The sequence below is a fragment of the Taudactylus pleione genome, unplaced genomic scaffold (genome assembly GCF_031769625.1).
Source record: "Taudactylus pleione unplaced genomic scaffold, aTauple2 ptg001090l, whole genome shotgun sequence".
NCBI lineage: Eukaryota > Metazoa > Chordata > Amphibia > Anura > Myobatrachidae > Taudactylus > Taudactylus pleione.
In genome coordinates, this window is record NW_028285491.1 from 81,284 (window position 1) to 153,372 (window position 72,089).

A 72,089-nucleotide genomic window follows, 5' to 3' on the forward strand; every position below is an offset into this window, starting at 1 on the left:
CTGTCTCCCAGCTATATGTGTGTCTGTGACCTGGCTTACATGTGACCCCCCCTCACTTTATGTAAGTGACCTGGCTTACATGTGACCTCCCGCTGTGTGTGTGTGTGTGTGTGTGTGTGTGTGTATCCCAACTTACACGTAACCCCCCGCTGTGTGTGTGCGACCCGGCTTACATCTGAACCCCCTGCTGTGTGTGACCTGACTTACATCTGTCTCCTCACTGTATGTGTGTGTGTGACCTGACTTACATCTGTCTCCTCACTGTCTGTGTGTGTGTGACCTGGCTTACATCTGTCTCCCCGCTGTGTGTGTGTGTGTGACCTGGCTTACATCTGTCTCCCCGCTGTATGTGTGTGTGTGACCTGACTTACATCTGTCTCCTCACTGTATGTGTGTGTGTGACCTGACTTACATCTGTCTCCTCACTGTATGTGTGTGTGACCTGGCTTACATCTGTCTCCTCACTGTATGTGTGTGTGACCTGGCTTACATCTGTCTCCTCACTGTATGTGTGTGTGTGACCTGGCTTACATCTGTCTCCTCACTGTATGTGTGTGTGTGACCTGGCTTACATCTGTCTCCTCACTGTATGTGTGTGTGTAGCCTGACTTACATCTGTCTCCTCACTGTATGTGTGTTTGACCTGACTTGCATCTGTCTCCCCGCTACATGTGTGTGTGTGACCTGGCTTACATCTGTCTCCTCGCTATGTGTGTGTGTGACCCGGCTTACATCCACCCCCCACTGTATGTGTGTGTGTGACCTGGCTTACATCTGTCTCCTCACTGTATGTGTGTGTGACCTGGCTTACATCTGTCTCCTCACTGTATGTGTGTGTGTTTGACCTGACTTGCATCTGTCTCCCCGCTACATGTGTGTGTGTGACCTGGCTTACATCTGACCCCCCGCTGTATGTGTATGTGACCTGGCTTTCATCTGTCTCCTCACTGTATGTGTGTGTGACCTGGCTTACATATGACCTCCCGCTATATGTGTGTGTGTGACCTGACTTACATCTGTCTCCTCACTGTATGTGTGTGTGTGACCTGACTTACATCTGTCTCCCCGCTGTATGTGTGTGTGTGACCTGGCTTACATCTGACCCCCCGCTATATGTGTGTGTGTGTGACCTGACTTACATCTGTCTCCCCGCTGTATGTGTGTGTGTGACCTGGCTTACATCTGACCCCCCGCTATATGTGTGTGTGTGTGACCTGGCTTTCATCTGTCTCCTCACTGTATGTGTGTGTGTGACCTGGCTTACATATGACCTCCCGCTATATGTGTGTGTGTGACCTGACTTACATCTGACCCCCCGCTGTATGTGTATGTGACCTGGCTTTCATCTGTCTCCTCACTGTATGTGTGTGTGACCTGGCTTACATATGACCTCCCGCTATATGTGTGTGTGTGACCTGACTTACATCTGACCCCCCGCTGTATGTGTATGTGACCTGGTTTACATCTGTCCCCCCGGCTGTGTGTGTCCTGACTTACATCTGTCTCCTCGCTGTATGCGTGTGTGTGACCGGGCTTACATCTGTCTCCCAGCTATATGTGTGTGTGTATGACCTGACTTACATCTGTCTCTCCGCTGTGTGTGTGTGTGTGTGACCTGACTTACATCTGTCTCCTCGCTGTATGCGTGTGTGTGACCGGGCTTACATCCATCCCCCTGCTGTGTGTGTGTGACCTGACTTACATCTGTCTCCCCGCTATATGTGTGTGTGTGTGACCTATTTTACATATGACCCCCCGCTGTATGTGTGCGACCCGGCTTACATCTGACCCCCCTGCTGTGTGTGTGTGTGTAATCTGACCTACATCTGTCTCCCCGCTGTATGTGTGTGTGTGTGTGTGTATGTGTGACCTGGCTTACATCTGACCCCCCTTCACTGTGTGTGTGTGACCCGACTTACATCTGACCCCCCCTCACTGTATGTGTAAGTGACCTGGCTTACATGTGTCCCCCTCGCCGTGTGTATGACCTGGTTTACATGTGACCCCCCTCGCTGTGTGTGTGTGACCTGGCTTACATGTGACCCCCTCGCTGTATGTGTGTGTGACCTGCCTTACATGTGACCCCCTCGCTGTATGTGTGTGTGACCTGGCGTATATGTGACCCCTTTCGCTGTGTGTGTGTGTGTGACCTGGCTTACATGTGACCCCCCTCACTTTATGTATGTGACCTGGCTTACATGTGAACTCTCGCTGTGTGTGTGTGTGTGTGTGTGACCCAGCTTACATGTGACCCCCCCGCTGTATGTGTGTGTGTGTGACCCAGCTTACATGTAACCCCCCCGCTGTGTGTGTGCGACCCGGCTTACATCCACCCCCCGCTGTATGTATGTGTGTGACCTGACTTACATCTGTCTCCCAGCTATATGTGTGTCTGTGACCTGGCTTACATGTGACCCCCCCTCACTTTATGTATGTGACCTGGCTTACATGTGACCTCCCGCTGTGTGTGTGTGTGTGTGTGTGTGTGTATCCCAACTTACATGTAACCCCCCGCTGTGTGTGTGCGACCCGGCTTACATCTGAACCCCCTGCTGTGTGTGACCTGACTTACATCTGTCTCCTCACTGTATGTGTGTGTGTGACCTGACTTACATCTGTCTCCTCACTGTATGTGTGTGTGTGACCTGGCTTACATCTGTCTCCTCACTGTATGTGTGTGTGTGACCTGGCTTACATCTGTCTCCCCGCTGTATGTGTGTGTGTGACCTGACTTACATCTGTCTCCTCACTGTATGTGTGTGTGTGACCTGGCTTACATCTGTCTCCCCGCTGTATGTGTGTGTGTGACCTGACTTACATATGTCTCCCCGCTGTATGTGTGTGTGTGACCTGACTTACATCTGTCTCCTCGCTGTATGTGTGTGTGTGACCTGACTTACATCTGTCTCCTCACTGTATGTGTGTGTGTGTGTGACCTGACTTGCATCTGTCTCCCCGCTACATGTGTGTGTGTGACCTGACTTACATCTGTCTCCTCACTATGTGTGTGTGTGTGACCCGGCTTACATCCACCCCCCGCTGTATGTGTGTGTGTGACCTGACTTACATCTGTCTCCTCACTGTATGTGTGTGTGACCTGGCTTACATCTGTCTCCTCACTGTATGTGTGTGTGACCTGGCTTACATCTGTCTCCACACTGTATGTGTGTGTGACCTGGCTTACATCTGTCTCCTCACTGTATGTGTGTGTGTGACCTGGCTTACATCTGTCTCCCCGCTGTATGTGTGTGTGTGACCTGGCTTACATCTGTCTCCCCGCTGTATGTGTGTGTGTGACCTGACTTACATCTGTCTCCTCACTGTATGTGTGTGTGTGACCTGACTTACATCTGTCTCCTCACTGTATGTGTGTGTGTGTGTGTGTGTGTGTGACCTGACTTACATCTGTCTCCTCACTGTATGTGTGTGTGTGACCTGACTTACATCTGTCTCCTCACTATATGTGTGTGTGTTTGACCTGACTTGGATCTGTCTCCCCGCTACATGTGTGTGTGTGACCTGGCTTACATCTGACCCCCCGCTGTATGTGTGTGACCTGGCTTACATCTGTCTCCTCGCTATGTGTGTGTGTGACCCGGCTTACATCCACCCCCCGCTGTATGTGTGTCTGTGACCTGGCTTACATCTGTCTCCTCACTGTATGTGTGTGTGTTACCTGGCTTACATCTGTCTCCCCGCTGTATGTGTGTGTGTGTGACCTGGCTTACATCTGTCTCCTCGCTGTATGTGTGTGTGTGACCTGGCTTACATCTGTCTCCTCACTGTATGTGTGTGTGTGACCTGGCTTACATCTGTCTCCTCACTGTATGTGTGTGTGTGACCTGGCTTACATCTGTCTCCCCGCTGTATGTGTGTGTGTGACCTGACTTACATCTGTATCCTCACTGTATGTGTGTGTGTGACCTGGCTTACATCTGTCTCCCCGCTGTATGTGTGTGTGTGACCTGACTTACATCTGTCTCCCCGCTGTATGTGTGTGTGTGACCTGGCTTACATCTGTCTCCTCACTGTATGAGTGTGTGTGACCTGGCTTACATCTGTCTCCTCACTGTATGTGTGTGTGTGACCTGGCTTACATCTGTCTCCCCGCTGTATGTGTGTGTGTGACCTGGCTTACATCTGTCTCCTCACTGTATGTGTGTGTGTGACCTGACTTACATCTGTCTCCTCACTGTATGTGTGTGTGTGACCTGACTTACATCTGTCTCCTCACTGTATGTGTGTGTGTGTGTGACCTGACTTACATCTGTCTCCTCACTGTATGTGTGTGTGTTTGACCTGACTTGCATCTGTCTCCCCGCTACATGTGTGTGTGTGACCTGGCTTACATCTGACCCCCCGCTGTATGTGTGTGACCTGGCTTACATCTGTCTCCTCGCTATGTGTGTGTGTGACCCGGCTTACATCCACCCCCCGCTGTATGTGTGTGTGTGACCTGACTTACATCTGTCTCCTCACTGTATGTGTGTGTGACCTGGCTTACATCTGTCTCCTCACTGTATGTGTGTGTGTGACCTGGCTTACATCTGTCTCCTCACTGTATGTGTGTGTGTGACCTGGCTTACATCTGACCCCCCGCTGTATGTGTGTGTGTGACCTGACTTACATCTGTCTCCTCACTGTATGTGTGTGTGACCTGGCTTACATCTGTCTCCTCACTGTATGTGTGTGTGTGACCTGACTTACATCTGTCTCCTCACTGTATGTGTGTGTGTGACCTGACTTACATCTGTCTCCTCACTGTATGTGTGTGTGTGTGTGACCTGACTTACATCTGTCTCCTCACTGTATGTGTGTGTGACCTGACTTACATCTGTCTCCTCACTGTATGTGTGTGTGACCTGACTTACATCTGTCTCCTCACTGTATGTGTGTGTGTGACCTGGCTTACATCTGACCCCCCGCTGTATGTGTGTGTGTGACCTGACTTACATCTGCCTCCTCACTGTATGTGTGTGTGACCTGGCTTACATCTGTCTCCTCACTGTATGTGTGTGTGTGACCTGGCTTACATCTGACCCCCCGCTGTATGTGTGTGTGTGACCTGACTTACATCTGTCTCCTCACTGTATGTGTGTGTGTGACCTGGCTTACATCTGACCCCCCGCTGTATGTGTGTCTGTGACCTGGCTTACATCTGTCTCCTCACTGTATGTGTGTGTGTGACCTGGCTTACATCTGTCTCCTCACTGTATGTGTGTGTGTGACCTGACTTACATCTGTCTCCTCGCTATATGTGTGTGTGTGACCTGACTTACATCTGTCTCCTCACTGTATGTGTGTGTGTGACCTGACTTACATCTGTCTCCTCACTGTATGTGTGTGTGTGACCTGACTTACATCTGTCTCCTCACTGTATGTGTGTGTGTGACCTGGCTTACATCTTACCCCCCGCTGTATGTGTATGTGACCTGGCTTACATCTGTCTCCTCGCTGTATGTGTGTGTGACCTGGTTTACATCTGTCCCCCCGGCTGTGTGTGTCCTGACTTACATCTGTCTCCTCGCTGTATGCGTGTGTGTGACCGGGCTTACATCTGTCTCCCAGCTATATGTGTGTGTGTATGACCTGACTTACATCTGTCTCCCCGCTATATGTGTGTGTATGACCTGACTTACATCTGTCTCTCCGCTGTGTGTGTGTGTGTGTGTGTGTGTGTGTGTGTGTGTGTGTGTGACCTGACTTACATCTGTCTCCTCGCTGTATGCGTGTGTGTGACCGGGCTTACATCCATCCCCCTGCTGTGTGTGTGTGACCTGACTTACATCTGTCTCCCCGCTGTGTGTGTGTGTGACCTGACTTACATCTGTCTCCCCGCTATATGTGTGTGTGTGACCTGTTTTACATATGACCCCCCGCTGTATGTGTGCGACTCGGCTTACATCTGACCCCCCTGCTGTGTGTGTGTGTGTAATCTGACCTACATCTGTCTCCCCGCTGTATGTGTGTGTGTGTGTGTGTATGTGTGACCTGGCTTACATCTGACCCCCCCTCACTGTGTGTGTGTGACCCGACTTATATCTGACCCCCCTCACTGTATGTGTAAGTGACCTGGCTTACATGTGACCCCCCCCCCTCACTGTGTGTGTGTTACCCGACTTACATCTGACCCCCCCTCACTGTATGTGTAAGTGACCTGGCTTACATGTGTCCCCCTCGCCGTGTGTATGACCTGGTTTACATGTGACCCCCCTCGCTGTGTGTGTGTGACCTGGCTTACATGTGACCCCCTCGCTGTATGTGTGTAAGACCTGGCTTACATGTGACCCCCTCGCTGTATGTGTGTGTGACCTGGCGTATATGTGACCCCCTTCGCTGTGTGTGTGTGTGTGACCTGGCTTACATGTGACCCCCCTCACTTTATGTATGTGACCTGGCTTACATGTGAACTCTCGCTGTGTGTGTGTGTGTGTGTGACCCAGCTTACATGTGACCCCCCTGCTGTGTGTGTGACCAGGCTTACATGTGACCCCCCCGCTGTATGTGTGTGTGTGTGTGACCCAGCTTACATGTAACCCCCCCGCTGTGTGTGTGCGACCCGGCTTACATCCACCCCCCGCTGTATGTGTGTGTGTGACCTGACTTACATCTGTCTCCCAGCTATATGTGTGTCTGTGACCTGGCTTACATGTGACCCCCCCTCACTTTATGTATGTGACCTGGCTTACATGTGACCTCCCGCTGTGTGTGTGTGTGTGTATCCCAACTTACATGTAACCCCCCGCTGTGTGTGTGCGACCCGGCTTACATCTGAACCCCCTGCTTTGTGTCACCTGACTTACATCTGTCTCCTCACTGTATGTGTGTGTGTGACCTGACTTACATCTGTCTCCTCACTGTATGTGTGTGTGTGACCTGGCTTACATCTGTCTCCCCGCTGTATGTGTGTGTGTGACCTGACTTACATCTGTCTCCTCACTGTATGTGTGTGTGTGACCTGGCTTACATCTGTCTCCCCGCTGTATGTGTGTGTGTGACCTGGCTTACATCTGTCTCCTCACTGTATGTGTGTGTGTGACCTGACTTACATCTGTCTCCTCACTGTATGTGTGTGTGTGACCTGGCTTACATCTGTCTCCCCGCTGTATGTGTGTGTGTGACCTGACTTACATATGTCTCCTCACTGTATGTGTGTGTGTGACCTGGCTTACATCTGTCTCCCCGCTGTATGTGTGTGTGTGACCTGACTTACATATGTCTCCCCGCTGTATGTGTGTGTGTGACCTGACTTACATCTGTCTCCTCACTGTATATGTGTGTGTGACCAGACTTACATCTGTCTCCTCACTGTATGTGTGTGTGTGACCTGACTTACATCTGTCTCCTCACTGTATGTGTGTGTGTGTGTGACCTGACTTGCATCTGTCTCCCCGCTACATGTGTGTGTGTGACCTGGCTTACATCTGACCCCCCGCTGTATGTGTGTGACCTGACTTACATCTGTCTCCTCGCTATGTGTGTGTGTGACCTGGCTTACATCTGTCTCCTCACTGTATGTGTGTGTGTGACCTGGCTTACATCTGTCTCCTCACTGTATGTGTGTGTGACCTGGCTTACATCTGTCTCCACACTGTATGTGTGTGTGACCTGGCTTACATCTGTCTCCTCACTGTATGTGTGTGTGTGACCTGGCTTACATCTGTCTCCCCGCTGTATGTGTGTGTGTGACCTGGCTTACATCTGTCTCCTCACTGTATGTGTGTGTGTGACCTGGCTTACATCTGTCTCCTCACTGTATGTGTGTGTGTGACCTGGCTTACATCTGTCTCCTCACTGTATGTGTGTGTGTGACCTGACTTACATCTGTCTCCTCACTGTATGTGTGTGTGTGTGTGTGTGTGACCTGACTTACATCTGTCTCCTCACTGTATGTGTGTGTGTGACCTGACTTACATCTGTCTCCTCACTGTATGTGTGTGTGTGACCTGACTTACATCTGTCTCCCCGCTGTATGTGTGTGTGTGACTTGACTTACATCTGTCTCCTCACTGTATGTGTGTGTGTGACCTGACTTACATCTGTCTCCTCACTGTATGTGTGTGTGTGTGTGTGTGTGACCTGACTTACATCTGTCTCCTCACTGTATGTGTGTGTGTGACCTGACTTACATCTGTCTCCTCACTGTATGTGTGTGTGTTTGACCTGACTTGGATCTGTCTCCCCGCTACATGTGTGTGTGTGACCTGGCTTACATCTGACCCCCGCTGTATGTGTGTGACCTGGCTTACATCTGTCTCCTCGCTATGTGTGTGTGTGACCCGGCTTACATCCACCCCCCGCTGTATGTGTGTGTGTGACCTGGCTTACATCTGTCTCCTCACTGTATGTGTGTGTGTGACCTGGCTTACATCTGTCTCCCCGCTGTATGTGTGTGTGTGTGACCTGGCTTACATCTGTCTCCTCACTGTATGTGTGTGTGTGACCTGGCTTACATCTGTCTCCTCACTGTATGTGTGTGTGTGACCTGGCTTACATCTGTCTCCCCGCTGTATGTGTGTGTGTGACCTGACTTACATCTGTCTCCTCACTGTATGTGTGTGTGTGACCTGGCTTACATCTGTCTCCCCGCTGTATGTGTGTGTGTGACCTGACTTACATCTGTCTCCTCACTGTATGTGTGTGTGTGTGTGACCTGACTTACATCTGTCTCCTCACTGTATGTGTGTGTGTTTGACCTGATTTGCATCTGTCTCCCCGCTACATGTGTGTGTGTGACCTGGCTTACATCTGTCTCCTCGCTATGTGTGTGTGTGACCAGGCTTACATCCACCCCCCGCTGTATGTGTGTGTGTGACCTGACTTACATCTGTCTCCTCACTGTATGTGTGTGTGTGACCTGACTTACATCTGTCTCCTCACTGTATGTGTGTGTGACCTGGCTTACATCTGTCTCCTCACTGTATGTGTGTGTGTGACCTGACTTACATCTGTCTCCTCACTGTATGTGTGTGTGTGACCTGACTTACATCTGTCTCCTCACTGTATGTGTGTGTGTGACCTGGCTTACATCTGACCCCCCACTATAAGTGTGTGTGTGTGACCTGGCTTTCATCTGTCTCCTCACTGTATGTGTGTGTGTGACCTGACTTACATCTGACCCCCTGCTATATGTGTGTGTGTGACCTGACTTACATCTGACCCCCCACTGTATGTGTATGTGACCTGGCTTACATCTGTCTCCTCGCTGTATGTGTGTGTGACCTGGTTTACATCTGTCCCCCCGGCTGTGTGTGTCCTGACTTACATCTGTCTCCTCGCTGTATGCGTGTGTGTATGACCTGACTTACATCTGTCTCCCCGCTATATGTGTGTGTATGACCTGACTTACATCTGTCTCTCCGCTGTGTGTGTGTGACCTGACTTACATCTGTCTCCCCGCTGTGTGTGTGTGTGACCTGACTTACATCTGTCTCCTCGCTGTATGCGTGTGTGTGACCGGGCTTACATCCATCCCCCTGCTGTGTGTGTGTGACCTGACTTACATCTGTCTCCCCGCTGTGTGTGTGTGTGACCTGACTTACATCTGTCTCCCCGCTATATGTGTGTGTGTGACCTGTTTTACATATGACCCCCCGCTGTATGTGTGCGACCCGGCTTACATCTGACCCCCCTGCTGTGTGTGTGTGTGTAATCTGACCTACATCTGTCTCCCCGCTGTATGTGTGTGTGTGTGTGTGTATGTGTGACCTGGCTTACATCTGACCCCCCCTCACTGTGTGTGTGTGACCCGACTTATATCTGACCCCCCTCACTGTATGTGTAAGTGACCTGGCTTACATGTGACCCCCCCCCTCACTGTGTGTGTGTGACCCGACTTACATCTGACCCCCCCTCACTGTATGTGTAAGTGACCTGGCTTACATGTGTCCCCCTCGCCGTGTGTATGACCTGGTTTACATGTGACCCCCCTCGCTGTGTGTGTGTGACCTGGCTTACATGTGACCCCCTCGCTGTATGTGTGTGTGACCTGGCTTACATGTGACCCCGTCGCTGTGTGTGTGTGTGTGACCTGGCTTACATGTGACCCCCCTCACTTTATGTATGTGACCTGGCTTACATGTGAACTCTCGCTGTGTGTGTGTGTGTGTGTGTGACCCAACTTACATGTGACCCCCCCGCTGTATGTGTGTGTGTGTGTGACCCAGCTTACATGTAACCCCCCTGCTGTGTGTGTGCGACCCGGCTTACATCCACCCCCCGCTGTATGTGTGTGTGTGACCTGACTTACATCTGTCTCCCAGCTATATGTGTGTCTGTGACCTGGCTTACATGTGACCCCCCCCTCACTTTATGTATGTGACCTGGCTTACATGTGACCTCCCGCTGTGTGTGTGTGTGTGTGTGTGTGTATCCCAACTTACATGTAACCCCCCGCTGTGTGTGTGCGACCCGGCTTACATCTGAACCCCCTGCTGTGTGTGACCTGACTTACATCTGTCTCCTCACTGTATGTGTGTGTGTGACCTGACTTACATCTGTCTCCTCACTGTATGTGTGTGTGTGACCTGGCTTACATCTGTCTCCTCACTGTATGTGTGTGTGTGTGACCTGGCTTACATCTGTCTCCCCGCTGTATGTGTGTGTGTGACCTGACTTACATCTGTCTCCTCACTGTATGTGTGTGTGTGTGACCTGGCTTACATCTGTCTCCCCGCTGTATGTGTGTGTGTGACCTGACTTACATATGTCTCCCCGCTGTATGTGTGTGTGTGACCTGACTTACATCTGTCTCCTCACTGTATGTGTGTGTGTGTGACCTGGCTTACATCTGTCTCCCCGCTGTATGTGTGTGTGTGACCTGACTTACATCTGTCTCCTCACTGTATGTGTGTGTGTGACCTGGCTTACATCTGTCTCCTCACTGTATGTGTGTGTGTGACCTGGCTTACATCTGTCTCCTCACTGTATGTGTGTGTGTGACCTGGCTTACATCTGTTTCCTCACTGTATGTGTGTGTGTGACCTGGCTTACATCTGTCTCCCCGCTGTATGTGTGTGTGTGACCTGACTTACATATGTCTCCCCGCTGTATGTGTGTGTGTGACCCGACTTACATCTGTCTCCTCAATGTATGTGTGTGTGTGACCTGACTTGCATCTGTCTCCCCGCTACATGTGTGTGTGTGACCTGGCTTACATCTGACCCCCCGCTGTATGTGTGTGACCTGACTTACATCTGTCTCCTCGCTATGTGTGTGTGTGACCCGGCTTACATCCACCCCCCGCTGTATGTGTGTGTGTGACCTGACTTACATCTGTCTCCTCACTGTATGTGTGTGTGACCTGGCTTACATCTGTCTCCTCACTGTATGTGTGTGTGTGACCTGGCTTACATCTGTCTCCTCACTGTATGTGTGTGTGACCTGGCTTACATCTGTCTCCACACTGTATGTGTGTGTGTGACCTGGCTTACATCTGTCTCCACACTGTATGTGTGTGTGTGACCTGACTTACATCTGTCTCCTCACTGTATGTGTGTGTGTGACCTGGCTTACATCTGTCTCCCCGCTGTATGTGTGTGTGTGACCTGGCTTACATCTGTCTCCTCACTGTATGTGTGTGTGTGACCTGGCTTACATCTGTCTCCTCACTGTATGTGTGTGTGTGACCTGGCTTACATCTGTCTCCCCGCTGTATGTGTGTGTGTGACCTGACTTACATCTGTCTCCTCACTGTATGTGTGTGTGTGACCTGACTTACATCTGTCTCCTCACTGTATGTGTGTGTGTGTGTGTGTGTGTGTGTGTGTGACCTGACTTACATCTGTCTCCTCACTGTATGTGTGTGTGTGACCTGACTTACATCTGTCTCCTCACTGTATGTGTGTGTGTTTGACCTGACTTGCATCTGTCTCCCCGCTACATGTGTGTGTGTGACCTGGCTTACATCTGTCTCCTCGCTATGTGTGTGTGTGACCCGGCTTACATCCACCCCCCGCTGTATGTGTGTGACCTGGCTTACATCTGTCTCCTCGCTATGTGTGTGTGTGACCCGGCTTACATCCACCCCCCGCTGTATGTGTGTGTGTGACCTGACTTACATCTGTCTCCTCACTGTATGTGTGTGTGACCTGGCTTACATCTGTCTCCTCACTGTATGTGTGTGTGTGACCTGACTTACATCTGTCTCCTCACTGTATGTGTGTGTGTGACCTGGCTTACATCTGTCTCCCCGCTGTATGTGTGTGTGTGACCTGACTTACATCTGTCTCCTCACTGTATGTGTGTGTGTGACCTGACTTACATCTGTCTCCTCACTGTATGTGTGTGTGTGTGTGACCTGACTTACATCTGTCTCCTCACTGTATGTGTGTGTGTTTGACCTGACTTGCATCTGTCTCCCCGCTACATGTGTGTGTGTGACCTGGCTTACATCTGACCCCCCGCTGTATGTGTGTGTGTTTGACCTGACTTGCATCTGTCTCCCCGCTACATGTGTGTGTGTGACCTGGCTTACATCTGTCTCCTCGCTATGTGTGTGTGTGACCCGGCTTACATCTGTCTCCTCACTGTATGTGTGTGTGTTTGACCTGACTTGCATCTGTCTCCCCGCTACATGTGTGTGTGTGACCTGGCTTACATCTGTCTCCTCGCTATGTGTGTGTGTGACCCGGCTTACATCCACCCCCCGCTGTATGTGTGTGTGTGACCTGACTTACATCTGTCTCCTCACTGTATGTGTGTGTGACCTGGCTTACATCTGTCTCCTCACTGTATATGTGTGTGACCTGGCTTACATCTGTCTCCTCACTGTGTGTGTGTGACCTGGCTTACATCTGACCCCCCGCTGTATGTGTGTGTGTGACCTGACTTACATCTGTCTCCTCACTGTATGTGTGTGTGACCTGGCTTACATCTGTCTCCTCACTGTATGTGTGTGTGTGACCTGGCTTACATCTGTCTCCTCACTGTATGTGTGTGTGTGACCTGACTTACATCTGTCTCCTCGCTATATGTGTGTGTGTGACCTGACTTACATCTGTCTCCTCGCTATATGTGTGTGTGTGACCTGACTTACATCTGTCTCCTCACTGTATGTGTGTGTGCGACCTGGCTTACATCTGTCTCCTCACTGTATGTGTGTGTGTGACCTGACTTACATCTGTCTCCTCACTGTATGTGTGTGTGTGACCTGGCTTACCTCTGACCCCCCGCTATATGTGTGTGTGTGTGACCTGGCTTTCATCTGTCTCCTCACTGTATGTGTGTGTGTGACCTGGCTTACATCTGACCCCCCGCTATATGTGTGTGTGTGTGACCTGGCTTTCATCTGTCTCCTCACTGTATGTGTGTGTGTGACCTGACTTACATCTGACCCCCCGCTGTATGTGTATGTGACCTGGCTTACATCTGTCTCCTCGCTGTATGTGTGTGTGACCTGGTTTACATCTGTCCCCCCGGCTGTGTGTGTCCTGACTTACATCTGTCTCCTCGCTGTATGCGTGTGTGTGACCTGACTTACATCTGTCTCTCCGCTGTGTGTGTGTGTGTGTGTGTGACCTGACTTACATCTGTCTCCTCGCTATATGTGTGTGTGTGACCTGACTTACATCTGTCTCCTCACTGTATGTGTGTGTGCGACCTGGCTTACATCTGTCTCCTCACTGTATGTGTGTGTGTGACCTGGCTTACATCTGACCCCCCGCTATATGTGTGTGTGTGTGACCTGGCTTTCATCTGTCTCCTCACTGTATGTGTGTGTGTGACCTGACTTACATCTGACCCCCCGCTGTATGTGTATGTGACCTGGCTTACATCTGTCTCCTCGCTGTATGTGTGTGTGACCTGGTTTACATCTGTCCCCCCGGCTGTGTGTGTCCTGACTTACATCTGTCTCCTCGCTGTATGTGTGTGTGACCTGACTTACATCTGTCTCCCCGCTATGTGTGTGTGTGACCTGTTTTACATATGACCCCCCGCTGTATGTGTGCGACCCGGCTTACATCTGACCCCCCTGCTGTGTGTGTGTGTGTGTGTAATCTGACCTACATCTGTCTCCCCGCTGTATGTGTGTGTGTGTGTGTGTGTATGTGTGACCTGGCTTACATCTGACCCCCCCTCACTGTGTGTGTGTGACCCGACTTATATCTGACCCCCCTCACTGTATGTGTAAGTGACCTGGCTTACATGTGACCCCCCCCCCCCCTCACTGTGTGTGTGTGACCCGACTTACATCTGACCCCCCCTCACTGTATGTGTAAGTGACCTGGCTTACATGTGTCCCCCTCGCCGTGTGTATGACCTGGTTTACATGTGACCCCCCTCGCTGTGTGTGTGTGACCTGGCTTACATGTGACCCCCTCGCTGTATGTGTGTGTGACCTGGCTTACATGTGACCCCCTCGCTGTATGTGTGTGTGACCTGGCGTATATGTGACCCCCTTCGCTGTGTGTGTGTGTGACCTGGCTTACATGTGACCCCCCTCACTTTATGTATGTGACCTGGCTTACATGTGAACTCTCGCTGTGTGTGTGTGTGTGTGTGTGACCCAGCTTACATGTGACCCCCCCGCTGTATGTGTGTGTGTGTGACCCAGCTTACATGTAACCCCCCCGCTGTGTGTGTGCGACCCGGCTTACATCCACCCCCCGCTGTATGTGTGTGTGTGTGACCTGACTTACATCTGTCTCCCAGCTATATGTGTGTGTGTGACATGGCTTACATGTGACCCCCCCTCACTTTATGTATGTGACCTGGCTTACATGTGACCTCCCGCTGTGTGTGTGTGTGTGTGTGTGTGTGTGTGTGTGTGTGTGTATCCCAACTTACATGTAACCCCCCGCTGTGTGTGTGCGACCCGGCTTACAGCTGAACCCCCTGCTGTGTGTGACCTGACTTACACCTGTCTCCCCGCTGTATGTGTGTGTGTGACCTGACTTACATCTGTCTCCTCACTGTATGTGTGTGTGTGACCTGACTTACATCTGTCTCCTCACTGTATGTGTGTGTGTGACCTGGCTTACATCTGACCCCCCACTATAAGTGTGTGTGTGTGACCTGGCTTTCATCTGTCTCCTCACTGTATGTGTGTGTGTGACCTGACTTACATCTGTCTCCTCACTGTATGTGTGTGTGTGACCTGGCTTACATCTGTCTCCTCACTGTATGTGTGTGTGACCTGACTTACATCTGTCTCCTCACTGTATGTGTGTGTGACCTGACTTACATCTGTCCCCCCACTGTTTGTGTGTGTGTGTGACCTGACTTACATCTGTCTCCCCGCTGTATGCGTGTGTGTGTCCGGGCTTATATCTGTCTCCCCGCTATATGTGTGTGTATGACCTGACTTACATCTGTCTCCCCGCTATATGTGTGTGTATGACCTTACTTACATCTGTCTCCACGCTGTATGTGTGTGTGTGTGTGTGTGACCTGACTTACATCTGACCCCCCTGCTGTGTGTGACCAGGCTTACATTTCACCCCCCACTGTATGTATGTGTGTGACCTGACTTACATCTGTCTCCCCGCTGTATGTGTGTATGTGACCTGGCTTACATCTGACCCCCACGCTGTGTGTGTGTGTATGTGACCCGGCTTACAATAGACCCCCCTGTTGTGTGTGTGACGCAGCTTACATGTGACCCCCCCCCCCCCTGCTGTGTGTGTGACCCAGCTTACATGTGACCCCTCTGCTGTGTGTGTGACCTGGCTTACATGTGACCCTCCACGCTGTATGTGTGTGTGTGTGACCCAGCTTATATGTAACCCCCCGCTGTTTGTGTGTGCGACCCGGCTTACATCTGAACCCCCCCGCTGTGTGTGACCTGACTTACATCTGTCTCCCAGCGATATATGTGTGTGTGTGTGACCTGGCTTACATGTGACCCCCCTCACTTTATGTATGTGACCTGGCTTACATGTGACCTCCCGCTGTGTGTGTGTGTGACCCAGCTTACATGTAACCCCCCGCTGTGTGTGTGCGACCCGGCTTACATCTGAACCCCCTGCTGTGTGTGACCTGACTTACATCTGTCTCCCCGCTATATGTGTGTGTGTGACCTGGCTTACATCTGTCTCCCCGCTATATGTGTGTGTGTGACCTGGCTTACATCCACCCTCCGCTGTATGTGTGTGTGTGACCTGGCTTACATCTGTCTCCTCACTGTATGTGTGTGTGTAACCTGGCTTACATCTGACCCCTCGGCTGTGTGTTACCTGGCTTACATCTGTCTCCCCGCTGTATGCGTGTGTATGACCTGACTTACATCTGTCTCCCCGCTGTAATTGTGTGTATGACCTGACTTACATCTGTCTCCCCGCTGTAATTGTGTGTATGACCTGACTTACATCTGTCTCCCCGCTGTATGTGTGTGTATGACCTGACTTACATCTGTCTCCCCGCTATATATGTGTGTATGACCTGACTTACATCTGTCTCCCCGCTGTAATTGTGTGTATGACCTGACTTACATCTGTCTCCCCGCTGTATGTGTGTGTATGACCTGACTTACATCTGTCTCCCCGCTGTATGTGTGTGTATGACCTGACTTACATCTGTCTCCCCGCTGTATGTGTGTGTGTGACCGGACTTACATCTGTCTCCCCGCTATATGTGTGTGTATGACCTGACTTACATCTGTCACCCCGCTATATCTGTGTGTATGACCTGACTTACATCTGTCTCCCCGCTATATGTGTGTGTATGACCTGACTTACATCTATCTCCCCGCTATGTGTGTATGACCTGACTTACATCTGTCTCTCCGCTGTATGCGTGTGTGTGACCTGACTTACATCTGTCTCCCCGCTGTGTGTGTGTGTGTGTGTGACCTGACTTACATCTGTCTCCCCGCTATATGTGTGTGTGTGACCCGGCTTACATCTGACCCCCCGCTGTATGTGTATGTGACCTGGCTTACATCTGTCTCCCCGCTATATGCGTGTGTGTGACCTGACTTACATCTGTCTCCCCGCTGTGTGTGTGTGTGTGACCTGACTTACATCTGTCTCCCCGCTGTATGTGTGTGTGTGACCTGGCTTACATCTGTCTCCCCGCTATATGTGTGTGTGTGACCTGGCTTACATCCACCCCCCGCTGTATGTGTGTGTGTGACCTGGCTTACATCTGTCTCCCCGCTGTGTGTGTGTGTGTGTGTGTGACCTGGCTTACATCTGTCTCCCCGCTGTATGTGTGTGTGTGACCTGACTTACATCTGTCTCCCCGTTGTGTATGTGTGTGTGTGTGTGACCTGGCTTACATCTGTCTCCCCGCTGTATGTGTGTGTGTGACCTGACTTACATCTGTCTCCCCGCTGTGTGTGTGTGTGTGTGTGTGTGTGACCTGGCTTACATCTGTCTCCCCGCTGTATGTGTGTGTGTGACCTGACTTACATCTGTCTCCCCGCTGTGTATGTGTGTGTGTGTGTGACCTGGCTTACATCTGTCTCCCCGCTGTATGTGTGTGTGTGACCTGACTTACATCTGTCTCCCCGCTATATGTGTGTGTGTGACCCGGCTTACATCTGTCTCCCCGCTGTATGTGTGTGTGTGACCCGGCTTACATCTGACCCCCCGCTGTATGTGTATGTGACCTGGCTTACATCTGTCTCCCCGCTATATGCGTGTGTGTGACCTGACTTACATCTGTCTCCCCGCTATATGTGTGTGTGTGACCCGGCTTACATCTGACCCCCTGCTGTATGTGTGTGTGACCTGTTTTACATCTGACCCGGCACTGTGTGTGTGTATGTGTGTGTGTGTGTGTGTATGTGTGTGTGTGTGTGTGTGTGTGAGACCTGGCTTACATCTGTCCCCCCGCTCTGTGTGTGTGTGTGTGTGTGTGTGTGACCCAGCTTACATCTGACCCCCCCCTCACTACGTGTGTGTGTGACAGCTATATGAATATTTGTAGATACTTTTTTGGACATTAGTCTATTTTCAGAATAATGACACATGTTTTTTTTTATCTGATTTTATTACATGTTTAAACAGTGGCTCCATCTTCCAGTTACTGACTCCCAGCTGCAGTGCGCCCCTAGCTGCCATCTCAGGCATTGCACGATGATGTCTGGCAGCAGGTGAAAACTTTTCTGTTGTGCTCATATTGGACTTTGGCAGCTTTAGCTTTAGCGGATTCAGCATCACACTTCTTCTTTGTGGTGCAGGAGCGTCCCCAGACTGCAGGAGAGAGAGGGAGAGTCAGAGGGTGAGGACCCCGCAGGTGCAGGAGGGAGAGTGTGAGGACCTCGCAGGTGCAGGAGGGAGAGTCAGAGGGTGAGGAGCGTCCCCAGACTGCAGGAGAGAGAGGGAGAGTCAGAGGGTGAGGACCCCGCAGGTGCAGGAGGGAGAGTCAGAGGGTGAGGACCCCGCAGGTGCAGGAGGGAGAGGGAGAGTCAGAGGGTGAGGACCCCACAGGTAGAGGAGAGAGAGTGTGAGGACCTCGCAGGTGCAGGAGGGAGAGTCAGAGGGTGAGGAGCCCGCAGGTGCAGGAGAGAGAGGGAGAGTCAGAGGGTGAGGACCCCGCAGGTGCAGGAGGGAGAGTCAGAGGGTGAGGACCCCGCAGGTGCAGGAGGGAGAGTCAGAGGGTGAGGAGCCCGCAGGTGCAGGAAAGAGGAAGAGTCAGAGGGTGAGGACCCCGCAGGTGCAGGAGAGAGAGGAAGAGTCAGAGGGTGAGGACCCCGCAGGTGCAGTAGGGAGAGTCAGAGGGTGAGGACCCCGCAGGTGCAGGAGAGAGAGGGAGAGTCAGAGGGTGAGGACCCCGCAGGTACAGGAGAGAAAGGGAGAGTCAAAGGGTGAGGACCCCGCAGGTACAGGAGAGAGAGGGAGAGTCAGAGGGTGAGGACCCCGCAGGTGCAGAATGGGGAGGGAGAGTCAGAGGGTGAGGACCCCGCAGGTGCAGGAGAGAGAGGAAGAGTCAGAGGGTGAGGACCCTGCAGTTGCAATAGGGAGAGTCAGAGGGTGAGGACCCCGCAGGTGCAGAAGAGAGAGGGAGAGTCAGAGGGTGAGGACCCCGCAGGTGCAGAAGAGAGAGGGAGAGTCAGAGGGTGAGGACCCCGCAGGTGCAGTAGGGAGAGTCAGAGGGTGAGGACCCTGCAGGTGCATGAGAGAGAGGGAGAGTCAGAGGGTGAGGACCCCGCAGGTGCAGAGACGGAGAGTCAGAGGGTGAGGACCCCGCAGGTGCAGGAGAGAGAGAGGGAGAGTCAGAGGGTGAGGACCCCGCAGGTGCAGAGGGGGGGAGGCTTTTCTCAGTGCTTAGTGCAGCAATGCAGGAAGCTTTATGCTAAGATGTATGACATAGAGTTGCTGGAGAGGTGATGTAATAACTCATCCCTCCGCTCATCTCCAGTGCTGCTGTGATATGGAACTGGAGCAATTACGGGACTGCTACATAACACATAGCGCCATCCTGAGGACAAAAGCTGAAAAGCTCATCTTCTCATCACTTAGCAAGTATCCCATAATGCTTCACAACTATCGCTGGCTGTGACAGCAACAATACTAACACACACCACCGCGTCGCTGGGATACGCTGTTTTCTCCATGGTCAGCCATCTTAGTAATAAGTAGGAATAATAACCCCTTTTATCGGGGGAAAGGCAGGACAAAAGTTGATATTAAAATTTGATACATGTACCCCAATATGTGGTAGAGGCAGACGGGTACAATGTGGATACTCACCCATATTCTGATCAGGGGTGTCACCATCATATGTTGCGGTGTGAACTTTCAAGCAGCAGTCAAACTCTGGGCCACAGTCTGTCGCCTCCTTGACTGTTCTACATTCAGTGGGGCTACCGCAGACGTGGCATTTTAGCCCTGTGGGTTCTGGGGAGAGAAAGGGGGTATATAATGGAAGAGATACAGGGTATATAACAGGAGAGAGAGAGGGTATATAACAGGAGACATTCTGCTAAATGCATAGAAAGTAGTGAGGATTATCAGATAAAGCAAGTGCATTTCTCGACCTGCACCTATGGCACTTTGTACTAGGACTAACTTCATATATCAGAGACACAGCCAACATATTGACTAAATTACATGATGTGAAACTGGATGAGGGTCAACTATTGTTCAGCCTTGATGTGGAGGCACTGTGCACCAGCATTGACTATGATCAAGAACTGAGAGCAGTAGAATATTTCCTGAGTATGGAGGAGAGGGGCGACTTCCAAGATCTCCTCTTGGAATTATTACGATTCATTTTGAACTATAACCTCTTCACATTTGACGATAAATTCTTTCTCCAAGTCAGGGGCACAGCGGTGGGAGCAGCCTGTGCCCCCACTTATGCAAATTTAGTTCTAGGCTGGTGGGAGTGGTAGCACGTGTTCCAATAAAACAATGACATCTATACTATACCAAACATGTGATGGCTTGGCACCGATACATAGATGACATCTTTATCATCTGGGATGGTGCTAAGGAACTCTTATTGGAATTTATCAGCAAACTTAACAATAACACTCTAAACTTGTCACTCACCAAGGAGATCAGTAACATGAGTATTCCCTTTTTGGATCTCAGAATATACAAAAATGAAAGTGGCTACCTGGAGACGGAGCTTTACAGAAAGAGCACAGCTACGAATAGCCAGTTACACCAAACTAGCTGCCACTTTCCCCCAATGATTGAAAACATCCCTAAAGGAGAGTTCCTACGCCTATGCAGAAATTGCTCAGATGATGTCACCTTTAACCACCAGGGTGACAATCTCTAGGCAAGACTAAGGGAAAGAGCATATAGTCACAACTCCATTAAAAAATCCAGAACATCCATTGCAAGGGTACAAAGAGATACACTGATATTCCAGAATAAGAGGGACCAAAAGGAACAAGGCAAAGAATCCTTAAGCTTTGTTGGTAACTTTTGTCAAGAGTGGAAAACAATCCAGGTGATCATCCAAAAACACTGGCATAGATTACTGCTGGATGACGATCTATGGAAGTGTCTGGACAAACGTGTCTCCATGAGCTGGAGGAGAAGTCCTAACCTACGAGACCAGTTGACACACAGCCACTATACAAGGAATATACCCAAACCACCAAGGATTGTAGGATCTTTTCCATGTGAGTCCTGCAAATCGTGTCAATACATGACCAGGAAAATAGAGGTAGTTGACAGATATGGTAATGCCATCAAGATATCTAATTATATTAATTGCAGAACCTAAGGAGTGGTATACTATATCTATTGTGAGTGTGGAGCAAGATATGTAGGAATGACCACTAGAATGCTGAAACAGCGCATTCTGGAACATGTAGGGACAGTAAGGATGCCAGCTTAAAGCTGCATACACACACAACGATTTTTTGAACGATTATCGTTAAATGATATCGTTTAACGATAATCGTTTGAAAAAATCGTTAATTTTCTGAGTCAAACGATGAACGATTATTGTTCATGCGCGTTCATGTTTGTAGTTTGTAGTTCAGTCAGACTTGTCAACTCAACGATTTTCATTAAGTTAATATGCAAAAATCGTTTGTAGTTCATAAAAATCGTTCATTACATTTAAATGAACATAGTAAATGACCAACTTTAGTAAGCGATTTTAGTTCATTTTTTTAAGGTAGAAAATCGTTTACTAAAATCGTTCATTAACTCAATCGTCGTGTGTGTATGCAGCTTTAGGTGCATACACACACAATGATTTTGTAAATGAACGATTTTAGTAAAGGATTTTTTCCCTTGAAAAAATGAACTAAAATCGCTTACTAAAGTTGGTCATTTACTATGTTCATTTAAATGTAATGAACGATTTTTATGAACTACAAAAGATTTTTGCATATTAACTTACTGAAAATCGTTCAGTTGACAAGCCTGACTGAAGTACAAACATGAACGCGCATGAACGATAATCGTTCATCGTTTGACTCAGAAAGTGAACGATTTTTAGAAACTATTATCGTTAAACAATATCATTTAACGATAATCGATCAAAAAATCGTTGTGTGTGTATGCAGCTTTAGACTTAATCAAAATTAAACAACTAACTGTAGTAGCTAAACATTTTCACTACAAACATCAGGGTGACCTTCGACTAATGCAAGCGTAGGGATTGGAAGAAATACGCCTCGGAATCAGAGGTGGGGATCTGACTAGGGAACCCGTCAAACAGGAAAGCTTATGGACATTTAAACTTGGAGCCCTCGCACCTAATGGACCCAATGAATATATAAATGACAGCACCTTCATTTCTAAACACTAATCCCACCGTCCTGTCTTTCCATCTTTATCTATGTCTATGTAAGATTACTTTCCTCCCTCATGTTGGATTTCATTCAATAATTACCTTTACTATCCTTGGGCCTGATTCAGACCCACTCGCGAGCGGCTGTCCGCTCGCAAGTGGGTCGATGGTCTGCACTGAGCATGCGCACGACGGAGGGAGCTCCGTCGTGCGCATGCGCCAGACACGACGAGCGAAGGACTTTCCTTCGCTCGTTGTGTCCGATCAAAGGGGGCGTGCTGTCAATGTTGATTGACAGCACGCCCCCTTTGGTGGGCATGCCGGGGGCGTGCCTCCCTGACGGGGGCGTTCCCACGGGAACGCCTCCCGTCAGAAGCCGGCCCACTGACATCACTAGTGATGTCAGTGGGAGTGATTTTGGCTCTGATAGAGCCAAAATCACTCCGGAGCTTGCGGTTGAAAACCTCAACCGCAGGCTCCGGCTCGCAATTTCGATGGTCGAGATGGTCACGACCATCGCGGCCATCAAAATGCACGCTCGTATAGCCTGTGGGTGGTGACCCACAGCTATACGAGCGTCCAGGAGGACGCTCCATGAAAATGGAGCCCGGCCCTCATTCAGAGCGTGCGCTCTGCTCAGAGCGTACGGCTCTGAATGAGGGCCCTTATCAGCAAATGACTGCCCTTTCTTACATATATTCCCCACTATAATTATGGATCACTGTCCACAGGACATAAATGTTCTTCTATTAGTAATTATAGAATCACCACCCTACCTGTACTGTTCAGATACAGAAGACAGGTCTTATTTTGAACCTTATAAAAAGTTAGAGCATAATCCTATCGATGACACTTACTGCAATACCAACAGGACTGATACTATGAACCAATATCATATATATATATATATATATATATATAAATATATAATCTCATGATTCTATCCAATACTACTTCTTTGCACAATAGTCCCCTATTTTGCAGGACCGTAATATAGTTCCCTTGTATACATAGAGTATCCAGCCTTATAATCCTCACTGAAACATTCCTATGAGAGTATATATTTTCCTATATTAAGCTGTCATCACGGCCATATCTGTAATGGTGTCAGTGGACATTTGCTGTAAGGATCTATCACAGAGAATGACCAGTAACTACATGTAATGTGCTGTAAGGATCTATCACAGAGAATGACCAGTAACTACATGTAATGTGCTGTAAGGATCTATCACAGAGAATGACCAGTAACTACATGTAATGTGCTGTAAGGATCTATCACAGAGAATGACCAGTAACTATATGTAATGTGCTGTAAGGATCTATCACAGAGAATGACCAGTAACTATATGTAATGTGCTGTAAGGATCTATCACAGAGAATGACCAGTAACTACATGTAATGTGCTGTAAGGATCTATCACAGAGAATGACCAGTAACTACATGTAATGTGCTGTAAGGATCTATCACAGAGAATGACCAGTAACTACATGTAATGTGCTGTAAGGATCTATCACAGAGAATGACCAGTAACTACATGTAATGTGCTGTAAGGATCTATCACAGAGAATGACCAGTAACTACATGTAATGTGCTGTAAGGATCTGTCACAGAGAATGACCAGTAACTACATGTAATGTGCTGTAAGGATTTATCACAGAGAATGACCAGTAACTACATGTAATGTGCTGTAAGGATCTATCACAGAGAATGACCAGTAACTACATGTAATGTGCTGTAAGGATCTATCACAGAGAATGACCAGTAACTACATGTAATGTGCTGTAAGGATCTATCACAGAGAATGACCAGTAACTACATGTAATGTGCTGTAAGGATCTATCACAGAGAATGACCAGTATCTACATGTAATGTGCTGTAAGGATTTATCACAGAGAATGACCAGTAACTACATGTAATGTGCTGTAAGGATCTATCACAGAGAGTGACCAGTAACTACATGTAATGTGCTGTAAGGATCTATCACAGAGAGTGACCAGTAACTACATGTAATGTGCTGTAAGGATCTATCACAGAGAATGACCAGTAACTACATGTAATGTGCTGTAAGGATCTGTCACAGAGAATGACCAGTAACTACATGTAATGTGCTGTAAGGATCTATCACAGAGAATGACCAGTAACTACATGTAATGTGCTGTAAGGATCTATCACAGAGAATGACCAGTAACTACATGTAATGTGCTGTAAGGATTTATCACAGAGAATGACCAGTAACTACATGTAATGTGCTGTAAGGATCTGTCACAGAGAATGACCAGTAACTACATGTAATGTGCTGTAAGGATCTATCACAGAGAATGACCAGTAACTACATGTAATGTGCTGTAAGGATCTATCACAGAGAATGACCAGTAACTACATGTAATGTGCTGTAAGGATCTGTCACAGAGAATGACCAGTAACTACATGTAATGTGCTGTAAGGATCTGTCACAGAGAATGACCAGTAACTACATGTAATGTGCTGTAAGGATTTATCACAGAGAATGACCAGTATCTACATGTAATGTGCTGTAAGGATTTGTCACAGAGAATGACCAGTAACTACATGTAATGTGCTGTAAGGATCTATCACAGAGAATGACCAGTAACTACATGTAATGTGCTGTAAGGATCTATCACAGAGAATGACCAGTAACTACATGTAATGTGCTGTAAGGATCTATCACAGAGAATGACCAGTATCTACATGTAATGTGCTGTAAGGATCTATCACAGAGAATGACCAGTAACTACATGTAATGTGCTGTAAGGATCTGTCACAGTGAATGACCAGTAACTACATGTAATGTGCTGTAAGGATCTATCACAGAGAATGACCAGTAACTACATGTAATGTGCTGTAAGGATCTATCACAGAGAATGACCAGTAACTACATGTAATGTGCTGTAAGGATCTATCACAGAGAATGACCAGTAACTACATGTAATGTGCTGTAAGGATTTATCACAGAGAATGACCAGTAACTACATGTAATGTGCTGTAAGGATCTATCACAGAGAATGACCAGTAACTACATGTAATGTGCTGTAAGGATCTATCACAGAGAATGACCAGTAACTACATGTAATGTGCTGTAAGGATCTATCACAGAGAGTGACCAGTAACTACATGTAATGTGCTGTAAGGATTTATCACAGAGAATGACCAGTAACTACATGTAATGTGCTGTAAGGATCTATCACAGAGAATGACCAGTAACTACATGTAATGTGCTATAAGGATCTGTCACAGAGAATGACCAGTAACTACATGTAATGTGCTGTAAGGATCTATTACAGAGAATGACCAGTAACTACATGTAATGTGCTGTAAGGATCTATCACAGAGAATGACCAGTAACTACATGTAATGTGCTGTAAGGATCTATCACAGAGAATGACCAGTAACTACATGTAATGTGCTGTAAGGATTTATCACAGAGAATGACCAGTAACTACATGTAATGTGCTGTAAGGATCTGTCACAGAGAATGACCAGTAACTACATGTAATGTGCTGTAAGGATCTGTCACAGAGAATGACCAGTAACTACATGTAATGTGCTGTAAGGATTTATCACAGAGAATGACCAGTAACTACATGTAATGTGCTGTAAGGATCTATCACAGAGAATGACCAGTATCTACATGTAATGTGCTGTAAGGATCTATCACAGAGAATGACCAGTAACTACATGTAATGTGCTGTAAGGATCTATCACAGAGAATGACCAGTAACTATATGTAATGTGCTGTAAGGATCTATCACAGAGAATGACCCGTAACTACATGTAATGTGCTGTAAGGATCTATCACAGAGAATGACCAGTAACTACATGTAATGTGCTGTAAGGATCTATCACAGAGAGTGACCAGTAACTACATGTAATGTGCTGTAAGGATCTATCACAGAGAATGACCAGTAACTACATGTAATGTGCTGTAAGGATCTATCACAGAGAGTGACCAGTAACTACATGTAATGTGCTGTAAGGATCTATCACAGAGAATGACCAGTAACTACATGTAATGTGCTGTAAGGATCTATCACAGAGAATGACCAGTAACTACATGTAATGTGCTATAAGGATCTATCACAGAGAGTGACCAGTAACTACATGTAATGTGCTGTAAGGATCTATCACAGAGAATGACCAGTAACTACATGTAATGTGCTGTAAGGATCTATCACAGAGAATGACCAGTAACTACATGTAATGTGCTGTAAGGATCTATCACAGAGAATGACCAGTAACTACATGTAATGTGCTGTAAGGATCTGTCACAGAGAATGACCAGTAACTACATGTAATGTGCTGTAAGGATCTATCACAGAGAATGACCAGTAACTACATGTAATGTGCTGTAAGGATCTATCACAGAGAATGACCAGTAACTACATGTAATGTGCTGTATGGATCTATCACAGAGAATGACCAGTAACTACATGTAATGTGCTGTAAGGATCTATCACAGAGAATGACCAGTAACTACATGTAATGTGCTGTAAGGATCTATCACAGAGAATGACCAGTAACTACATGTAATGTGCTGTAAGGATCTATCACAGAGAGTGACCAGTAACTACATGTAATGTGCTGTAAGGATTTATCACAGAGAATGACCAGTAACTACATGTAATGTGCTATAAGGATCTGTCACAGAGAATGACCAGTAACTACATGTAATGTGCTGTAAGGATCTATTACAGAGAATGACCAGTAACTACATGTAATGTGCTGTAAGGATCTATCACAGAGAATGACCAGTAACTACATGTAATGTGCTGTAAGGATCTATCACAGAGAATGACCAGTAACTACATGTAATGTGCTGTAAGGATCTGTCACAGAGAATGACCAGTAACTACATGTAATGTGCTGTAAGGATTCTGTCACAGAGAATGACCAGTAACTACATGTAATGTGCTGTAAGGATCTATCACAGAGAATGACCAGTAACTACATGTAATGTGCTGTAAGGATCTATCACAGAGAATGACCAGTAACTACATGTAATGTGCTGTAAGGATCTATCACAGAGAATGACCAGTAACTACATGTAATGTGCTGTAAGGATTTGTCACAGAGAATGACCAGTAACTACATGTAATGTGCTGTAAGGATCTGTCACAGAGAATGACCAGTAACTACATGTAATGTGCTGTAAGGATCTATCACAGAGAGTGACCAGTAACTACATGTAATGTGCTGTAAGGATCTGTCACAGAGAATGACCAGTAACTACATGTAATGTGCTGTAAGGATCTATCACAGAGAATGACCAGTAACTACATGTAATGTGCTGTAAGGATCTGTCACAGAGAATGACCAGTAACTACATGTAATGTGCTGTAAGGATTTATCACAGAGAATGACCAGTAACTACATGTAATGTGCTGTAAGGATCTATCACAGAGAATGACCAGTATCTACATGTAATTTGCTGTAAGGATCTATCACAGAGAATGACCAGTAACTACATGTAATGTGCTGTAAGGATCTATCACAGAGAATGACCAGTAACTATATGTAATGTGCTGTAAGGATCTATCACAGAGAATGACCCGTAACTACATGTAATGTGCTGTAAGGATCTATCACAGAGAATGACCAGTAACTACATGTAATGTGCTGTAAGGATCTATCACAGAGAGTGACCAGTAACTACATGTAATGTGCTGTAAGGATCTATCACAGAGAATGACCAGTAACTACATGTAATGTGCTGTAAGGATCTATCACAGAGAGTGACCAGTAACTACATGTAATGTGCTGTAAGGATCTATCACAGAGAATGACCAGTAACTACATGTAATGTGCTGTAAGGATCTATCACAGAGAATGACCAGTAACTACATGTAATGTGCTGTAAGGATCTATCACAGAGAGTGACCAGTAACTACATGTAATGTGCTGTAAGGATCTATCACAGAGAATGACCAGTAACTACATGTAATGTGCTGTAAGGATCTATCACAGAGAATGACCAGTAACTACATGTAATGTGCTGTAAGGATCTATCACAGAGAATGACCAGTAACTACATGTAATGTGCTGTAAGGATCTGTCACAGAGAATGACCAGTAACTACATGTAATGTGCTGTAAGGATCTATCACAGAGAATGACCAGTAACTACATGTAATGTGCTGTAAGGATCTATCACAGAGAATGACCAGTAACTACATGTAATGTGCTGTATGGATCTATCACAGAGAATGACCAGTAACTACATGTAATGTGCTGTAAGGATCTATCACAGAGAATGACCAGTAACTACATGTAATGTGCTGTAAGGATCTATCACAGAGAATGACCAGTAACTACATGTAATGTGCTGTAAGGATCTGTCACAGAGAATGACCAGTAACTACATGTAATGTGCTGTAAGGATCTATCACAGAGAATGACCAGTAACTACATGTAATGTGCTGTAAGGATCTATCACAGAGAATGACCAGTAACTACATGTAATGTGCTGTAAGGATCTGTCGCAGAGAATGACCAGTAACTACATGTAATGTGCTGTAAGGATCTATCGCAGAGAATGACCAGTAACTACATGTAATGTGCTGTAAGGATCTATCGCAGAGAATGACCAGTAACTACATGTAATGTGCTGTAAGGATCTATCGCAGAGAATGACCAGTAACTACATGTAATGTGCTGTAAGGATCTATCGCAGAGAATGACCAGTAACTACATGTAATGTGCTGTAAGGATCTATCACAGAGAATGACCAGTAACTACATGTAATGTGCTGTAAGGATCTATCACAGAGAATGACCAGTAACTACATGTAATGTGCTGTAAGGATCTATCACAGAGAATGACCAGTAACTACATGTAATGTGCTGTAAGGATCTATCACAGAGAATGACCAGTAACTACATGTAATGTGCTGTAAGGATCTATCACAGAGAATGACCAGTAACTACATGTAATGTGCTGTAAGGATCTATCACAGAGAATGACCAGTATCTACATGTAATGTGCTGTAAGGATTTATCACAGAGAATGACCAGTAACTACATGTAATGTGCTGTAAGGATCTATCACAGAGAATGACCAGTAACTACATGTAATGTGCTGTAAGGATCTATCACAGAGAATGACCAGTATCTACATGTAATGTGCTGTAAGGATTTATCACAGAGAATGACCAGTAACTACATGTAATGTGCTGTAAGGATCTATCACAGAGAATGACCAGTAACTACATGTAATGTGCTGTAAGGATCTATCACAGAGAGTGACCAGTAACTACATGTAATGTGCTGTAAGGATTTATCACAGAGAATGACCAGTAACTACATGTAATGTGCTGTAAGGATCTATCACAGAGAATGACCAGTAACTACATGTAATGTGCTGTAAGGATCTGTCACAGAGAATGACCAGTAACTACATGTAATGTGCTGTAAGGATTTATCACAGAGAATGACCAGTAACTACATGTAATGTGCTGTAAGGATCTATCACAGAGAATGACCAGTAACTACATATAATGTGCTGTAAGGATCTATCACAGAGAATGACCAGTATCTACATGTAATTTGCTGTAAGGATCTATCTCTTGTAAGGATCTATCGCAGAGAATGACCAGTAACTACATGTAATGTGCTGTAAGGATCTATCACAGAGAATGACCAGTAACTACATGTAATGTGCTGTAAGGATCTATCACAGAGAATGACCAGTAACTACATGTAATGTGCTGTAAGGATCTATCACAGAGAATGACCAGTATCTACATGTAATGTGCTGTAAGGATTTATCACAGAGAATGACCAGTAACTACATGTAATGTGCTGTAAGGATCTATCACAGAGAATGACCAGTAACTACATGTAATGTGCTGTAAGGATCTATCACAGAGAGTGACCAGTAACTACATGTAATGTGCTGTAAGGATTTATCACAGAGAATGACCAGTAACTACATGTAATGTGCTGTAAGGATCTATCACAGAGAATGACCAGTAACTACATGTAATGTGCTGTAAGGATCTGTCACAGAGAATGACCAGTAACTACATGTAATGTGCTGTAAGGATTTATCACAGAGAATGACCAGTAACTACATGTAATGTGCTGTAAGGATCTATCACAGAGAATGACCAGTAACTACATATAATGTGCTGTAAGGATCTATCACAGAGAATGACCAGTATCTACATGTAATTTGCTGTAAGGATCTATCTCTTGTAAGGATCTATCGCAGAGAATGACCAGTAACTACATGTAATGTGCTGTAAGGATCTATCGCAGAGAATGACCAGTAACTACATGTAATGTGCTGTAAGGATCTATCACAGAGAATGACAAGTAACTACATGTAATGTGCTGTAAGGATCTATCACAGAGAATGACCAGTAACTACATGTAATGTGCTGTAAGGATCTATCACAGAGAATGCCAAGTAACTACATGTAATGTGCTGTAAGGATCTATCACAGAGAATGACCAGTAACTACATGTAATTTGCTGTAAGGATCTATCACAGAGAATGACCAGTAACTACATGTAATTTGCTGTAAGGATCTATCACAGAGAATGACCAGTAACTACATGTAATGTGCTGTAAGGATCTATCACAGAGAATGACCAGTAACTACATGTAATGTGCTGTAAGGATCTATCACAGAGAATGACCAGTAACTACATGTAATGTGCTGTAAGGATCTATCACAGAGAATGACCAGTAACTACATGTAATGTGCTGTAAGGATCTATCACAGAGAATGACCAGTAACTACATGTAATGTGCTGTAAGGATCTATCACAGAGAATGACCAGTAACTACATGTAATGTGCTGTAAGGATCTGTCACAGAGAATGACCAGTAACTACATGTAATGTGCTGTAAGGATCTATCACAGAGAATGACCAGTAACTACATGTAATGTGCTGTAAGGATCTGTCACAGAGAATGACCAGTAACTACATGTAATGTGCTGTAAGGATCTATCACAGAGAATGACCAGTAACTACTAGGGGTGAGCGGGTTCGGATTTCTGAAATCCGAACCCCCCCGAGCCCCCCCGATCCGAGTCCGATCCGAGTCAGGCTCGACTTTTCCCGCCTGACTCGGATCTGACATCGAGGCAAAACGTCATCATCCCGCCTTCCGAGTCTCGCGGGTTTTGGATCCTATATAAGGTACCCGCGTCGGCGCCATTTTCTCACTCGGCTGTGGACAGTGAAGAGGGAGGGTGGGAGTTAGTGCTGTGTAGTGTAGTGTAGTGTAGTGCTGCTGTTGTCCACTACTTCAAAGTCCATAGGGGCTGGCTGTGTTGTGCTGTGCTGCTGTTGTTAATAGGGGCTGTGTCCACTACTTCAAAGTCCATAGGGGCTGGCTGGACTGTGTTGTGCAGTCAGTTCCAAAGTCCTGTGCAGTGTCCCAGTCCTAAAGGGGTGCTGTAGTGTTGTCCAGGGGGTGCTCTGTCCATCAGGGGTGCTCCCCCCAAGTGCTAAAAAAATAATATATTTTCTGTGTTTGTGAATTGTGTGCGCAGTAGCCGCACGTGCATCAACAAAGTAGTGCCAAGCGTGCGCCTGTGTCATAAGTAAAGGGCCGGCTGGCTTGACCGTTAAGGGTGCTGTAACCCCCGAAAGTACACTCCAGTCCAAACCTAAAAAAAAATTATTTTCTGTGTTTGTGAATTGTGTGCGCAGTAGCCGCACGTGCATCAACAAAGTAGTGCCAAGCGTGCGCCTGTGTCATAAGTAAAGGGCCGGCTGGCTTGACCGTTAAAGGGTGCTGTAACCCCCGAAAGTACACTCCAGTCCAAACCAAAAAAAAATTATTTTCTGTGTTTGTGAATTGTGTGCGCAGTAGCCGCACGTGCATCAACAAAGTAGTGCCAAGCGTGCGCCTGTGTCATAAGTAAAGGGCCGGCTGGCTTGACCGTTAAGGGTGCTGTAACCCCCGAAAGTACACTCCAGTCCAAACCTAAAAAAAAATTATTTTCTGTGTTTGTGAATTGTGTGCGCAGTAGCCGCACGTGCATCAACAAAGTAGTGCCAAGAGTGCCCCTGTGTCATAAGTAAAGGGCCGGCTGGCTTGACCGTTAAAGGGTGCTGTAACCCCCGAAAGTACACTCCAGTCCAAACCAAAAAAAAATTATTTTCTGTGTTTGTGAATTGTGTGCGCAGTAGCCGCACGTGCATCAACAAAGTAGTGCCAAGCGTGCGCCTGTGTCATAAGTAAAGGGCCGGCTGGCTTGACCGTTAAAGGGTGCTGTAACCCCTGAAAGTACACTCCAGTCCAAACCAAAAAAAAATTATTTTCTGTGTTTGTGAATTGTGTGCGCAGTAGCCGCACGTGCATCAACAAAGTAGTGTCAAGCGTTCGCCTGTGTCATAAGTAAAGGGCCGGCTGGCTTGACCGTTAAGGGTGCTGTAACCCCCGAAAGTACACTCCAGTCCAAACCAAAAAAAAAATTATTTTCTGTGTTTGTGAATTGTGTGCGCAGTAGCCGCACGTGCATCAACAAAGTAGTGCCAAGCGTGCGCCTGTGTCATAAGTAAAGGGCCGGCTGGCTTGACCGTTAAGGGTGCTGTAACCCCCGAAAGTACACTCCAGTCCAAACCAAAAAAAAAATTATTTTCTGTGTTTGTGAATTGTGTGCGCAGTAGCCGCACGTGCATCAACAAAGTAGTGCCAAGCGTGCGCCTGTGTCATAAGTAAAGGGCCGGCTGGCTTGACCGTTAAGGGTGCTGTAACCCCCGAAAGTACACTCCAGTCCAAACCTAAAAAAAAATTATTTTCTGTGTTTGTGAATTGTGTGCGCAGTAGCCGCACGTGCATCAACAAAGTAGTGCCAAGCGTGCGCCTGTGTCATAAGTAAAGGGCCGGCTGGCTTGACCGTTAAAGGGTGCTGTAACCCCCGAAAGTACACTCCAGTCCAAACCAAAAAAAAATTATTTTCTGTGTTTGTGAATTGTGTGCGCAGTAGCCGCACGTGCATCAACAAAGTAGTGCCAAGCGTGCGCCTGTGTCATAAGTAAAGGGCCGGCTGGCTTGACCGTTAAGGGTGCTGTAACCCCCGAAAGTACACTCCAGTCCAAACCTAAAAAAAAATTATTTTCTGTGTTTGTGAATTGTGTGCGCAGTAGCCGCACGTGCATCAACAAAGTAGTGCCAAGAGTGCGCCTGTGTCATAAGTAAAGGGCCGGCTGGCTTGACCGTTAAAGGGTGCTGTAACCCCCGAAAGTACACTCCAGTCCAAACCAAAAAAAAATTATTTTCTGTGTTTGTGAATTGTGTGCGCAGTAGCCGCACGTGCATCAACAAAGTAGTGCCAAGCGTGCGCCTGTGTCATAAGTAAAGGGCCGGCTGGCTTGACCGTTAAAGGGTGCTGTAACCCCTGAAAGTACACTCCAGTCCAAACCCAAAAAAAATTATTTTCTGTGTTTGTGAATTGTGTGCGCAGTAGCCGCACGTGCATCAACAAAGTAGTGCCAAGCGTGCGCCTGTGTCATAAGTAAAGGGCCGGCTGGCTTGACCGTTAAGGGTGCTGTAACTCCCGAAAGTACACTCCAGTCCAAACCAAAAAAAAAATTATTTTCTGTGTTTGTGAATTGTGTGCGCAGTAGCCGCACGTGCATCAACAAAGTAGTGCCAAGCGTGCGCCTGTGTCATAAGTAAAGGGCCGGCTGGCTTGACCGTTAAGGGTGCTGTAACCCCCGAAAGTACACTCCAGTCCAAACCAAAAAAAAAATTATTTTCTGTGTTTGTGAATTGTGTGCGCAGTAGCCGCACGTGCATCAACAAAGTAGTGCCAAGCGTGCGCCTGTGTCATAAGTAAAGGGCCGGCTGGCTTGACCGTTAAGGGTGCTGTAACCCCCGAAAGTACACTCCAGTCCAAACCTAAAAAAAAATTATTTTCTGTGTTTGTGAATTGTGTGCGCAGTAGCCGCACGTGCATCAACAAAGTAGTGCCAAGCGTGCGCCTGTGTCATAAGTAAAGGGCCGGCTGGCTTGACCGTTAAAGGGTGCTGTAACCCCCGAAAGTACACTCCAGTCCAAACCAAAAAAAAATTATTTTCTGTGTTTGTGAATTGTGTGCGCAGTAGCCGCACGTGCATCAACAAAGTAGTGCCAAGCGTGCGCCTGTGTCATAAGTAAAGGGCCGGCTGGCTTGACCGTTAAAGGGTGCTGTAACCCCCAAAGTACACTCCAGTCCAAACCAAAAAAAAATTATTTTCTGTGTTTGTGAATTGTGTGCGCAGTAGCCGCACGTGCATCAACAAAGTAGTGCCAAGAGTGCGCCTGTGTCATAAGTAAAGGGCCGGCTGGCTTGACCGTTAAAGGGTGCTGTAACCCACAAAGTACACTCCAGTCCGAACCAAAAAAAAATTTATTTTCTGTGTTTAGCCGCACGTATATATCAAATCGATATAACATAAATGGAGGACCAAACTTTCTCCGATAAAAATAAAATAGAGAAAGATCAAGAACCACTTCCTCCTAGTGCTGAAGCTGCTGCCACTAGTCATGACATAGACGATAACATGCCATCAACGTCGTCTGCCAAGGCCGATGCCCAATGTCATAGTAGAGGGCACATACAATCCCAAATGGCAAAGTTCAGGAAAATGACCTTGAAAAAGACATTTAAATCAGCTGAAGAGAAACGTAAACTTGCCAATATGCCATTTACGACACGGAGTGGCAAGGAACGGCTAAGGTCGATCCCTAGTATGTTCATGACTAGTGGTTCAGCTTCACATGACGATGGAAGCACTCCTCCCACTAAAAAAATCAAAAGAGTTAAGCTGGCAAAAGCACAGCGAAGAACTGTGCTTTCTAAGAAGATATCACAAATCCCCAAAGAGAGTCCAAGTGTGGTGGTGGTTGCGATGCCTGACCTTCCCAGCACTGGACGGGAAGAGGTGGCTCTTTCCACCATTTGCACGCCCCCTGCAAGTGCTGAAAGGAGCACCCACAGTCCACTTGCTGATATGCAAATTGAAGATGTCACTGTTGAAGTACAACAGGATGAGGATACTGGTGTAGCTGGCGCTGAGGAGGAAGTTGGCGAGGAGGATTCTGATGGTGATGTGGTTTGTTTAAATCAGGCTCCGGGGGAGACAGTTGTTGTCCGTGGGATGAAAAAGCCCATCACGGTCATGCCTGGGCAGAAGACCAAACATTCCACCTCTTTGGTCTGGCAATATTTCTATCCAAATCCGGACAACAACTGTCTTGCCATATGTACCATATGTAAAGGTGAAATAAGTAGGGGTAGGGACGTCAACCACCTAGGAACATCCTCCCTTATACGGCACCTGCAGCGCGTTCATAAAAAGTTACTGTCAAGTTCAGAAACTTTGGCTCAGACCGTAAGCAGTCCAGGGACACCTAAATCCCGTTGTCCTGTTGTATCCAAGCGCCTGCAAACCACACCGTCAACTCCCTCCTCGTCAATTTCCTCCTTAGTCAGGATCGGAAGTAGTCCTGCAGGCCATATCACTGGCATGACTGACTCTCCTATCCGGGATTCCTCCGGAGGATCCTGCATTGCTACGCCTACTGCTGCCGCTGCTGCTGTTGCTGCTGCTGCTGGGAGTCGTTCATCATCCCAGAGAGGAAGTAGGAACACCACTACTTTTACTAAACAATTGACCCTCCAACAGTCCTTAGCGAGGAGGATGAAGTACGACAGCAGTCATCCTGAAGCAAAACGTATAACTGAGGCCTTGACTGCTATGTTGGTGTTAGACGTGCGTCCGGTATCCGCCATTAGTGCAGTGGGATTTAGACAATTGATGGAGGTAGTGTGTCCCCGGTTCCAAATCCCGTCTAGATTCCACTTCACTAGGCAGGCGATACCGAGACTGTACAGAAACGTCAGAAAAAGTGTCCTCAGTGTCCTGAAAAATGCCGTTGTACACAATGTCCACTTAACCACGGACATGTGGACAAGTGGAACAGGGCAGACTAAGGACTATATGACTGTGACAGCCCACTGGGTAGATGTATCACCTTACGCAGCAACAGCAGCAGCGTCACCAGTAGCAGCATCTCAGAAACGCCAGCTCGTTACAAGGCAGGCTACGCTGTGTATCACCGGTTTCAGTAAGAGGCACACCGCCGACAACCTCTTAGAGAAACTGAGGGAAATCATCGCCCAGTGGCTTACCCCACTTAGACTCTCCTGGGGATTTGTGATATCTGACAACGCCACCAATATTGTGCGGGCATTACATCTGGGCAAATTCCAGCACGTCCCATGTTTTGCTCACACAATAAACTTGGTGGTGCAGAATTTTCTGAAAAGCGACAGGGGCGTGCAGGAGACGCTTTGGGTGGCCCGAAAAATTTCTGGCCACTTTCGCCATTCAGCGACTGCGTGCCGAAGACTGGAGCGCCAGCAAACACTCTTGAACCTGCCCCGCCATCACCTGAAGCAAGAGGTTGTGACGCGGTGGAACTCAACCCTCTATATGCTTCAGAGGATGGAGGAGCAGCAAAAGGCCATACAAGCCTATACATCCACCTATGACATAGGCAAAGGAGGGGGTATGCACCTGACTCAAGCGCAGTGGAGAATGATTTCCGTGTTGTGCAAGGTTCTTCAGCCCTTCGAACTTGCCACACGTGAAGTCAGTTCAGACACTGCCAGCTTGAGTCAGGTCATTCCCCTCATCAGGCTTTTGCAGAAGCAGCTGGAGAAAGTGAAGGAGAAGCTAAGACGGAGCGATTCCGCTCGGCATGTGGGACTTGTGGATGAAGCCCTTCATTCGCTTTGCCAGGATTCCAGGGTGGTCAATCTGTTGAAATCAGACCACTACATTTTGGCCACCGTGCTCGATCCTAGGTTTAAAGCCTATGTGGTGTCTCTCTTTCCGGCCGACACAAGCCTGCAGAGGTGCAAAGACCTGCTGGTGAACACACTGTCAGCTGAAGCGGAACGTGACACGTCAACGGCTCCTTCTTCATTTTCTCCCGCAACTGGGGCTGCCAGGAAAAAACTTAGGTATCCTAAGCAACCCGCTGGCGGTGATGCAGGGCAGGCAGGACCAAGTTTGGACATCTGGTCCGGACTGAAGGACCTGGCAACAATTTCTGACATGTCTACTGTCACTGCATATGATACTGTCACCATTGACAGAATGGTGGAGGATTACATCGGTGACAGCATCCAAGTAGGCATGTCAGACAGTCCATACCTGTACTGGCAGGAAAAAGAGGCAATTTGGAGGCCCCTGTACAAACTGGCTCTATTTTACCTGAGTTGCCCCCCCTCCAGTGTGTACTCCGAAAGAGTGTTTAGTGCAGCCGGGAACCTTGTCAGCGAAAGGCGTAGGAGGTTGCTTCCACAGAATGTGGAGAAGATGATGTTCATCAAAATGAATTATCAGCTCTTCCAGGGAGACCAGCCTCCAGAAGGTACAGAGGGACCTGTGGTGGTGGATTCAAGTGGGGACGAGTTAATACTTTGTGAGGATGAGGATGTACACACTGAAGAGGGTGAGGAATCGGTGGATGAGGAGGATGAGGATGACATCTTGCCTCCGTAGAGCCAGTTTGTGCAGGGACACATTAATTGCCAGCTTGTTTTGTGGGGGCCCAAACGAACCAATCATTTCAGCCACAGTTGTGTGGCAGACCCTGGCGCTGAAATGATTGATTTGTTAAAGTGTGCATGTCCTGTTTATACAACATAAGAGTGGGTGGGAGGGCCCAAGGACAATTCCATCTTGCACCTCTTTTTTTCTTTGCATTATGTACAGTTTGGGGCCTAGTTTTTCTAACTGCCATCCTGCCTGCCACTGCAGTGTCACTCCTAGATGGGTCACGTGTTTGTGCCGCCCACTCGTGTCGCTTAGCATAGTCATCCAGCTACCTCGGTGCAACCTTTTGGACATAAAAACACTATTGTGAGGTGTGAGGTGTTCAGAATAGACTGGAAATGAGTGGAAATTAAGGTTATTGAGGTTAATAATAGCATAGGAGCAGAAAAACCTACAAATTCTGTGATTTTAGCTGTTTTTATGCTTTTTTTCAAAAAAATACAGATCCAAAACACAAAACCCAGAACCCAAAACACGGAAGGGTGGTTTTGGCAAAACCAATCCAGATCCAAAACACGAAGAAAGATCCAGATCCAAAACCAAAACACAAAACACGAAAAGTGGCCGGTGCACACCCCTAGTAACTACATGTAATGTGCTGTAAGGATCTATCACAGAGAATGACCAGTAACTACATGTAATGTGCTGTAAGGATCTATCACAGAGAATGACCAGTAACTACATGTAATGTGCTGTAAGGATCTGTCACAGAGAATGACCAGTAACTACATGTAATGTGCTGTAAGGATCTATCACAGAGAATGACCAGTAACTACATGTAATGTGCTGTAAGGATCTATCACAGAGAGTGACCAGTAACTACATGTAATGTGCTGTAAGGATCTATCACAGAGAATGACCAGTAACTACATGTAATGTGCTGTAAGGATCTATCACAGAGAATGACCAGTAACTACATGTAATGTGCTGTAAGGATCTATCACAGAGAATGACCAGTAACTACATGTAATGTGCTGTAAGGATCTATCACAGAGAATGACCAGTAACTACATGTAATGTGCTGTAAGGATCTATCACAGAGAATGACCAGTAACTACATGTAATGTGCTGTAAGGATCTGTCACAGAGAATGACCAGTAACTACATGTAATGTGCTGTAAGGATTTATCACAGAGAATGACCAGTAACTACATGTAATGTGCTGTAAGGATCTATCACAGAGAATGACCAGTAACTACATGTAATGTGCTGTAAGGATCTATCACAGAGAATGACCAGTAACTACATGTAATGTGCTGTAAGGATCTATCACAGAGAATGACCAGTAACTACATGTAATGTGCTGTAAGGATCTATCGCAGAGAATGACCAGTAACTACATGTAATGTGCTGTAAGGATCTATCGCAGAGAATGACCAGTAACTACATGTAATGTGCTGTAAGGATCTATCACAGAGAATGACCAGTAACTACATGTAATGTGCTGTAAGGATCTATCACAGAGAATGACCAGTAACTACATGTAATGTGCTGTAAGGATCTATCACAGAGAATGACCAGTAACTACATGTAATGTGCTGTAAGGATCTATCACAGAGAATGACCAGTAACTACATGTAATGTGCTGTAAGGATCTATCACAGAGAATGACCAGTAACTACATGTAATGTGCTGTAAGGATCTATCACAGAGAATGACCAGTAACTACATGTAATGTGCTGTAAGGATCTATCACAGAGAATGACCAGTAACTACATGTAATGTGCTGTAAGGATCTATCACAGAGAATGACCAGTAACTACATGTAATGTGCTGTAAGGATCTATCACAGAGAATGACCAGTAACTACATGTAATGTGCTGTAAGGATCTATCACAGAGAATGACCAGTAACTACATGTAATGTGCTGTAAGGATCTGTCACAGAGAATGACCAGTAACTACATGTAATGTGCTGTAAGGATCTATCACAGAGAATGACCAGTAACTACATGTAATGTGCTGTAAGGATCTGTCACAGAGAATGACCAGTAACTACATGTAATGTGCTGTAAGGATCTATCACAGAGATAATGGACATAGGTGATACTGCACATAGGAGATACTGCACATAGGTGATACTGCACATAGGTGATAATGCACATAGGTGATAATGCACATAGGTGCTAATGCACATAGGAGATAATGTACATAGGTGATTGTGCACATAGGTGCTAATGCACATAGGTGTTAATGTACATAGGAGATACTGCACATAGGAGATACTGCACATAGGTGATAATGTACATAGGTGATACTGCACATAGGTGATAATGTACATAGGTGATACTGCACATAGGTGATAATGGACATAGGTGATAATGCACATAGGTGATAATGCACATAGGTGCTAATGCACATAGGAGATACTGCACATAGGTGATAATGTACATAGGTGATAATGTACATAGGTGATACTGCACATAGGTGATAATGTACATAGGTGATAATGTACATAGGTGATAATGCACATAGGTGCTAATGCACATAGAAGATAATGTACATAGGTGATACTGCACATAGGTGATAATGCACATAGGTGATAATGCACATAGGAGTTAATGTACATAGGAGATAATGCACATAGGTGATACTGCACATAGGTGATAATGCACATAGGTGATAATGCACATAGGAGATAATGCACATAGGTGATAATGTACATAGGTGATAATGTACATAGGTGATAATGCACATAGGTGATAATGCACATAGGTGATAATGTACATAGGAGATAATGCACATAGGTGATAATGTACATAGGTGATACTGCACATTGTACATAGGAGATAATGGGCCTGATTCAGACCCACTCGCGAGCGGCTGTCCGCTCGCAAGTGGGTCGATGTTATGGACTGAGCATGCGCACGACGGAGGGAGCTCCGTCGTGCGCATGCGCCAGACGCGACGAGCGAAGGAAAGTCCTTCGCTCGTTGTGTCCGATCAAAGGGGGCATGCTGTCAATGTTGATTGACAGCACGCCCCCTTTGGTGGGCGTGCCTCCCTGACGGGGGCGTTCCCACTGGAACGCCTCCCGTCAGAAGCCGGCCCACTGACATCACTCTTGATGTCAGTGGGAGTGATTTTGGCTCTGATAGAGCCAAAATCACTCCGGAGCTTGCGGTTGAATACCTCAACCGCAGGCTCCGGCTCGCAATTTCGATGGTCGCGATGGTCTCGACCATCGCGGCCATCACAATGCACGCTCGTATAGCCTGTGGGTGGTGACCCACAGCTATACGAGCGTCCAGGAGGACGCTCCATGAAAATGGAGCCCGGCCCTCATTCAGAGCGTGCGCTCTGCTCAGAGCGTACGGCTCTGAATGAGGGCCAATGCGCATAGGTGATAATGCACATTGTACATAGGTGATGATAATGCACATTGTACATAGGTGATAATGCACATTGTACATAGGTGATAATGCACATAGGTGATACTGCACATAGGAGATAATGTACATAGGTGATAATGCACATAGGTGATACTGCACATAGGAGATAATGTACATAGGTGATAATGCACATAGGTGATAATGTACATAGGTGATAATGTACATAGGTGATAATGCACATAGGAGATAATGTACATAGGTGATAATGTACATAGGTGATAATGCACATAGGAGATACTGCACATAGGAGATAATGCACATAGGTGATAATGTACATAGGTGATAATATACATAGGAGATAATGTACATAGGTGATAATGTACATAGGTGATACTGCACATTGTACGTAGGAGATAATGCACATAGGTGATAATGCACATTGTACATAGGTGATAATGCACATAGGTTATACTGCACATAGGAGATAATGCACATAGGTGATAATGCACATAGGTGATAATGTACATAGGAGATAATGCACATAGGTGATAATGCACATAGGTGATAATATACATAGGAGATAATGTACATAGGTGATAATGTACATAGGTGATAATGCACATAGGAGATAATGCACATAGGTGATAATGTACATAGGTGATAATGTACATAGGAGATAATGTACATAGGTGATAATGCACATAGGTGATATACATAGGAGATAATGTACATAGGTGATAATTCACATATGAGATAATGCACATAGGTGATAATGCACATAGGAGAAAATGCACATAGGAGATACTGCACATAGGAGATAATGCACATAGGTGATAATGTACATAGGTGATAATGCACATAGGAGATACTGTACATAGGTGATAATGCACATAGGTGATAATGCACATAGGTGATACTGCACATAGGTGATAATGTACATAGGAGATAATGCACATAGGTGATAATGCACATAGGAGATACTGCAGATAGGAAATAATGCACATAGGTGATACTGTACATAGGTGATAATGCACATAGGTGATAATGTACATAGGAGATACTGTACATAAGTGATAATGCACATAGGTGATAATGCACATAGGTGATGTACATAGGTGATGATAATGCACATAGGTGATGTACATAGGTGATAATGCACATAGGTGATAATGTACATAGGTGATAATGCACATAGGTGATAATGTACATAGGTGATAGTTGCCGATGGCTGAAATACTGAGCAGGGGGCTAATAGCATTGAACACTCTTTTACGAATTGGAAGTAACTTTCTGTACATATGAGACACTGAGTTCCCGGATAGCACCTTAGGCTTATATCATAACTACGCCTGTTCCTTAATGTTCCTCCTTTGTCCCAGCTCAATGATGGAATAAATGTGTCCATGTCGGCACTCAGCTGACATTTAGCAAATTGGGACTAATTTTCTGATATATATCTGAGACACTGAGTGCCCAGATAACACTCAATGATTACACCACACATTATGTCTGTTCTCTTATATTTCCTTTTTCTCCTAGTTCAATCATTGAATAAACGCGCCCAGGGGTGTATCTAGGGGTCCAAGCGCCCCTGGCAATGTAATGGATTGACTCCCCCCTACCCCCCTATGCAGTGCCCCCAGTAGTAATCCCCCAGTAGTAATCCCCCCTATGCTGAATTGCCCCCAGTAGTAGTCCTCCCTATACAGTATAGTGCCCCCAGTAGTAGTCCCCCCTATACAGTGGCCTCAGTAGCAGCCCTCCCAATGCTGCATTGCCCCCAGTAGTCGTCCCCCAAATGCTGCATTGCCCCCAGTAGTCGTCCCCCAAATGCTGCATTGCCCCCAGTAGTAGTCCCCCAAATGCTGCATTGCCCCCAGTAGTAGTCCCCCCTATACAGTATAGTGCCCCCAGTAGTAGTCCCCCCTATACAATGGCCTCAGTAGTAGCCCTCCCAATGCTGCATTGCCCCCAGTAGTAGTCCCCCTATACAGTGCCCTCAGGAGTAGACCCCAGTAGTAGTCCCCCCTATACAGTGGCCTCAGTAGTAGTCCTCCCAATGCTGCATTGCCCCAGTAGTAGTCCCCCCCCTATACAGTTCCCCCAGGAGTAGACCCCAGTAGTAGTCCCCCCCCTATACAGTGCCCCCAGTAGTAGTTCTCTTATGCTGCATTGCCCCCAGTAGTAGTCCCCCCTATGCTGCATTGCCCCCAGTAGTAGTCCCCCCTATGCTGCATTGCCCCCAGTAGTAGTCCCCCCTATGCTGCATTGCCCCCAGTAGTAGTCCCCCCTATGCTGCATTGCCCCCAGTAGTAGTCCCCCCTATACAGTGTCCCCAGTAGTAGTCCCCCCTATACAGTGTCCCCAGTAGTAGTCCCCCCTGTACAGTGTCCCCAGTAGTAGTCCCCCCTATACAGTGCCCCCAGTAGTAGTCCCCCCTATACAGTGCCCCCAGTAGTAGTCCCCCTATACAGTGCCCCCAGTAGTAGTCCCCCCTATACAGTGCCCCCAGTAGTAGTCCCCCCTATACAGTGTCCCCAGTAGTAGTCCCCCCTATACACTGCCCCCAGTAGTAGTCCCCACTATACAGTATCCCCAGTTGTGGACACCCCCCTAAATTTCCCCCAGTAGTGGCCCCCCCTGTACAGTGCTCCCAGTCGCAGGCACCCCCCCATAAATTACCCCCAGAGGCGGCCACCCACTATTTCATTGCCCCCCCTGCAGTGCCAGGCTTACACACACACACATACAGAAGAAAAAATACAACTTTCCTGATCCCCGCTCCTGATGCGATCACCGCTGTCAGCTCTGAGTCCCGGCCGCTCTTCTGCTGCATGGGAGAGATGTCCTGATGTATGACGTCTCTCCCATCACATGCTGTAGCTGGCTCCCTTCTCAGATGCGTGTGGTGTGTGTGTAGCAGTGATCAGCGTGTGGTGTGTGTAGCAGTGATCAGCGTGTGGTGTGTGTAGCAGTGATCAGTGTGTGGTCTGTGTAGCAGTGATCAGTGTGTGGTCTGTGTAGCAGTGATCAGCGTATGGTGTGTGTAGCAGTGATCAGCGTGTGGTGTGTGTAGTAGTGATCAGCGTGTGGGGTGTGTAGCAGTGATCAGCGTGTGGGGTGTGTAGCAGTGATCAGCGTGTGGTGTGTGTAGCAGTGATCAGCGTGTGGTGTGTGTAGCAGTGATCAGCGTGTGGTGTGTGTAGCAGTGATCAGCGTGTGGTGTGTGTGGCAGTGATTAGTGTGTGGTGTGTGTGTAGCAGTGATCAGCGTGTGGTGTGTGTAGCAGTGATCAGCGTGTGGTGTGTGTAGCAGTGATCGGCGTGTGGTGTGTGTAGCAGTGATCAGCGTGTGGTGTGTGTAGCAGTGATCAGCGTGTGGTGTGTGTGGCAGTGATTAGTGTGTGGTGTGTGTGTAGCAGTGATCAGCGTGTGGTGTGTGTGTAGCAGTGATCAGCGTGTGGTGTGTGTAGCAGTGATCAGTGTGTGGTCTGTGTAGCAGTGATCAGTGTGTGGTCTGTGTAGCAGTGATCAGCGTATGGTGTGTGTAGCAGTGATCAGCGTGTGGTGTGTGTAGTAGTGATCAGCGTGTGGGGTGTGTAGCAGTGATCAGCGTGTGGTGTGTGTAGCAGTGATCAGTGTGTGGTCTGTGTAGCAGTGATCAGTGTGTGGTCTGTGTAGCAGTGATCAGCGTGTGGTGTGTGTAGCAGAGATCAGTGTGTGGTGTGTGTAGTAGTGATCAGCGTGTGGTGTGTGTAGCAGTGATCGGCGTGTGGTGTGTGTAGCAGTGATCAGCGTGTGGTGTGTGTAGCAGTGATCAGCGTGTGGTGTGTGTAGCAGTGATCAGCGTGTGGTGTGTGTGTAGCAGTGATCAGCGTGTGGTGTGTGTAGCAGTGATCAGTGTGTGGTCTGTGTAGCAGTGATCAGCGTGTGGTCTGTGTAGCAGTGATCAGCGTGTGGTGTGTGTAGTAGTGATCAGCGTGTGGGGTGTGTAGCAGTGATCAGCGTGTGGTGTGTGTAGCAGTGATCAGCGTGTGGTGTGTGTAGCAGTGATCAGCGTGTGGTGTGTGTAGTAGTGATCAGCGTGTGGGGTGTGTAGCAGTGATCAGCGTGTGGTGTGTGTAGCAGTGATCGGCGTGTGGTGTGTGTAGCAGTGATCGGCGTGTGGGGTGTGTAGCAGTGATCAGCGTGTGGGGTGTGTAGCAGTGATCGGCGTGTGGTGTGTGTAGCAGTGATCGGCGTGTGGTGTGTGTGGCAGTGATCAGCGTGTGGTGTGTGTGGCAGTGATCAGCGTGTGGTGTGTGTAGCAGTGATCGGCGTGTGGTGTGTGTAGCAGAGATCAGCGTGTGGTGTGTGTAGCAGTGATCAGCGTGTGGTGTGTGTAGCAGTGATCAGTGTGTGGTGTGTGTGGCAGTGATTAGTGTGTGGTGTGTGTGTAGCAGTGATCAGCGTGTGGTGTGTGTAGCAGTGATCAGCGTGTGGTGTGTGTAGCAGTGATCAGTGTGTGGTGTGTGTGGCAGTGATTAGTGTGTGGTGTGTGTGTAGCAGAGATCAGCGTGTGGTGTGTGTAGCAGTGATCAGCGTGTGGTGTGTGTAGCAGTGATCAGTGTGTGGTGTGTGTGGCAGTGATTAGTGTGTGGTGTGTGTGTAGCAGTGATCAGCGTGTGGTCTGTGTAGCAGTGATCAGCGTGTGATGTGTGTAGCAGTGATCAGCGTGTGGTGTGTGTAGCAGTGATCAGCGTGTGATGTGTGTAGCAGTGATCAGCGTGTGGTGTGTGTGTAGCAGTGTATCAGCGTGTGGTGTGTGTAGCAGTGATCAGCGTGTGGTGTGTGTAGCAGTGATCAGCGTGTGGTGTGTGTAGCAGTGATCAGCGTGTGGTCTGTGTAGCAGTGATCAGCGTGTGGTGTGTGTAGCAGTGATCAGCGTGTGGTGTGTGTAGCAGTGATCAGCGTGTGGTGTGTGTAGCAGTGATCAGCGTGTGGTGTGTGTAGCAGTGATCAGCGTGTGGTGTGTGTAGCAGTGATCAGCGTGTGGTGTGTGTAGCAGTGATCAGCGTGTGGTGTGTGTAGCAGTGATCGGCGTGTGGTCTGTGTAGCAGTGATCGGCGTGTGGTCTGTGTAGCAGTGATCGGCGTGTGGTGTGTGTAGCAGTAATCAGTGTGGTGTGTGTAGCAGTGATCAGCGTGTGGTGTGTGTAGCAGTGATCAGCGTGTGGGGTGTGTAGCAGTGATCGGCGTGTGGTGTGTGTAGCAGTGATCAGCGTGTGGGGTGTGTAGCAGTGATCAGCGTGTGGTGTGTGTAGCAGTGATCAGCGTGTGGTGTGTGTAGCAGTGATCAGCGTGTGGGGTGTGTAGCAGTGATCAGCGTGTGGGGTGTGTAGCAGTGATCAGCGTGTGGTGTGTGTAGCAGTGATCAGCGTGTGGTGTGTGTAGCAGTGATCAGCGTGTGGTGTGTGTAGTAGTGATCAGCGTGTGGGGTGTGTAGCAGTGATCAGCGTGTGGTCTGTGTAGCAGTGATCAGCGTGTGGTCTGTGTAGCAGTGATCAGTGTGTGGTCTGTGTAGCAGTGATCAGCGTATGGTGTGTGTAGCAGTGATCAGCGTGTGGTGTGTGTAGTAGTGATCAGCGTGTGGGGTGTGTAGCAGTGATCAGCGTGTGGTGTGTGTAGCAGTGATCAGTGTGTGGTCTGTGTAGCAGTGATCAGCGTGTGGTCTGTGTAGCAGTGATCAGCGTATGGTGTGTGTAGTAGTGATCAGCGTGTGGGGTGTGTAGCAGTGATCAGTGTGTGGTCTGTGTAGCAGTGATCAGCGTGTGGTCTGTGTAGCAGTGATCAGCGTATGGTGTGTGTAGCAGTGATCAGCGTGTGGTGTGTGTAGCAGTGATCAGCGTGTGGTGTGTGTAGCAGTGATCAGCGTGTGGGGTGTGTAGCAGTGATCAGCGTGTGGGGTGTGTAGCAGTGATCAGCGTGTGGTGTGTGTAGCAGTGATCAGCGTGTGGTGTGTGTAGCAGTGATCAGCGTGTGGTGTGTGTAGCAGTGATCAGCGTGTGGGGTGTGTAGCAGTGATCGGCGTGTGGTGTGTGTAGCAGTGATCGGCGTGTGGTGTGTGTGGCAGTGATCAGCGTGTGGTGTGTGTGGCAGTGATCAGCGTGTGGTGTGTGTGGCAGTGATTAGTGTGTGGTGTGTGTGTAGCAGTGATCAGCGTGTGGTGTGTGTAGCAGTGATCAGCGTGTGGTGTGTGTAGCAGTGATCGGCGTGTGGTGTGTGTAGCAGAGATCAGCGTGTGGTGTGTGTAGTAGTGATCAGCGTGTGGGGTGTGTAGCAGTGATCAGCGTGTGGTGTGTGTAGCAGTGATCAGCGTGTGATCAGCGTGTGGTGTGTGTAGCAGTGATCGGCGTGTGGTGTGTGTAGCAGTGATCAGCGTGTGGTGTGTGTAGCAGAGATCAGCGTGTGGTGTGTGTAGCAGTGATCAGCGTGTGGTGTGTGTGTAGCAGTGATCAGCGTGTGGTGTGTGTAGCAGTGATCAGCGTGTGGTGTGTGTGTAGCAGTGATCAGCGTGTGGTGTGTGTAGCAGTGATCAGCGTGTGGTGTGTGTGTAGCAGTGATCAGCGTGTGGTGTGTGTAGCAGTGATCAGCGTGTGGTGTGTGTAGCAGAGATCAGCGTGTGGTGTGTGTAGCAGTGATCAGCGTGTGGTGTGTGTAGGAGTGATCAGCGTGTGGTGTGTGTAGCAGTGATCAGCGTGTGGTGTGTGTAGCAGTGATCAGCGTGTGGTGTGTGTAGCAGTGATCAGCGTGTGGTGTGTGTAGCAGTGATCAGCGTGTGGTGTGTGTGTAGCAGTGATCAGCGTGTGGTGTGTGTAGCAGTGATCAGCGTGTGGTGTGTGTGTAGCAGTGATCAGCGTGTGGTGTGTGTAGCAGTGATCAGCGTGTGGTGTGTGTAGCAGTGATCAGCGTGTGGTGTGTGTAGCAGTGATCAGCGTGTGGTGTGTGTAGCAGTGATCAGCGTGTGGTGTGTGTAGCAGTGATCAGCGTGTGGTGTGTGTAGCAGTGATCAGTGTGTGGTGTGTGTAGCAGTGATCAGCGTGTGGTGTGTGTAGCAGTGATCAGCGTGTGGTGTGTGTAGCAGTGATCAGCGTGTGGTGTGTGTAGCAGTGATCAGCGTGTGGTGTGTGTGTAGCAGTGATCAGCGTGTGGTGTGTGTGGCAGTGATCAGCGTGTGGTGTGTGTGTAGCAGTGATCGGCGTGTGGTGTGTGTGTGTAGCAGTGATCAGCGTGTGGTGTGTGTAGCAGTGATCAGCGTGTGGTGTGTGTGGCAGTGATCAGCGTGTGGTGTGTGTAGCAGTGATCAGCGTGTGGTGTGTGTAGCAGTGATCAGCGTGTGGTGTGTGTAGCAGTGATCAGCGTGTGGTGTGTGTGTAGCAGTGATCAGTGTGTGGTGTGTGTATAGCAGTGATCAGTGTGTGGTGTGTGTAGCAGTGATCAGCGTGTGGTGTGTGTAGCAGTGATCGGCGTGTGGTGTGTGTAGCAGTGATCGGCGTGTGGTGTGTGTAGCAGTGATCGGCGTGTGGTGTGTGTGTAGCAGTGATCAGCGTGTGGTGTGTGTGTAGCAGTGATCGGCGTGTGGTGTGTGTGTAGCAGTGATCAGCGTGTGGTGTGTGTGGCAGTGATTAGTGTGTGGTTTGTGTGTAGCAGTGATCAGGGTGTGGTGTGTGTAGCAGTGATCAGCGTGTGGTGTGTGTAGCAGTGATCAGCGTGTGGTGTGTGTAGCAGTGATCAGCGTGTGGTGTGTGTAGCAGTGATCAGCGTGTGGTGTGTGTAGCAGTGATCAGCGTGTGGTGTGTGTCAGTGATTAGTGTGGGGGTCTGTTTAGACCACACAGCTGATCACTTGGGCCGGCTCCGGGCTCTGCTCTCCCCGTTAGAGCAGGGCAGGAGGCCGGTAACTGGGGGAGACCCTGGATAACGCCACCTCCAGGTGACGTTATTATCACAGAGCTTTCCCCGGTATTTTTTTACAATATATTTTTCATATCTTTGGTCGGATCACATTTCTCATTACAGTTATGGGAAATGTGATCTGATTACTAAAAATAAGGTACACACACAACACAATAGTAACACTCATTATCTTGTAGGTACATTTGCTGCACAAGTGTTGTCACTTTCAACAACTGTGATTGAATTATGTTGTTAAATCACTGTCACATGGAAACATTAATCCCTTATTGTGTTAACATTGTTTCTAACTTTGACAACTGAACATGTATATTTGGGCATTTAATCCCAATACCTACACAATGTTGCTGTCATAAATAAGGGGACTAGATAAAAACAGAGGGCCTGATTCAGAGCCGCTCGCTGCTGTTTTTTTTTTAACCAGGCCGCTCGCAAAGCTGTGGGTGGTCACCCACAGCTTGTGCGAGCGGCCTGGAGCCCGTTGTGATTATCACGGCTTGCGATGAGACCCTGTGGTAGGGTCTCGGCTCCCGCAAGCCCGAGTGGACTTCCTGCTCTAATAGAGCATGAAGTCCACTACTGACATCACTAGTGATGTCAGTAGGGCTGCCCACAAACGCCAGGCGTTCCTAAGGGAACGCCTGCATTTGTGCAGCCACCCCGCCTACAAAACGGGGCGAGCTGTCACTCACCATCGACAGCCGCTCCGTCTTGTAGCGAGCCCCGAGGCGACTGAACTTCAGTCGCACGCTGGGGTTTGCACACGCCGGAGGCAGCGCATGCGCAGTGGGGGAACATCGACCCGCTTGCGAGAGCTGTGCGCTTGCAGGCTGGTCTGAATCAGCCTCAGAGCATTATATCTGAGTCTCTCCTAGAATCCCTCTGCCCTAGGGAAGGTTCCCTAATAATCCTATGTACCTCTGTGCTCCCCCTCTATAGGGAATGTGTAATTAGATATACTGTACATACATTAGCCCTTTATGATATTTTCCTACAGTTACAGGTTTTGTTTTTCCTTTTATGTTTCTGCCCATAGTGACTCATAGAATCCACGTTATTTACTAATAGTTACATTTTACTACATCATAAACTTCAGCTCTACAAGTGCAGCACTTTTATACTGGCTCCAGGGATCACCAGCAGCCACAAAGTATTATTTGGGATTTATATATATATAATAAACTTTTACTATTTGTAGGTTTTCTACATTATAAGAGCAGAGTGTTATCTCCACTAGGGGCTAATTTATCCTAGGACCCTGGTATAACTCACCATACTTCTGCGGAGACACCGATGCGGCATCTGGGTGTAGAAATAAATAAATAGAGGTTAGTTAGTAACATTATCCTGTTCCCTCCCCAAATTATCTCCCATCACACCTGTATAATATTATCCTGTGCTCCTCCCCCACCTGTCTCCTATTACACCTGTATAATATTATCCTGTGCTCCTCCCCCACCTGTCTCCTATCACACCTGAATAATATTATCCTGTGCTCCTCCCCCACCTGTCTCCCATCACACCTGTATAATATTATCCTGTGCTCCTCCCCCACCTGTCTCCCATCACACCTGTATAATATTATCCTGTGCTCCTCCCCCACCTGTCTCCTATCACACCTGTATAATATTATCCTGTGCTCCTCCCCCACCTGTCTCCTATCACACCTGTATAATATTATCCTGTGCTCCTCCCCCACCTGTCTCCTATCACACCTGTATAATATTATCCTGTGCTCCTCCCCCACCTGTCTCCTATCACACCTGTATAATATTATCCTGTGCTCCTCCCCCACCTGTCTCCTATCACACCTGTATAATATTATCCTGTGCTCCTCCCCCACCTGTCTCCTATCACACCTGTATAATATTATCCTGTGCTCCTCCCCCACCTGTCTCCTATCACACCTGTATAATATTATCCTGTGCTCCTCCCCCACCTGTCTCCTATCACACCTGTATAATATTATCCTGTGCTCCTCCCCCACCTGTCTCCTATCACACCTGTATAATATTATCCTGTGCTCCTCCCCCACCTGTCTCCTATCACACCTGTATAATATTATCCTGTGCTCCTCCCCCACCTGTCTCCCATCACACCTGTATATTATCCTGTGCTCCTCCCCCACCTGTCTCCTATCACACCTGTATAATATTATCCTGTGCTCCTCCCCCACCTGTCTCCTATCACACCTGTATAATATTATCCTGTGCTCCTCCCCCACCTGTCTCCTATCACACCTGTATAATATTATCCTGTGCTCCTCTCCCACCTGTCTCCTATCACACCTGTATAATATTATCCTGTGCTCCTCCCCCACCTGTCTCCCATCACACCTGTATAATATTATCCAGTGCTCCTCTCCCATCTGTCTCCTATCACACCTGTATAATATTATCCTGTGCTCCTCCCCCACCTGTCTCCTATCAGACCTGTATAATATTATCCAGTGCTCCTCTCCCATCTGTCTCCTATCACACCTGTATAATATTATCTTGTGCTCCTCCCCCACCTGTCTCCTATCACACCTGTATAATATTATCCTGTGCTCCTCTCCCACCTGTCTCCTATCACAGCTGTATGATATTATCCTGTGCTCCTCTCCCACCTGTCTCCTATCACACCTGTATAATATTATCCTGTGCTCCTCCCCCACCTGTCTCCCATCACACCTGTATAATATTATCCTGTGCTCCTCTACTACCTGTCTCCTATCACACCTGTATAATATTATCCTGTGCTCCTCCCTCACCTGTCTCCTATCACACCTGTATAATATTATCCTGTGCTCCTCCCCCACCTGTCTCCTATCACACCTGTATAATATTATCCTGTGCTCCTCCCCCACCTGTCTCCCATCACACCTGTATAATATTATCCTGTGCTCCTCCCCCACCTGTCTCCTATTACACCTGTATAATATTATCCTGTGCTCCTCCCCCACCTGTCTCCTATCACACCTGTATAATATTATCCTGTGCTCCTCCCCCACCTGTCTCCTATCTCACCTGTATAATATTATCCTGTGCTCCCCCACCTGTCTCCTATCTCACCTGTATAATATTATCCTGTGCTCCTCCCCCACCTGTCTCCCATCACACCTGTATAATATTATCCTGTGCTCCTCCCTCACCTGTCTCCCATCACACCTGTATAATATTATCCTGTGCTCCTCCCTCACCTGTCTCCCATCACACCTGTATAATATTATCCTGTGCTCCTCCCCCACCTGTCTCCTATCACACCTGTATAATATTATCCTGTGCTCCTCCCCCACCTGTCTCCCATCACACCTGTATATTATCCTGTGCTCCTCCCCCACCTGTCTCCTATCACACCTGTATAATATTATCCTGTGCTCCTCCCCCACCTGTCTCCCATCACACCTGTATATTATCCTGTGCTCCTCCCCCACCTGTCTCCTATCACACCTGTATAATATTATCCTGTGCTCCTCCCCACCTGTCTCCTATCACACCTGTATAATATTATCCTGTACTCCTCTCCCACCTGTCTCCTATCACACCTGTATAATATTATCCTGTGCTCCTCCCCCACCTGTCTCCTATCACACCTGTATAATATTATCCTGTGCTCCTCCCCCACCTGTCTCCCATCACACCTGTATATTATCCTGTGCTCCTCTCCCACCTGTCTCCTATCACACCTGTATAATATTATCCTGTGCTCCTCCCCCACCTGTCTCCCATCACACCTGTATAATATTATCCTGTGCTCCTCTCCCACCTGTCTCCTATCACACCTGTATAATATTATCCTGTGCTCCTCCCTCACCTGTCTCCTATCACACCTGTATAATATTATCCTGTGCTCCTCCCCCACCTGTCTCCTATTACACCTGTATAATATTATCCTGTGCTCCTCCCCCACCTGTCTCCTATCACACCTGTATAATATTATCCTGTGCTCCTCCCTCACCTGTCTCCTATTACACCTGTATAATATTATCCTGTGCTCCTACCCCACCTGTCTCCCATCACACCTGTATAATATTATCCTGTGCTCCTCTCCCACCTGTCTCCTATCACACCTGTATAATATTATGCTGTGCTCCTCTCCCACCTGTCTCCTATCACACCTGTATAATATTATGCGTGCTCCTTCCCCACCTGTCTCCCATCACACCTGTATAATATTATCCTGTGCTCCTCTCCCACCTGTCTCCTATCACACCTGTATAATATTATCCTGTGCTCCTCTCCCACCTGTCTCCTATCACAGCTGTATGATATTATCCTGTGCTCCTCTCCCACCTGTCTCCTATCACACCTGTATAATATTATCCTGTGCTCCTCCCCCACCTGTCTCCCATCACACCTGTATAATATTATCCTGTGCTCCACCCCCACCTGTCTCCCATCACACCTGTATAATATTATCCTGTGCTCCTCCCTCACCTGTCTCCCATCACACCTGTATAATATTATCCTGTGCTCCTCCCCACCTGTCTCCCATCACAGCTGTATAATATAATCCTGTGCTCCTCCCTCACCTGTCTCCCATCACAGCTGTATAATATTATCCTGTGCTCCTCCCCCACCTGTCTCCCATCACACCTGTATAATATTATCCTGTGTACTCCCCCACCTGTCTCCCATCACACCTGTATAATATTATCCTGTGTCCTCCCCCACCTGTCTCCCATCACACCTGTATAATATTATCCTGTGCTCCTCCCCCACCTGTCTCCCATCACACCTGTATAATATTATCCCGTGCTCCTCCCCCACCTGTCTCCCATCACACCTGTATAATATTATCCTGTGCTCCTCCCTCACCTGTCTCCCATCACATCTGTATAATATTATCCTGTGCTCCTCTCCCACCTGTCTCCCATCACACCTGTATAATATTATCCTGTGCTCCTCTCCCCCACCTGTCTCCTATCACACCTGTATAATATTATCCTGTGCTCCTCCCCCCACCTGTCTCCTATCACACCTGTATTATATTATCCTGTGCTCCTCCCCCATCTGTCTCCCAACACAGCTGTATAATATTATCCTGTGCTCCTCCCCCTCCTGTCTCCCATCACACCTGTATAATATTATCCTGTGCTCCTCCCCACCTGTCTCCCCTCACAGCTGTATAATATTATCCTGTGCTCCTCTCCCTCCTGTCTCCCATCACACCTGTATAATATTATCCTGTGCTCCTCCCCCACCTGTCTCCCATCACACCTGTATAATATTATCCTGTGCTCCTCTCCCACCTGTCTCCTATCACACCTGTATAATATTATCCTGTGCTCCTTCCCCACCTGTCTCCCATCACACCTGTATTATATTATCCTGTGCTCCTACCCCACCTGTCTCCTATCACACCTGTATAATATTATCCTGTGCTCCTACCCCACCTGTCTCCCATCACACCTGTATAATATTATCCTGTGCTCCTCTCCCACCTGTCTCCTATCACACCTGTATAATATTATGCTGTGCTCCTTCCCCACCTGTCTCCCATCACACCTGTATAATATTATCCTGTGCTCCTACCCCACCTGTCTCCTATAACACATGTATAATATTATCCTGTGCTCCTACCCCACCTGTCTCCCATCACACCTGTATAATATTATCCTGTGCTCCTCTCCCACCTGTCTCCTATCACACCTGTATAATATTATCCTGTGCTCCTTCCCCACCTGTCTCCCATCACACCTGTATAATATTATCCTGTGCTTCTCCCTCACCTGTCTCCCATCACACCTGTATAATATTATCCTGTGCTCCTCCCCCATCTGTCTCCCATCACACCTGTATTATATTATCCTGTGCTCCTACCCCACCTGTCTCCCATCACAGCTGTATAATATTATCCTGTGCTCCTCTCCCACCTGTCTCCCATCACACCTGTATAATATTATCCTGTGCTCCACCCCCCACCTGTCTCCTATCACACCTGTATAATATTATCCTGTGCTCCTCCCCCACCTGTCTCCCATCACATCTGTATAATATTATCCTGTGCTCCTCTCCCACCTGTCTCCTATCACAGCTGTATAATATTATCCTGTGCTCCTCCCTCACCTGTCTCCCATCACACCTGTATAATATTATCCTGTGCTCCTCTCCCACCTGTCTCCCATCACACCTGTATAATATTATCCTGTGCTCCTCTCCCACCTGTCTCCCATCACACCTGTATAATATCATGTGCTCCTCTCCCACCTGTCTCCCATCACAGCTGTATGATATTATCCTGTGCTCCTCTCCCACCTGTCTCCTATCACACCTGTATAATATTATCCTGTGCTCCTCTCCCACCTGTCTCCCATCACAGCTGTATAATATTATCCTGTGCTCCTCTCCCACCTGTCTCCCATCACAGCTGTATAATATTATCCTGTGCTCCTCTCCCACCTGTCTCCCATCACAGCTGTATAATATTATCCTGTGCTCCTCTCCCACCTGTCTCCCATCACACCTGTATAATATTATCCTGTGCTCCACCCCCCACCTGTCTCCTATCACACCTGTATAATATTATCCTGTGCTCCTCCCCCACCTGTCTCCCATCACATCTGTATAATATTATCCTGTGCTCCTCCCTCACCTGTCTCCCATCACACCTGTATAATATTATCCTGTGCTCCTCTCCCACCTGTCTCCCATCACAGCTGTATGATATTATCCTGTGCTCCTCTCCCACCTGTCTCCTATCACACCTGTATAATATTATCCTGTGCTCCTCTCCCACCTGTCTCCCATCACAGCTGTATAATATTATCCTGTGCTCCTCTCCCACCTGTCTCCCATCACACCTGTATAATATTATCCTGTGCTCCTCCTCCACCTGTCTCCTATCACACCTGTATGATATTATCCTGTGCTCCTCTCCCACCTGTCTCCTATCACACCTGTATAATATCATCCTGTGCTCCTCTCCCACCTGTCTCCTATCACACCTGTATATTATCCTGTGCTCCTCTCCCACCTGTCTCCCATCACACCTGTATAATATTATCCTGTGCTCCTCCCCCACCTGTCTCTTATTATACAATAGCTGTATAATATAATAATAATCTGTCACCATGTTGGTACATTTCTATATTTGTAGAGTAATTCTGCATTATCTGAGAAACACGTACAGTATCAGGCTCATCCCTCAGTGCAGCAGGTATTAGGTATGATCCATATTACACCTCCTGTGTCTGTGCGTTCTGGTATGTAATATTACCATCTGTTAGTGTCATCTCCAATCCCTCTTACCCCCCATCCCTCTTACCCCCCATCCCGATACCTCTATCCATAATATCCCATCCCTCTTACCCCCATCCCCAATACCTCTATCCCTAATATCTCATCCCTCTTACCCCCCATCCCCAATACCTCTATCCATAATATCCCATCCCTCTTACCCACGTATTCCTCTTATCCCCCCCATTCCTCTTACCTCCATCCCCAATAGCTCTATCCCTAATTTACCATCCCTCTTACCCCCATCCCCAATACCTCTATCCCTAATATCCCATCCCTCTTACCCCACCATCCCTCTTACCCCCCATCCCTCACCCTCCCATCCCTCTTACCCTCCCATCCCTCTATCCCTAATATCCCATCCCTCTTGCCCCCTTCCCTCTTGCCACCATTACTCTTGACCCCCCATCCCTCTTGACCCCCCATCCCTCTTACCCCCCATCCCTCTTACCTTGCAGCAGAACAGCCGCCACCACCACACACAGAATAATCACTTTCATCTTCTCCTCTCTCTGTGTACAGGACTCTGTGTCTCTCCTGCTTATATAGCAGCAATTCCCTCCCCCCTGTGTCACTCCCTACCACTCCCAGCCCCTGGTTATATCTACACAGGTACATAATACCTGATATACACAGCACATAATCACTGGTCTAGTATATAATGAACAGTCCTATATACACAGGTACATAATACCTGATATACACAGCACATAATCACTGGTCTAGTATATAATGTACAGTCCTATATACACAGGTACATAATACCTGATATACACAGCACATAATCGCTGGTCTAGTATATAATGTACAGCCCTATATACACTGGTACATAATACCTGATATACACGGCACATAATCACAGGTCTAGTATATAATGTACAGTCCTATATACACTGGTACATAATACCTGATATACACGGCACATAATCGCTGGTCTAGTATATAATGTACAGCCCTATATACACTGGTACATAATACCTGATATACACAGCACATAATTGCTGGTCTAGTATATAATGTACAGTCCTATATACACTGGTATATAATACCTGATATACACAGCACATAATCACTGGTCTAGTATATAATGTACGGTCCTATATACACTGGTACATAATACCCGATATACACAGCACATAATCACTGGTCTAGTATATAATGTACAGTCCTATATACACTGATACATAATACCCGATATACACAGCACATAATCACTGGTCTAGTATATAATGTACAGTCCTATATACACTGGTACATAATACCCGATATACACAGGACATAATCACTGGTCTAGTATATAATGTACAGTCCTATATACACTGGTACATAATACCCGATATACACGGCACATAATCACTGGTCTAGTATATAATGTACAGTCCTATATACACTGGTACATAATACCTGATATACACAGCACATAATCACAGGTCTAGTATATAATGTACAGTCCTATATACACTGGTACATAATACCTGATATACACAGCACATAATCACAGGTCTAGTATAAAATGTACAGTCCTCTATACACTGGTACATAATACCTGATATACACAGCACATAATCACTGGTCTAGTATATAATGTACAGTCCTATATACACTGGTACATAATACCCGATATACACAGCACATAATCACTGGTCTAGTATATAATGTACAGTCCTATATACACTGGTACATAATACCCGATATACACAGCACATAATCACTGGTCTAGTATATAATGTACAGTCCTATATACACTGGTACATAATACCCGATATACACAGCACATAATCACTGGTCTAGTATATAATGTACGGTCCTATATACACTGGTACATAATACCCGATATACACAGCACATAATCACTGGTCTAGAATATAATGTACGGTCCTATATACACTGGTACATAATACCCGATATACACAGCACATAATCACTGGTCTAGAATATAATGTACAGTCCTATATACACTGGTACATAATACCCGATATACACAGCACATAATCACTGGTCTAGTATATAATGTACAGTCCTATATACACACTGGTATATAATACCTGATATACACAGCACATAATCACTGGTCTAGTATATAATGTACGGTCCTATATACACTGGTACATAATACCCGATATACACAGCACATAATCACTGGTCTAGAATATAATGTACGGTCCTATATACACACTGGTATATAATACCTGATATACACAGCACATAATCACTGGTCTAGTATATAATGTACAGTCCTCTATACACTGGTACATAATACCTGATATACACAGCACATAATCGCTGGTCTAGTATATAATGTACAGTCCTATATACACAGGTACATAATACCTGATATACACAGCACATAATCGCTGGTCTAGTATATAATGTACAGCCCTATATACACTGGTACATAATACCTGATATACACGGCACATAATCACAGGTCTAGTATATAATGTACAGTCCTATATACACTGGTACATAATACCTGATATATACGGCCCATAATCACTGGTCTAGTATATAATGTACAGCCCTATATACACTGGTACATAATACCTGATATACACGGCACATAATCGCTGGTCTAGTATATAATGTACAGCCCTATATACACTGGTACATAATACCTGATATACACAGCACATAATTGCTGGTCTAGTATATAATGTACAGTCCTATATACACTGGTACATAATACCCGATATACACAGCACATAATCGCTGGTCTAGTATGTAATGTACAGTCCTATATACAATGGTACATAATACCTGATATACACGGCACATAATCACTGGTCTAGTATATAATGTACAGTCCTATATACACTGGTACATAATACCTGATATACACAGCACATAATCACTGGTCTATTGTATAATGTACAGTCCTATATACACTGGTACATAATACCTGATATACACGGCACATAATCACTGGTCTAGTATATAATGTACAGTCCTATATACACACTGGTATATAATACCCCTTATACACAGCACATAATCACTGGTCTAGTATATAATGTACAGTCCTATATACACTGGTACATAATACCTGATATACACAGCACATAATCACCGGTCTAGTATATAATGTACAGTCCTATATACACTGGTACATAATACCTGATATACACAGCACATAATCACTGGTCTAGAATATAATGTACAGTCCTATATACACTGGTACATAATACCCGATATACACAGCACATAATCACTGGTCTAGTATATAATGTACAGTCCTATATACACTGGTAGATAATACCTGATATACACGGCACATAATCACTGGTCTAGTGTATAATGTACAGTCCTATATACACTGGTACATAATACCTGATATACACGGCACATAATCACTGGTCTAGTATATAATGTACAGTCCTATATACACACTGGTATATAATACCCCTTATACACAGCACATAATCACTGGTCTAGTATATAATGTACAGTCCTATATACACTGGTACATAATACCTGATATACACAGCACATAATCACTGGTCTAGTATATAATGTACAGTCCTATATACACTGGTACATAATACCTGATATACACGGCACATTATCACTGGTCTAGTATATAATGTACAGTCCTATATACACTGGTACATAATACCTGCTGATATACACTGCACATAATCACAGGTCTAGTATATAATGTACAGTCCTATATACACTGGTACATAATCACTGGTCTAGTATATAATGTACAGTCCTATATACACTGGTACATAATACCTGATATACACAGCACATAATCACTGGTCTAGTATATAATGTACAGTCCTATATACACAGTTAAATAATACCTGATATACACAGCACATAATCACCGGTCTAGTATATAATGTACAGTCCTATATACACTGGTACATAATACCTGATATACACAGCACATAATCACTGTTCTAGTGTATAATGTACAGTCCTATATACACTGGTACATAATACCTGATATACACGGCACATAATCACTGGTCTAGTATATAATGTACAGTCCTATATACACACTGGTATATAATACCCCATATACACAGCACATAATCACTGGTGTAGTATATAATGTACAGTCCTATATACACTGGTACATAATACCTTATATACTCAGCACATAATAACTGGTCCAGTATATAATGTACAGTCCTATATACACACTGGTATATAATACCGCATATACACAGCACATAATCACTGGTCTAGTATATAATGTACAGTCCTATATACACTGGTACATAATACCTGATATACACAGCACATAATCACCGGTCTAGTATATAATGTACAGTCCTATATACACTGGTACATAATACCTGATATACACAGCACATAATCACTGGTCTAGTATATAATGTACAGTCCTATATACACTGGTACATAATACCTGATATACACGGCACATAATCACTGGTCTAGTATATAATGTACAGTCCTATATACACTGGTACATAATACCTGATATACAGAGCACACAATCACTGGTCTAGTATATAATGTACAGTCCTATATACACAGGTACATAATACCTGATATACACAGTACATAATCACAGGTCTAGTATATAATGTACAGTCCTATATACACTGGTACATAATACCTGATATACACAGCACATAATCACCGGTCTAGTATATAATGTACAGTCCTATATACACTGGTACATAATACCTGATATACACAGCACACAATCACTGGTCTAGTATATAATGTACAGTCCTATATACACTGGTACATAATACCTGATATACACAGCACATAATCACTGGTCTAGTATATAATGTACAGTCCTATATACACTGGTACATAATACCTGATATACACAGCACATAATCACTGGTCTAGTATATAATGTACAGTCCTATATACACTGGTACATAATACCCCATATACACAGTACATAATCACTGGTCTAGTATATAATGTACAGTCCTATATACACAGGTATATAATACCTGATATATACGGCCCATAATCACTGGTCTAGTATATAATGTACAGTCCTATATACACTGGTACATAATACCTGATATACACAGCACATAATCACTGGTCTAGTATATAATGTACAGTCCTATATACACTGGTACATAATACCTGATGTACACGGCACATAATCACTGGTCTAGTATATAATGTATAGTCCTATATACACAGGTAATTAATACCTGATATACACGGCACATAATCACTGGTCTAGTATATAATGTACAGTCCTATATACACTGGTACATAATACCTGATATACACATCACATAATCACTGGTGTAGTATATAATGTACAGTCCTATATACACTGGTACATAATACCTGATATACACATCACATAATCGCTGGTCTAGTGTATAATGTACAGTCCTATATACACTGGTACATACCTGATATACACATCACATAATCGCTGGTCTAGTGTATAATGTACAGTCCTATATACACTGGTACATACCTGATATACACATCACATAATCACTGGTCTAGTATATAATGTACAGTCCTATATACACTGGTACATAATACCTGATATACACAGCACATAATCACCGGTCTAGTATATAATGTACAGTCCTATATACACTGGTACATAATACCTGATATACACAGCACATTATCACCGGTCTAGTATATAATGTACAGTCCTATATACACTGGTACATAATACCTGATATACACGGCACATAATCACCGGTCTAGTATATAATGTACAGTCCTATATACACTGGTACATAATACCTGATATACACGGCACATAATCACTGGTCTAGTATATAATGTACAGTCCTATATGCACTAGGGGTGAGCGGGTTCGGATTTCTGAAATCCGAACCCCCCCGAGCCCCCCCGATCCGAGTCCGATCCGAATCAGGCTCGACTTTTCCCGCCTGACTCGGATCTGAAATCGAGGCAAAACGTCATCATCCCGCCTTCCGAGTCTCGCGGGTTTTGGATCCTATATAAGGTACCCACGTCGGCGCCATTTTCTCACTCGGCTGTGGACAGTGAAGAGGGAGGGTGGGAGTTAGGGCTGTGTAGTGTAGTGTAGTGTAGTGCTGCTGTTGTCCACTACTTCAAAGTCCATAGGGGCTGGCTGTGTTGTGCTGTGCTGCTGTTGTTAATAGGGGCTGTGTCCACTACTTCAAAGTCCATAGGGGCTGGCTGGACTGTGTTGTGCAGTCAGTTCTCCATAGGGGCTGTGTCCACTCCAAAGTCCTGTGCAGTGTCCCAGTCCTAAAGGAGTGCTGCAGTGTTGTCCAGGGGGTGCTCTGTCCATCAGGGGTGCTCCCCCCAAGTGCTAAAAAAATAATATATTTTCTGTGTTTGTGAATTGTGTGCGCAGTAGCCGCACGTGCATCAACAAAGTAGTGCCAAGCGTGCGCCTGTGTCATAAGTAAAGGGCCGGCTGGCTTGACCGTTAAGGGTGCTGTAACCCCCGAAAGTACACTCCAGTCCAAACCAAAAAAAAAATTATTTTCTGTGTTTGTGAATTGTGTGCGCAGTAGCCGCACGTGCATCAACAAAGTAGTGCCAAGCGTGCGCCTGTGTCATAAGTAAAGGGCCGGCTGGCTTGACCGTTAAGGGTGCTGTAACCCCCGAAAGTACACTCCAGTCCAAACCAAAAAAAAAATTATTTTCTGTGTTTGTGAATTGTGTGCGCAGTAGCCGCACGTGCATCAACAAAGTAGTGCCAAGCGTGCGCCTGTGTCATAAGTAAAGGGCCGGCTGGCTTGACCGTTAAGGGTGCTGTAACCCCCGAAAGTACACTCCAGTCCAAACCAAAAAAAAAATTATTTTCTGTGTTTGTGAATTGTGTGCGCAGTAGCCGCAGGTGCATCAACAAAGTAGTGCCAAGCGTGCGCCTGTGTCATAAGTAAAGGGCCGGCTGGCTTGACCGTTAAAGGGTGCTGTAACCCCCGAAAGTACACTCCAGTCCAAACCAAAAAAAAAATTATTTTCTGTGTTTGTGAATTGTGTGCGCAGTAGCCGCACGTGCATCAACAAAGTAGTGCCAAGCGTGCGCCTGTGTCATAAGTAAAGGGCCGGCTGGCTTGACCGTTAAGGGTGCTGTAACCCCCGAAAGTACACTCCAGTCCAAACCAAAAAAAAAATTATTTTCTGTGTTTGTGAATTGTGTGCGCAGTAGCCGCACGTGCATCAACAAAGTAGTGCCAAGCGTGCGCCTGTGTCATAAGTAAAGGGCCGGCTGGCTTGACCGTTAAGGGTGCTGTAACCCCCAAAGTACACTCCAGTCCAAACCAAAAAAAAAATTATTTTCTGTGTTTGTGAATTGTGTGCGCAGTAGCCGCACGTGCATCAACAAAGTAGTGCCAAGCGTGCGCCTATGTCATAAGTAAAGGGCCGGCTGGCTTGACCGTTAAAGGGTGCTGTAACCCCCGAAAGTACACTCCAGTCCAAACCAAAAAAAAATTATTTTCTGTGTTTGTGAATTGTGTGCGCAGTAGCCGCACGTGCATCAACAAAGTAGTGCCAAGCGTGCACCTGTGTCATAAGTAAAGGGCCGGCTGGCTTGACCGTTAAGGGTGCTGTAACCCCCGAAAGTACACTTCAGTCCAAACCAAAAAAAAAATTATTTTCTGTGTTTGTGAATTGTGTGCGCAGTAGCCGCACGTGCATCAACAAAGTAGTGCCAAGCGTGCGCCTGTGTCATAAGTAAAGGGCCGGCTGGCTTGACCGTTAAAGGGTGCTGTAACCCACAAAGTACACTCCAGTCCAAACCAAAAAAAAAATTATTTTCTGTGTTTAGCCGCACGTATATATCAAATCGATATAACATAAATGGAGGACCAAACTTTCTCCGATAAATATAAAATAGAGAAAGATCAAGAACCACTTCCTCCTAGTGCTGAAGCTGCTGCCACTAGTCATGACATAGACGATAACATGCCATCAACGTCGTCTGCCAAGGCCGATGCCCAATGTCATAGTAGAGGGCACATACAATCCCAAATGGCAAAGTTCAGGAAAATGACCTTGAAAAAGACATTTAAATCAGCTGAAGAGAAACGTAAACTTGCCAATATGACATTTACGACACGGAGTGGCAAGGAACGGCTAAGGTCGATCCCTAGTATGTTCATGACTAGTGGTTCAGCTTCACATGACGATGGAAGCCCTCCTCCCACTAAAAAAATCAAAAGAGTTAAGCTGGCAAAAGCACAGCGAAGAACTGTCCTTGGGGATTTGTGATATCTTCTTAGAAAGCAGAGTCCAAGTGTGGTGGTGGTTGCGATGCCTGACCTTCCCAGCACTGGACGGGAAGAGGTGGCTCTTTCCACCATTTGCACGCCCCCTGCAAGTGCTGAAAGGAGCACCCACACTTGCTGATATGCAAATTGAAGATGTCACTGTTGAAGTACAACAGGATGAGGATACTGGTGTAGCTGGCGCTGAGGAGGAAGTTGGCGAGGAGGATTCTGATGGTGATGTGGTTTGTTTAAATCAGGCTCCGGGGGAGACAGTTGTTGTCCGTGGGATGAAAAAGCCCATCACGGTCATGCCTGGGCAGAAGACCAAACATTCCACCTCTTTGGTCGGGCAATATTTCTATCCAAATCCGGACAACAACTGTCTTGCCATATGTACCATATGTAAAGGTGAAATAAGTAGGGGTAGGGACGTCAACCACCTAGGAACATCCTCCCTTATACGGCACCTGCAGCGCGTTCATAAAAAGTTACTGTCAAGTTCAGAAACTTTGGCTAAGACCGTAAGCAGTCCAGGGACACCTAAATCCCGTTGTCCTGTTGTATCCAAGCGCCTGCAAACCACACCGTCAACTCCCTCCTCGTCAATTTCCTCCTTAGTCAGGATCGGAAGTAGTCCTGCAGGCCATGTCACTGGCATGACTGACTCTCCTATCCGGGATTCCTCTGGAGGATCCTGCATTGCTACGCCTACTGCTGCCGCTGCTGCTGTTGCTGCTGCTGGGAGTCGTTCATCATCCCAGAGAGGAAGTAGGAACACCACTACTTTTACTAAACAATTGACCCTCCAACAGTCCTTAGCGAGGAGGATGAAGTACGACAGCAGTCATCCTGAAGCAAAACGTATAACTGAGGCCTTGACTGCTATGTTGGTGTTAGACGTGCGTCCGGTATCCGCCATTAGTGCAGTGGGATTTAGACAATTGATGGAGGTAGTGTGTCCCCGGTTCCAAATCCCGTCTAGATTCCAATTCACTAGGCAGGCGATACCGAGACTGTACAGAAACGTCAGAAAAAGTGTCCTCAGTGTCCTGAAAAATGCCGTTGTACACAATGTCCACTTAACCACGGACATGTGGACAAGTGGAACAGGGCAGACTAAGGACTATATGACTGTGACAGCCCACTGGGTAGATGTATCACCTTACGCAGCAACAGCAGCAGCGTCACCAGTAGCAGCATCTCAGAAATGCCAGCTCGTTACAAGGCAGGCTACGCTGTGTATCACCGGTTTCAGTAAGAGGCACACCGCCGACAACCTCTTAGAGAAACTGAGGGAAATCATCGCCCAGTGGCTTACCCCACTTAGACTCTCCTGGGGATTTGTGATATCTGACAACGCCACCAATATTGTGCGGGCATTACATCTGGGCAAATTCCAGCACGTCCCATGTTTTGCTCACACAATAAACTTGGTGGTGCAGAATTTTCTGAAAAGCGACAGGGGCGTGCAGGAGACGCTTTGGGTGGCCCGAAAAATTTCTGGCCACTTTCGCCATTCAGCGACTGCGTGCCGAAGACTGGAGCGCCAGCAAACACTCTTGAACCTGCCCCGCCATCACCTGAAGCAAGAGGTTGTGACGCGGTGGAACTCAACCCTCTATATGCTTCAGAGGATGGAGGAGCAGCAAAAGGCCATACAAGCCTATACATCCACCTATGACATAGGCAAAGGAGGGGGTATGCACCTGACTCAAGCGCAGTGGAGAATGATTTCCGTGTTGTGCAAGGTTCTCCAGCCCTTCGAACTTGCCACAAGTGAAGTCAGTTCAGACACTGCCAGCTTGAGTCAGGTCATTCCCCTCATCAGGCTTTTGCAGAAGCAGCTGGAGAAAGTGAAGGAGGAGCTAAGACGGAGCGATTCCGCTCGGCATGTGGGACTTGTGGATGAAGCCCTTCATTCGCTTTGCCAGGATTCCAGGGTGGTCAATCTGTTGAAATCAGACCACTACGTTTTGGCCACCGTGCTCGATCCTAGGTTTAAAGCCTATGTGGTGTCTCTCTTTCCGGCCGACACAAGCCTGCAGAGGTGCAAAGACCTGCTGGTGAACACACTGTCAGCTGAAGCGGAACGTGACACGTCAACGGCTCCTTCTTCATTTTCTCCTGCAACTGGGGCTGCCAGGAAAAAACTTAGGTATCCTAAGCAACCCGCTGGCGGTGATGCAGGGCAGGCAGGACCAAGTTTGGACATCTGGTCCGGACTGAAGGACCTGGCAACAATTTCTGACATGTCTACTGTCACTGCATATGATACTGTCACCATTGACAGAATGGTGGAGGATTACATCGGTGACAGCATCCAAGTAGGCATGGCAGACAGTCCATACCTGTACTGGCAGGAAAAAGAGGCAATTTGGAGGCCCCTGTACAAACTGGCTCTATTTTACCTGAGTTGCCCCCCCTCCAGTGTGTACTCCGAAAGAGTGTTTAGTGCAGCCGGGAACCTTGTCAGCGAAAGGCGTAGGAGGTTGCTTCCACAGAATGTGGAGAAGATGATGTTCATCAAAATGAATTATCAGCTCTTCCAGGGAGACCAGCCTCCAGAAGGTACAGAGGGACCTGTGGTGGTGGATTCAAGTGGGGACGAGTTAATACTTTGTGAGGATGAGGATGTACACACTGAAGAGGGTGAGGAATCGGTGGATGAGGAGGATGAGGATGACATCTTGCCTCCATAGAGCCAGTTTGTGCAGGGACACATTAATTGCCAGCTTGTTTTGTGGGGGCCCAAACGAACCAATCATTTCAGCCACAGTTGTGTGGCAGACCCTGGCGCTGAAATGATTGGTTTGTTAAAGTGTGCATGTCCTGTTTATACAACATAAGGGTGGGTGGGAGGGCCCAAGGACAATTCCATCTTGCACCTCTTTTTTTTCTTTGCATTATGTACAGTTTGGGGCCTAGTTTTTCAAACTGCCATCCTGTCTGCCACTGCAGTTTCACGCCTAGATGGGTCACGTGTTTGTGCCGCCCACTCGTGTCGCTTAGCATAGTCATCCAGCTACCTCGGTGCAACGTTTTGGACATAAAAACACTATTGTGAGGTGTGAGGTGTTCAGAATAGACTGGAAATGAGTGGAAATTAAGGTTATTGAGGTTAATAATAGCATAGGAGCAGAAAAACCTACAAATTCTGTGATTTTAGCTGTTTTTATGCTTTTTTAAAAAAAAATACAGATCCAAAACACAAAACCCAGAACCCAAAACACGGAAGGGTGGTTTTGGCAAAACCAATCCAGATCCAAAACACGAAGAAAGATCCAGATCCAAAACCAAAACACAAAACACGAAAAGTGGCCGGTGCACACCCCTAATATGCACTGGTACATAATACCTGATATACACGGCACATATTCACTGGTCTAGTATATAATGTACAGTCCTATATACACTGGTACATAATACCTGATATATACGGCCCATAATCACTGGTCTAGTATATAATGTACAGTCCTATATACACTGGTACATAATACCTGATATACACGGCACATAATCACTGGTCTAGTATATAATGTACAGTCCTATATACACTGGTACATACCTGATATACACGGCACATAATCACCGGTCTAGTATATAATGTACAGTCCTATATACACTGGTTCATAATACCTGATATACACATCACATAATCACCGGTCTAGTATATAATGTACAGTCCTATATACACTGGTACATAATACCTGATATACACAGCACATAATCACTGGTCTAGTATATAATGTACAGTCCTATATACACTGATACATAATACCTGATATACACGGCACATAATCACTGGTCTAGTATATAATGTACAGTCCTATATACACTGGTACATAATACCTGATATACACGGCACATAATCACTGGTCTAGTATATAATGTACAGTCCTATATACACTGGTACATAATACCAGATATACACGGCACATAATCACTGGTCTAGTATATAATGTACAGTCCTATATGCACTAGGGGTGAGCGGGTTCGGATTTCTGAAATCCGAACCCCCCCGAGCCCCCCCGATCCGAGTCCGATCCGAGTCAGGCTCGACTTTTCCCGCCTGACTCGGATCTGAAATCGAGGCAAAACGTCATCTTCCCGCCTTCCGAGTCTCGCGGGTTTTGGATCCTATATAAGGTACACACGTCGGCGCCATTTTCTCACTCGGCTGTGGACAGTGAAGAGGGAGGGTGGGAGTTAGGGCTGTGTAGTGTAGTGTAGTGTAGTGCTGCTGTTGTCCACTACTTCAAAGTCCATAGGGGCTGGCTGTGTTGTGCTGTGCTGCTGTTGTTAATAGGGGCTGTGTCCACTACTTCAAAGTCCATAGGGGCTGGCTGGACTGTGTTGTGCAGTCAGTTCTCCATAGGGGCTGTGTCCACTCCAAAGTCCTGTGCAGTGTCCCAGTCCTAAAGGGGTGCTGTAGTGTTGTCCAGGGAGTGCTCTGTCCATCAGGGGTGCTCCCCCCAAGTGCTAAAAAAATTATATATTTTCTGTGTTTGTGAATTGTGTGCGCAGTAGCCGCACGTGCATCAACAAAGTAGTGCCAAGCGTGCGCCTGTGTCATAAGTAAAGGGCCGGCTGGCTTGACCGTTAAGGGTGCTGTAACCCCCGAAAGTACACTCCAGTCCAAACAAAAAAAAAAATTATTTTCTGTGTTTGTGAATTGTGTGCGCAGTAGCCGCACGTGCATCAACAAAGTAGTGCCAAGCGTGCGCCTGTGTCATAAGTAAAGGGCCGGCTGGCTTGACCGTTAAGGGTGCTGTAACCCCCGAAAGTACACTCCAGTCCAAACCAAAAAAAAAAATATTTTCTGTGTTTGTGAATTGTGTGCGCAGTAGCCGCATATGCATCAACAAAGTAGTGCCAAACGTGCGCCTGTGTCATAAGTAAAGGGCCGGCTGGCTTGACCATTAAAGGGTGCTGTAACCCCCAAAGTACACTCCAGTCCAAACCAAAAAAAAAATTATTTTCTGTGTTTGTGAATTGTGTGCGCAGTAGCCGCACGTTCATCAACAAAGTAGTGCCAAGCGTGCGCCTGTGTCATAAGTAAAGGGCCGGCTGGCTTGACCGTTAAGGGTGCTATATCCCCCGAAAGTACACTCCAGTCCAAACCAAAAAAAAAATTATTTTCTGTGTTTGTGAATTGTGTGCGCAGTAGCCGCACGTGCATCAACAAAGTAGTGCCAAGCGTGCGCCTGTGTCATAAGTAAAGGGCCGGCTGGCTTGGCCGTAAAAGGGTTCTGTAACCCCCAAAGTACACTCCAAACCAAAAAAATATATATTTTCTGTGTTTGTGACTTGTGTGCACTGTGGCTGCACGTGCATCAACAAAGGAGCAGCGCCAAGCGTGCGCCTGTGTCCCATAAGTAAAGAGCCGGCTGGCTCATTTCTTAAAGGGTGGTGTAACCCACAAAGTGCACTACTCTCCAGCAAAAATAAAAAAATATTTTCTGTGTTTGTGTGCGCTTTGGCCGCACGTATATATATCAATATAACATAAATGGAGGACCAAACTTTCTCAGATAAAAATAAAATAGGGAAAGATCAAGAACCACTTCCTCCTAGTGCTGTTGCTGCTGCTGGGAGTTGTTCATCATCCCAGAGAGGAAGTAGGAACATCACTACTTTTACTAAACAATTGACCCTCCAACAGTCCCTAGCGATGAGGATGAAGTACGACAGCAGTCATCCTGAAGCAAAACGTATAACTGAGGCCTTGACTGCTATGTTGGTGTTAGACGTGCGTCCGGTATCCGACATTAGTGCAGTGGGATTTAGACAATTGATGGAGGTAGTGTGTCCTCGGTTCCAAATCCCGTCTAGATTCCACCTGCATCCTCAAAGCAGCAGCGACAAGCGTGCGTCTGTCTGTTAAAGGGTGGTGTAACTCTCAAAGTGCTCCAAAAAATAAAAAACTATTTTTTTAATGTGTTTGTGACTTGTGTGCGATGTAGCCGCACTTGCATCTTTAAAGCAGCAGCGACAAGCGTGCGTCTGTCTGTTAAAGGGTGGTGACACCCTCGAAGTGTGCTACACAAACAATAAAAATATTCTTCTTCTTTTTTCTGTCTTTGTGAATTGTGTGGGCTGTAGCGGCACCTGCATCCTTAAAGCAGCAGCGACAAGCGTGCGTCTGTCTGTTAAAGGGTGGTGAACCCTCAAAGTGTGCTACACAAACAATTAAAATATTGTTCTTTTTTTTTTCTGTCTTTGTGAATTGTGTGGGCTGTAGCCGCACCTGCATCCTTAAAGCAGCAGCGACAAGCGTGCATCTGTCTGTTAAAGGGTGGTGACACCCTCACAGTGTGCTACACAAACAATAAAAATATTCTTCTTTTTTTTTCTGTCTATGTGAATTGTGTGGGCTGTAGCCGCACCTGCATCCTTAAAGCAGCAGCGACAAGCGTGCGTCTGTCTGTTAAAGGGTGGTGTAACTCTCAAAGTGCTCCAAAAATAAAAAACTATTTTTTTAATGTGTTTGTGACTTGTGTGCGATGTAGCCGCACTTGCATCCTCAAAGCAGCAGCGACAAGCGTGCGTCTGTCTGTTAAAGGGTGGTGACACCCTCAAAGTGTGCTACACAAACAATAAAAATATTCTTCTTTTTTCTGTCTTTGTGAATTGTGTGGGCTGTAGCCGCACCTGCATCCTTAAAGCAGCAGTGACAAGCGTGCGTCTGTCTGTTAAAGGGTGGTGACACCTCAAAGTGTTCTACAGAAACAATTAAAATATTGTTCTTTTTTTTTCGGTCTTTGTGAAATGTGTGGGCTGTAGCCGCACCTGCATCCTTAAAGCAGCAGCGACAAGCGTGCGTCTGTCTGTTAAAGGGTGGTGTAACTCTCAAAGTGCTCCAAAAAATAAAAAACTATTTTTTTAATGTGTTTGTGACTTGTGTGCGATGTAGCCGCACTTGCATCCTCAAAGCAGCAGCGACAAGCGTGCGTCTGTCTGTTAAAGGGTGGTGACACCCTCAAAGTGTGCTACACAAACAATAAAAATATTCTTCTTTTTTCTGTCTTTGTGAATTGTGTGGGCTGTAGCCGCACCTGCATCCTTAAAGCAGCAGCGACAAGCGTGCGTCTGTCTGTTAAAGGGTGGTGACACCCTCAAAGTGTGCTACACAAACAATTAAAATATTCTTCTTCTTTTTTCTGTCTTTGTGAATTGTGTGGGCTGTAGCCGCACTTGCATCCTCAAAGCAGCAGCGACAAGCGTGCGTCTGACTGTTAAAGGGTTGTGTAACCCTCAAAGTGTGCTCCACAAACAATAAAAATATTCTTTTTTTTTTTCTGTCTTTGTGAATTGTGTGGGCTGTAGCCGCACTTGAATCCTCAAAGCAGCAGCGACAAGCGTGCGTCTGTCTGTTAAAGGATTACATCAGTGACAGAATCCAAGTAGGCATGTCAGACAGTCCGTACCTGTACTGGCAGGAAAAAGAAGCAATTTGGAGGTCCCTGTACAAACTGGCTCTATTTTACCTGAGTTGCCCCCCCTCCAGTGTGTACTCCGAAAGAGTGTTTAGTGCAGCCGGGAACCTTGTCAGCGAAAGGCGTAGGAGGTTGCTTCCACAGAATGTGGAGAAGATGATGTTCATAAAATGAATTATCAACTCTTCCAGGGAGACCAGCCTCCAGAACGTACAGAGGGACCTG

At 46.7% G+C, this 72,089-nt stretch overlaps 1 protein-coding gene across 1 annotated transcript; it reads right to left on the minus strand.

The window, feature by feature from the left end:
* Positions 1 to 17,924: 17,924 nt before the first annotated feature.
* Positions 17,925 to 56,744, minus strand: LOC148453777 (uncharacterized). The gene is made up of 4 exons (XM_088461728.1): positions 56,688 to 56,744; positions 50,289 to 50,318; positions 19,638 to 19,784; positions 17,925 to 18,137 (listed from the first exon to the last, which is right to left on the minus strand). The coding sequence occupies exons 1-4, from the start codon at positions 56,734 to 56,736 to the stop codon at positions 18,007 to 18,009; spliced, it is 357 nt and encodes a 118-aa protein (XP_088317854.1). The 5' UTR covers positions 56,737 to 56,744; the 3' UTR covers positions 17,925 to 18,006.
* Positions 56,745 to 72,089: the final 15,345 nt, after the last annotated feature.

Coding starts and splice junctions, on each gene's coding strand:
- LOC148453777 (XM_088461728.1), bottom strand. CDS start 56,736: ATGAAAGTGATTATTCTGTGTGTGGTGGTGGCGGCTGTTCTGCTGCAA. Junction 50,319..56,687: donor GGCGGCTGTTCTGCTGCAAG/GTAAGAGGGATG, acceptor TTCTACACCCAG/ATGCCGCATCGGTGTCTCCG. Junction 18,138..19,637: donor CACCCCTGATCAGAATATGG/GTGAGTATCCAC, acceptor TCTCTCCTGCAG/TCTGGGGACGCTCCTGCACC.